The 72,089-nt window shown below is 33.6% G+C and overlaps 3 long non-coding RNA genes across 3 annotated transcripts; 2 read left to right on the forward strand and 1 right to left on the reverse strand.

The window, feature by feature from the left end:
- The first annotated feature begins 18,282 nt into the window (after positions 1-18,282).
- On the forward strand, positions 18,283-19,247 carry LOC127845026 (uncharacterized). Its single transcript, XR_008033026.1, has 2 exons — positions 18,283-18,771; positions 19,139-19,247. It is a non-coding gene; the product is annotated as an uncharacterized LOC127845026 (long non-coding RNA).
- A 1,359-nt stretch (positions 19,248-20,606) lies between these two features.
- LOC127845025 (uncharacterized) lies at positions 20,607-25,557 on the reverse strand. Its single transcript, XR_008033025.1, has 3 exons — positions 25,326-25,557; positions 22,453-22,633; positions 20,607-22,095 (listed from the first exon to the last, which is right to left on the reverse strand). It is a non-coding gene; the product is annotated as an uncharacterized LOC127845025 (long non-coding RNA).
- A 4,543-nt stretch (positions 25,558-30,100) lies between these two features.
- On the forward strand, positions 30,101-31,104 carry LOC127845027 (uncharacterized). The gene is made up of 2 exons (XR_008033027.1): positions 30,101-30,628; positions 30,996-31,104. It is a non-coding gene; the product is annotated as an uncharacterized LOC127845027 (long non-coding RNA).
- Positions 31,105-72,089: the final 40,985 nt, after the last annotated feature.

A 72,089-nucleotide genomic window follows, 5' to 3' on the forward strand; every position in this document is an offset into this window, starting at 1 on the left:
CTGATTATAATGATGATGATTTAAATGCTGATGTGTCTCATGATGATTATGATGATGATGATAATGATGATGATAATGATTATGCTGATGATTGTGACTCTGATGATGAATGATGATGATTAATATTAATATGATTATTATTATAATGATGATGATTTAAATACTGATGTTTCTTATGATGATTATGATGATGATGATAATTAAGTTGATGATTCTTATTATTATGCTGATGATTGTGACTCTGATGATGAATGATGATGATTAATATTAGTATGATGATAATTATGAAGATGTAATTGAGGTATTAATAAAATTAACAACTTGTGTGCAGTAAATTATGTATTATGTAATTACAGCATAGTAAATTAATGTATTGTGTTGTTAAGACGTATGCATTTCTTATTGTTATAACTTTTAAATTATCCAAATATATGTAGTAGGAATCAGTTATTTTATAGTTTGTTTTATTTTTAAAGCCGTTCCATACTCTTGTACCTATTCTTCTTATTTCGACGGACGATATACCTGAAGCAAAAGACAAGAGAATCTTATTTCAAATGGATTAATCCTCAATACAGACAATATATTATTGTAATACAATATTCAATAGTTTTAAATTGTTTCGACCAACATATTTTCTACTATTTATTCAAATTAAAAATGGGGCCGAAAAAGCCTGGTGCTTGGGCCGAATGAGCCTGAAATTGGGGCCGAATGAGCCTGAAAAAACCGGGGCCGAAAGAGCTTGGGTCCGAAAGAGCCGACACCCAGCAGATGAGGGTGGGGGATGGAAGAAGATTGATTGACTCGTTGAGCTGGATGTTTTGCTAAACAAATAACAGTAAGGTCAGTTTTGTAATCTGTGTCCCATTCCTTTGACAATATATAACATTGTTGGCGAACTACAAAATGGCCTCAGTGTTTATTTGTACGTTGTTTGTGAAAACCCTGACTGTAGATGTTGACTAGAAAAGTCAACCGTGTTGCTTATGGAAAGCAGCACCATCTCAAGATCAGGGGAATGCCAAGCTTTGACGTAAATACCAAGCTTGGAACAGGTATGCATGTCTTCATTTTTCAACCTGCCATTTCTATCAATGTTTAATCATTGTACAATTGCCATTTTTGGACTAATTACACATTCTCAGACCCCTAAAATTCCAAGTGTCATTCCCAGTGAAATATTTGTTTATCGTGTTATACATAAGGAAACATTCCGGTGTCCATCGTATTCAGTTTTCAAATTTAGTTTTGCATTCGTGTTGTTAAATCCAATTGATTGCTCATTCATGTTATTTAATAATGTAATGATTATACAAATGTATTCTATGAAACTACATTGTCATTATTAAGTAACTACGGCCTTATTATGTTTTCATGTTCTTATCATTTTCAATTCTCTGTTCAGCAATTATAGTCAGTTTGTGCAGGCCGGTGAAGGTAAGTAACTTCCTAACCACTCTAAACATAACGCTTATTGCAAATAGAAATCTTAAGAAGATGGAGGCTCGTGCTGGGGAGGCCATCAAGAAAATCTCATTGATGCTTATGAGAAAGAAATGGAGTAAGTGTTAAAACTGACTTCCAATACAATATTATTGACTATTCTGGTCCCAAATTTTAGTATTTTTTCTCATCAATTGTCTTCTTATTTTCTATTCGAGATGAACATGAAACATATTAATAATAATTGTTTTATTAAAGGCACTGTGTTCATAGTTTGGTAAAATTACATTTTTAAAAAGATTTTTGGAAAGAAACCCTGGGCAGGCACATTATTAAAAATATGTATTTGTCATTGCTATTATAAATATTAAAAGCTATTCCAAATATTACGATTGTTTAAAATAAATTCATTACTTTTAGTAATAAATCTTATGAAGGAGCAAAGGTATATTAACATTCTGAGCTATTCATATAAATGGTTAATTCTTTTCACAAGCGATAATTTGAGTTCAATGACTTGTCAATATGTAATGTGCTTGTTGTGCTGAAAATTGATTTTTATCATAACCAACGATCATATAAGGCGTCGGAATGAAACTTAAAGAGGAATTATAAAATTCATGAAATAAGCATTGTGTGAATTTAATTTTGTATTTCAGTTCGAGGTACAGTCGTGCCTATTATTACTCAGATTTAGCTGCTGTGCATTTCGAGACGGGTTTTAAGTTCTCGACATATGTGAAGACAACAGTGCCAATTTCTTCCAAAGCTCAAAAAGTGACTGGCATCTCTTTTTAACATGGCCTAATGCGTGTAAATGGCGGAAGTGTTGATAGTGTATCCATTTAAACTTCTCTACTTGATTGTATGATGTGGCTTGGAAAGTTTCCTGGAGCAATTTTTGTTACTCATAATTGGCGCAGGTTTGATTTTTCGGTTTTGGTTAGTGCATTGCTGAACACACTTTTTTTAAACGTTTTGCAATTGTGTACTCAGTTTTTTTTTACTTTTGCTGGTTTTCAAAAATTGTATCCTAGACAGTCAGACTCACACAAACATGAAGATGTAGTGAACATGTTCTCCAGGAAACCTGCAACGCCAACAATGCCCCTGATGATAATGAAGCTCTGATATTTTTGCTTAAAACATGTAAAATTACTGACAATATGGCCGACATCTTTACTGTGTCTGCGATCCATAATTCAGTTTTATTTCAGTCATAAAAAGCCTTAAAGGCAAAGAAAATATGATTGTTAGATATGCTGTTTCATAGAGGAACTCTTAAGCGAGTAACAGCTGAAAACATTGCAGGATATGGACTGGCCTTGTGTCATTTTAAAGCCATATTTTCTCGTTCCGGAGAGAATGACTTTAGGGATACCTTCATTGCTAAAAACAATGAGGGACTACCAAAAGTCACAAACGCAAATTTTTTTTTTTATCTGATGTGGTCCCTAAAATCGGTCAGTTTTTCAGTGACGAAAAGTGACGGAACGAGATAATATGGCTTTCAAATGACACACGGCCAGTCAAAATCACGCAATGGCTTTATACTGATACTTAAGTATGAACCTCTAGTTGTCATTAATCTGGCTGTTTTTATTAAAATATAAGTTGTATATTATTGTGCTACATGTTTAAAGAAACAGTATAACTAAAACATCTTAATGCTACTTAATATTGGGAAAACTTCGACATTTTGTGGTGAACTGCGGCTGTATTCATATGTTTCCTTTTGACTTTAGATGACCTTAAGCTTGTATTATTAATGTATTTTTATATCAATATTAATTCAACGTTAGCTAAATTTCTTCATATGTCATGGTTTATAACTAGCTTTTAATAAGCACTAGAAAATCCCCAAAAAGAAGTGATATACACATTTATACTTAAATTCATTGCGTGAAAATGAATAGGGGTAGGCATACTCAAAGTGTAATTTCTTGAGATGGAGACGGTAAAACTTCCTGGCATTCATTCAGTGTGTAGAAAATATGCTGTTTAAAATAAATATGTACAATATATGCATTTCATTACACTAAAAGTGTCATAAAAAGTAATTAAAGTTTCTTGTCACTGTACCATGTGTTGTCGTTTTTGCCATTTTATCCAGATAAGTGCACATATTATTGGAGATCAAAGGCACAATTCGCTTTTACTTCTTTGTTCCACTATCATAGCAACCACCTAGTTACTAATAAAGGCGCTCTAGAGCGCCAAGCGCGACACGTATTATTAATTGTAATAATGAGTCTTGATAAAGGAAGCAGCCGCTTATCAATGAGGAGCACCATCACAGCACCCCAGTCTCATTACTATCAAGTCCTCCTACAGGGTGATATTTTAAGAACCACATATAGAAGGCTGCAGGCCTTACCTGTATCTTGCCAGTGTTATGGACCCTTTGGTATGGACCTTTAACCCCGCTCACTATCCAGCGTTTAAACTTCCGGGTTTACATTTAAACCGACTATTAATAGAGTATTAATATGTTAGTTAGAAGGTGATTTTTCAAGCGGTTCCGTAGTGTAGTGATTACACGCTCGCTTCACATGTGAGAGGCTCAAGGTCCGAGCCCCAGTAGAATCAAATTATTTTATTTGTGTTCTATGTCAACATTTCGTTTGATGTAGACATTTTAGTTTAAATAAATATGCTGTTTTATAGTAACCATTTTTTGTTTTATTATGCCCATGAAATATATGTGTGAGACGGTGGGGGTGGTTCGTAAACACATTTAAACTTTTACAGTGTTTTCATATCAATGAGTACTCAACCCCTATCATAAATGAGCAACGTAAGAATAAGTTCAGAATCCTCTCCCCTCGAAGTTGAGAAAAATATGAAATTACACTTACAAGATGAAGCAGATTTTTTGAAACCTTCACAGTTCTGTTCCATTAATGAAGACTGCACACGGATGCTAGTAAAAAAGGAAACCAATGTAAAAATAGGAACTATGAAATATTTGGGGGTTACAACACAAAATCATAGATAATGGTTATTCGGGGGTTATAACACAACATTATTATGATAAGGATTATTATAGTCATTCTAGTTGTTTTGTCGGTTTCTCCGCATGAAATTTTATACGTATATGGAGCGGACTACTTCTAAATTCCTAAAGCGAATAAAGTGAAACTTGAAACATGTCATCCCAGTGAGGTGTCGATTTGCAAGACACAATGTCCACGTGCGCAGTTTTCAGTTATTTCTGAATTGTTTTTTCTTACAATTGGCTATGTATGTGGCTGCTATTCCTGAGACGAAGTTCGGTGGATGCATATACAGTAATGTCAGATATACCGAAACATAAGTGTTAAGCTAAATATTTATTCAATCAAGCCAAAGATATAATTACAAAGTAGCACACATAAAAGTTCATGCATGAAATAATTATTAATCAGTATAAATATCGCACTATGGTCTCGACAATCATCAATTGTTAAGATGGTATAAAACATCAAAAAGTATCAATTTACCCGCTACCTGTTTGTTGTCAAACCCGGGATGAGAATCTTAAAACTAATTTATGTGCGTTAAGATTGGTAAATACGATTACAAAACACCGATTAAAGTTGGATTATTTTGTAAATATCGAGAGAGTGTTAATCTTTTGAACATCACAAATGATTTAGTGGCTAATGTGAGGCTATACATCATTCATTTGAAAAGCATTTAAGCTTTTGTACAAAGTATAATTTGAAAAGAATTACGGATATACGCTTGAACCAAAGCCTTCTGCTAGCAACTACTGTCAAAATGTCTCATGAAATCAGTATAACTGTATTTATTTATTTGAATTCATATATAGAAACGTGTAATACGTCATCAATTGCATCTCCTACCTAACCATGGCAGTTTGGTTTTGTATAGTTTTGAAATAAGCAGACATTTGGTAATAATTAAAAATTATGTATGAGCTAATCGTATACAAGCAGTTTTCACACAATTATGGACTCATTATTTAACGCCAGTTAAACACCCTTCAACAAATTTATGCATGGCCTCCTTGAATTCCTGCTCGTCCACCTGACCGTCAGCTGCAAAAGAGGAAGCACGTGAAAACCAATCAAAAACGCATGGCGTATTCCGCAGATCATCGTATGCTTTAAAGTCGCAACCAGTCGAGCAATATGTTAATGGTTTCAAATTGTTATTTTAGAAATTAAACTAAAACGCCTTTATATGGAATGAGTGATGTATTGGACGTCATCATTGATGACGTTCAATCGAACGAATGATAAAGGGGGCTAAGTTTCGTTAAGTTGGTGCAAATCACTGCGATTTGAGCGCCTTGAAAACTGGCCGAACACGTTTGCTGAAATTTGACATGTATATGTACCAGAATGCGATCTACCTGTTGGCGTAGGCGTTATACCTGGGAAAAATCAAGTTTTCGAGTATTTTGCGTTTAAATATTTTTATGGGAAAGGGCACGCGCGCGTGACGTCATGAAAAGCGCTTAGGCTAGCTTCCATCTTGCTACGAAACAAAGAAACTGACGTTACGCGTTATTAATTCAGTTAGGCGTTTAATCGATAAACAAAGGCGTAATAATTGTGTTTGAATATCAATCGGTAGTACACATGCATGTCTTTTGTGCACATTGTGGTTTTTTAATGAACATGACATAAATCTATGTGTTATTCAACGTATTGAGTGCGACGAGTTAAAGAAAGGTTTACACGGCTAGGCTTTCTGATATAAATGTAAGTACACACTGGTATTAGAATGGTATTCTATTTATCCGATAATATCTTGAATATAAATGATATTCAGACAATTACATTATTAGGGTTTAATAATTTATTATTTAATCAATAAATAAACGCAAGCAGCAAATCAATTAATTTCGTTTGTAGTGGAAACCGAAAGTAAACAAACCAACCGTCAAAATGGCTGACGACATAGCAACGTAGGAATTAACGCTCAGAAATTATTTACAAAATAAGATCATCAGAAATGATGTAAAGTGAACGCTAATTCGCTGTTTTGTAGATAAGTATACGATCTATTGGAAAACACTAACATTTGACATAAAAAAACGCCAGTGGATATGGAAATCTTCATCGTTCGAAATAGCAGACGGCGTCGACCAATGGCTGCCAATACAGGTTCGAAAAAAACGCGAGAAAGTACTAACAAAATAACATAATTAAAAATGATGTAAAGTGAACGCTAATTCGCTGTTTTGTAGATAAGTATACGATCTATTGAAAAACCGTAACATTTGACATAAAAACACCCGTGGATATGGAAATAGCAGACATCACACGGCGTCTCATCTGATTCTACGCTGTTTGCCAAGGCCGATAATATAATGAATGGAAATGCACAAACTCAGTTACTGGCAAGCATATATGCATTAGTAGGTTGTTTCGTGATTATTTAGAAACGACTACATAATTCTTTTGGTTCAGCCAGTGCAACTAAACAGAAATAAGTATAAAAAGTTTCTACACCTGACAACAATGTGCCAACTTAATACAAGGTAAGTTGTTTACATTATTTAAAATATTGCAAGCTTACAGTATACAACAATAAACAGCCGGTACAATGTAATGTCATCATTTTAATTTTAATAAGCCCGTGGTTAATTACCCTTTTAAATCTTATGGATCAATGCATCTCTAACACCTTCAATTGACTTGTTCGTGAAAAATATACACCCTCAGTGCATGTTATCCCATACACCATCACTCACTTACTAAGGCTCGATTGGTCATTCTCGGCTCGGGTACTACTTACCGGTACATGTACCCCGGGTACTCTTAATTTTACTTACATGTACCCTGGGTACGGTAAATAAACTTAAACAAACCCGCAAATATTAGATTGTATCCGAGTTGTATATCCTGATTTATACGCGTTTTTAAGAAGCACGTTTAAATTTGCTATTTAAATGCCTAAAATGACGTTTTAAAGCATGCGGCCGCCATTTTTCTAAACTGTCGTGTAAGCATCCGGGTATGTTGCTATTTAAAGTAATGATGCAATTGACGCCCAACCAAGATGAGGTTATTCAAACTGAACATGTGTAGATCACGTTCCGGGATGTTCGCGCATCGGGCACTTCGTAATGTTTTAAAATAATGACCAATCTAGAAGCGTATTTAATTTGATTCATGAAAAATGGACAAGTAATTTTTTCAAAAAAAATTAAAGAGTCTGTAAGGGATATTGTACGCATTGGGTTAAAACAAATTGATACTTATTACAGGTAGGTTTCCATGTGTTTTAATCAATTATTTTTGCGCATTAGAATAAGTTTTTTTAATGTATTATTAATAATTGTAGTACTTTCGTTTATTCTGTAATCTCGTTCTGCTACGTGACCTATTTTGCTACTTATAATCTGTTTACGAATATACAATACTTTTCACGGTTGACACATGCTTATCAAAACATCGGGAGTAAATTAAAGAAGCAGACATTGTCACTTGTAGATTGGGCAATTAACACACCCAGTGGCCTTTTGTTCTGAAGTCACATGCCGACAATTCAGAAATTCACCGGCGATTGTCCTAGTAATAATACGATAATAATCTGTTATTTTAATAGGCTGATGTATTTTTGAAGTTTTTCAGATATTTTTTAAACATGATAATAATTCGCTTTAAAATAAAACAAAACACCGGTCAAACTGATTAATGGAATCATTGAATGAGAACATGTGTAATAATAAAGTTACAATAAACAGCATAATTATCTGGTGCATTTTGTATAAAATGCATTTCAAAAGGAAACATTATACCCTTTATTACTGTAATCACATGCATCTGTTTTTACTAATGGAAGTAGATTTTCTGATTGTTAATAACTATTTTGGTGTTCCTGGCCAAAAAAGTCATAAAATTTAAATTGACCTCCTCGGGCTATTGAACATGTCTTCGGGCTATTCAAAATTCCATCGTATTAGCCCGAAGGGCTATTTGGCTAAAATATTTAGCGTGAAGACTGTCGACCAGTAATGACCAGTATTGACCGGTTTTAACCAGGTATTGACCGCCGGCCCGGTCAATACTCAATTGACCGGTCAATATGCCAACCCTGCATTGAAGCCTAATATGCATTTATCTATTATTATTTGGGCACAAATAATTTTACTGTGTGAAGACCCTACATAAAAATGCTGATTTTTTTCTTACTTGGTACCTGGCGACACACATTTTCAAGTCTATTTCATTAAATATGGCATAGATATTTATAAAATTGGCATCGTATGAACCAGTTGTCATAGTATAAGCAACATTGAAGCCTAATATGCATTCATCTATTATTAATTGGGCACAAATAATTTTACTGTGTGAAGACCCTACATAAAAATGATGATTTTTTTCTTACTTGGTACCTGGCGACACACATTTTCAAGTCTTTTTCATTAAATTTGGCATAGATATTTTAAAAAATGGCATCGTATGAACCAGTAGTCATAGTATAAGCAACATTGAAGCCTAATATGCATTCATCTACATGTATTATTATTTGGGCACAAACAATTTTACCGTGTGAAGATCCTACATAAAAATGCTGATTTTTTTCTTATTTGGTACCTGGCGACACACATTTTCAAGTCTATTTCATTAAATTTGGCATAGATATTTATAAAACTGGCATCGTATGAACCAGTAGTCATAGTATAAGCAGCATTGAAGCCTAATATGCATTCATCTATTATTATTTGGGCACAAATAATTTTACCGTGTGAAGACCCTACATAAAAATGCTGATTTTTTCTTACTTGGTACCTGGCGACACACATTTTCAAGTCTATTTCATTAAATTTGGCATAGATATTTTTAAAAATGGCATTGTATGAACCAGTAGTCATAGTATAAGCAACATTGAAGCCTAATATGCATTCATCTGTTATTATTTTTGGCACAAATAATTTCACCATGTGAAGACCCTACATAAAAATGCTGATTTTTTTCTTACTTGGTACCTGGCGACACACATTTTAATTCTATTTCATTAAATTTGGCATAGATATTTTTAAAAATGGCATTGTATGAACATATCGTCATAGTATAAGCAACATTGAAGCCTAATATGCATTCATCTATTATTATTTGGGAACAAATAATTTTACCGTGTGAAGACCCTACATAAAAATGCGGATTTTTTTCTTTCTTGGTAACTGGCGAATCACATTTTCAAGTCTATTTCATTAAATTTGGCATAGATATTTATAAAAATGGTATCGTATGAACCATTAGTCATAGTATAAGCAACATTGAAGCCTAATATGCATTCATCTATTCTTATTTGGGCACAAATAATTTTACTGTGTGAAGACCCTACATAAAAATGCTGATTTTTTTCTTACTTGGTACCTGGCTACACACATTTTCAAGTCTATTTCATTAAATTTGGCATAGATATTAATAAAATTGGCATCGTATGAACCAGTAGTCATAGTATAAGCAACATTGAAGCCTAATATGCATTCATCTATTATTACTTGGGCACAAATAATTTTACTGTGTGAAGACCCTATATAAAAATGCTGATTTTTTTCTTATTTGGTACCTGGCGACACACATTTTCAAGTCTATTTCATTAAATTTGGCATAGATATTTATAAAAATGGCATTGTATGAACCAGTAGTCATTGTATAAGCAACATTGAAGCCTAATATGCATTCATCTATTATTATTTGTGCACAAATAATTTAACCGTGTAAAGACCCTAGATAAAAATGCTGATTTTTTTCTTACTTGGTACCTGGCGACACACATTTTCATGTCTATTTCATTAAATTTGGCATAGATATTTATAAAAATGGCATCGTATGAACCAGTAGTCATAGTATAAGCAACATTGAAGCCTTATATGCATTCATCTATTATTATTTTGGGCACAAATAATTTTACCGTGTGATGACGCTACATAAAAATGCTGATTTTTTTCGTACTTGGTATCTTGCGACACACATTTTCAAGTCTTTTTCATTAAATTTGGCATATACATGTATAATAATAAAAATGACATTGTATGAACATGTCGTCATAGTATAAGCAGAGAAGCATAATACGCATTCATCTATTATAATTTGGGCTCATACAATTTTACCGTGTTAGCACCATATATCAAGTTGCAGATTTTTTAAATATTCGCCACATACCCAAAGGCATTTTCATTAATATCTCAGAAAAATAGACCTATATATTAATACACATGGCATCTAAAGAACATTTCGAGGGTTTGGCGCAAAACTATTGTAACTCACATTTTTAGAATTTTACAGGAGATCAAAAAAACATCCTTGTTTCCCTAATTTTCACTTCCTGATAAAAACCAGGCTAAAACTTGTAGTAAATAACTGTATTTAAACATAACAGTTAACAATTTGTTTAAATATTGATTCATTTAAATGTATTTGATTAATATCAAGATACAATACTGTTGCGTTAAAATTTATTCCTTTTTAGCCAATATAATTTGGTGCAAAACTATTGTATCTAAAGATACATTACTTTTGCACTAAGTTTTTATCTAAAATTGATGGTTTTGACATATCCAAGAAATATTGTAACTATAAAGGAAGATTTTTAATGGACATGTCCTTTTGTTTATAACCTTAATTTTATAATGTAATTATAAAGAAGGGAAGAAATCTTTTAATGACATTAAATTAAGTATACTTCGATGGACGGTTGGTTTCATTTCAACTGTTACAGTAGAAAATGCACACCATGACTGGCCAGGTACTTACAACTGACAAGACTGGTATCTTACAAAATAACATTCCATCAAAATAAACAAATTTAAATGAGTGTACTATGATAATAATATCAATAATCATTGATACAATGCCACATAACAGTTGCAAGTGAAAATAAACACTTAAGTCTTGATATGATAGGTATCTTTAATATTTACAAAAGTAGATTTACCTTAAGTACCTTTAATATAAAATTGAAATATGTTATTTCCTTAATCTTATTTTTTTTTATTTAGCAAAGATTTGTTTAATTCCCATTGTATGCCATTATACTAAAATGCCATAGTTATAATCAAATAATGTATAAAGACAGTCATTTAATTGCAGAACTTGTGAAATAATTGGCAATTGATATGTGAATTAAAAGTCTGCATTATGCAATTAAAACATGTATTGTTATAATTACACACTATTCCTATATTTCTAATGTTTAGGTCCATAACTTCATTATAAACAAACAAAACAAAAAATCCAAAACATTAAAATGATACTTAATGCTAACATATAAACATTACTTCATCAGTAACTTTCATACAAAATTTTCATAAAGGAGGAGAAAGAAGAATGTATGTTGGACACCAATGGAATGGCATGAGCTTTGCAAAGCATTAAATGTGCCTTTTTCACGTTTTGGTAAATTGAAAAAATAAAAAAAAGTTGTTTCAGATTTGCAAATTTTCGTTATAGTTATGATATTTGGTGAGGAAACAGTAAAATTCGGAACAATTACGATGCTCTAAATTATCCATTATGCATCTTTTGACAATTTAAAAACCTGAAATTATAAAGCGTTGCAACAGGAAACAAATGAATAATTTGGAGAGTTCTGTTGTTGTTTTTATATTTTGTTAATCTACGAGGATTGCTTACGGTATATAAAATATCAAATACATCAATCATTGTATAAGCACAGATGGCCGAGTGGTCTTAGCGGTAGACGTTTACTCCAGGACTCCAGGGGTCAGTGATTCCAGCTCAGCTGAGGGTTACTGTTTTTTTTCTTCTTTTTTTATTTCATTCTTGTTTTACTGGAGCTTTGTTGATCCAATGTTTACAATTATCAATATAAAGCATTTAATGACAATCTTCAATACATGCCAAAATCTGTGAAAAGGCCCCTTATGAGGTCTCTGTCTTTTTCCCATTTCAATTTGATTCAACAGAATCCTCCTTTGAATTTCTTGGTCGTTGCATCAGATTTAACTCATGAAACCATATCGGTACTGATAAAACACCAATACCCGTGTACATTTAACTTAATTGTACTAAATGTTATTTATCATAGTCAGCAATACCATACGTTGACTGATGTACCCGACCGTGTAAACTCAAACATCCTTAATGTTATTCATCATAGTCAGAAATATCATACCTTGACTAATGTACCCTTGTAAATTCAATCATCAAAATGTTATTTATCATAGTCAAATATGCCATACCTTGAATAATGTATCCGTTTAAATTCAAACATCCTGAGTGTTATTTTTCATAGTCAGATATACCACACCTTGACTTAATATGTACCTGTGTAAATTCAAACATCCTTAATGTTATTTACCATAGTCTGAAATATCATACCTTGACTGATGTACCCGTGTAAATTCAAACATCCTAAATGCTATTTATCATAGTCAGGAATACCATACCTTGACTAATGTACCCATGTGATTAAAATATCCTAAATATTAGTTACCATACTCAGAAATACCGTAACTTGACTAATGTACCAGTGTAAATTCAAACATCCGAAATGTTTTTATTTATAGTCAGATATTCCATACCTTGACTCAGATGTACCCGTGTAAACTCAAACATCCCAAATGTTATTTATCATAGTCAGATATACCATACCTTGACAAATAAACCCGTGTTAATTGAAACATTCTAAATGTTATCTACCACTGTAAGGAATGCCATGATACCTTTACTAATGTACCCGTGTAAATTCTTACATTCTAAATGTTATTTATCATAGTCAGATATACCATACCTTGACTAATGTACCCGTTTAAATTCAAACATCCTTAATGTTATTTATCAAAGTCAGGAATACCATACCTTGACTAATTTACAAGTGTAAATTCAAACATCCTAAATGTTATGTACCATAATCAGAAATACCATACCTTGACTTATGTACCGGTGTAAATGTTAACATCCTAAATGTTATTTATCATAGTCAGATATACCATGCCTTGCTTTATAAACCTGTGTAAATGTAAACATCCTAAATGCTATTTACCACAGCCAGAAATACCATACCTTAAATAATGTACCATACCTTGACTGATGTTCCTGTGTAAAATTATCCTAAATGCTATTTATCATTGTCAGGAGTACCACACCTTGACTAATGTACCTGTGTAAGTTCAAACATCCTTAATGTTATTTACTATTATAGTCTGGAATACCACACCTTGACTGATGTACCCGTGTAAATTCAAACATCCTAAATGCTATTTATCATAGTCAGGAGTACCATACCTTAACAAATGTACCGGTGTTAAAATTCAAGCATCCTTAATGTAATTTATCATAGTCAGGAAAACCATACTTTGACAAATGTACCGGTGTAAATTCAAACATCCTAAATGTTATTTATCATAGTCAGCAATACCATACGTTGACTAATGTACCCGTGTAAATTCAAAAATCCTAAATGTAATTTATCATAGCCAGCAATACTATACATTTACTCATGTACCCATGTAAATTTAAACATCTTAAATGTTACTTATCATAGTCAGAAATACCATACATTGACCAATGTACCCTTGTAAATTCAAACATCCTGTATGTTATTTATAATAGTCAGATATACCATACCTTGGCTAATATGTCCTGTGTAAATTCAAATATCCTTAATGTTATATCATAGTCAGATATACTATACCTTGACGAATGTACCCGTTTACATTCAAACATCCTAAATGTTATTTATCATAGTCAGGAATACCATACCTTGACTAATATACCCGTGTAAATTCAAACATCCTTAATGTTATTTATAGGGATGCAAGAAGTAAACCGGCTAACCGGTTAACCTTCTGAAACGACCAGTTAATCGTTTACATTTTCGGAAAAGGTTAACCTAGAAAAAAATATTTGATTATGTTGCTTTTTTCATGGAATAATTCGTACTTGTTTACTTTTTTCGTGTGGCATACTGCCAACTTGCGCTGGCGACTTGTAAGAACAACAGGCCGCACCATTGCCGGTAATAAATAACATGTCAACAAAGTAATAAAGCAATTAATCAATACCTTTGTGATAACAAATAGGGGGTACGTTTTGATAACTGATACTATTAGTCTTTTGACTCGCTAAAATTTAACTAGCGAACTGCGGTGAGTGGGATCTACCGGTATTAGCGAAGACGTAATTGCCACGTTTATTGAACTCGCAATAAAAAACAGTTGAGACTTTGGACGGCTTATTTTGATGTTTTGTTAACCAATATCCAACACTGATTGCTCGCGAAAATACCGTGTTTATAAGTAACAATTTTATGAAGAATTGCATTCGTAGTTACAATCTTTACGAGTTAAAAATTAATATCATTGTGATAATGTGCGTCCAACAATACGACCATTACTGTCCGATGCAAGTTTTATTTAAGAAAGCAAATTATGAACTAATTAAATTATTAAACATCAAATAGAAATATTTTTAAAATAAACCCATTAAATTATGTATTCGTGTAATTGCGTAAAATTTGTGCGCTATGGTACGTTTACTAACATACGTAACTATCAGTATTCAAGATCATTATACTTAGTTACATCGCTATTTAATAAATGTACTGATTATATTAAATATTCAACATACATTTCGTTCAAAATTAATTTAATTTGCTTTTGTGTCCTTTATTTTATGCACATTTTTTATTGTAAAATGAAAATCAAACGATACAGCTTCGTCTACAAACGCTAAAATGCAAACAACAAAATACATTGTATGCAATTATCGAATAAGAAGAGGTGCGGATTCGTTGAACACACATAGCCCACTTTACGTCGCATTGAAAGGAAAAAAACATTTCTATATTAAGGCAATTTGAGTTTTAAATATTATAACAGAACGAACAAAGGAATACGCCATTTTTGTGAACGAAACGACGTAAACGTAATATAAGCGGCCCAACCAAAAATAAGTTAATAAAACATAAAAATGAACATTGTGTAGTTCTTTAATTTTTTACTCCTATGCATTTACACAGGAAAAATAAAAAAATATATAGCATACATTTACAAAATTATGAAAATAATTTGTATAGTACATTTTATTATCAAACTGGCATGTTATCAACACAAGCGATTTCAAATTTGAAATAACTTTTGTTTCTACGGAGTGGTTCGAGCTGTATGACATTTTTTACGTACTAAAAATTATTTAAACTACATAAGGCGTTTCGGTAACCGGTTAATGACCGGTTACTGAAAAAGATTAACCAGTTAATTATATTTGTAACCTCTCGTATCCCTAGTTATTTATACCATAATCAGAAATTCCATACCTTGACTAATGTACCGGTGTAAATTCAAACATCTTAAATGTTATTTATCATACTCAGATGTACCCGTGTAAATTCAAACATCCTTAATGCTATTTACTACAGTCAGAAATACTCTACCTTCAATAATGTTCCTGTGTAATTTCAAACATCCTAAATATTATTTACCATAGTCCGGAATACCATACCTTGACTAATGTACACGTGCAAATTCAAACATCCTAAATGTTATTTATCATTGTCAGAAATACTATACCTTGACTAATGTACCTGTGTCAATTCAAACATCCTAAATGTTATTAATCATATGGTCAGAAATACCATACCTTGACTAAAGTACCCGTGTAAATTCAAACATCCTAAATGCTATTTATCATAGTCAGGAGTACCATACCGTGACTTATGTAAATTCAAACATCCTTAATGTTATTTATCATAGTAAGAAATACCATACCTTGACTTATGTACCTGTGTAAATTTAAACATTCTTAATGTTATTTACCACAGTCAGATTTACCATACCTTGAATAATGTACTCGTGTAAATTCAAACATTCTTAATGTTTTCTACCACAGTCAGGAATACCATTCCTCGACTAATGTACCCGTGTAAATTCAAACATCCTAATAATGTAATTTATTATAGTCAGAAATACCATACCTAGCCTTATGTACCTGTATACATTAAAACATCAAAATGTTATTTATCATAGTCAGAAATGCCATACTTAAACTTATGTACCTGTGTAAATTCAAACATCGGTAATGTTATTTACACTGAAAATATATTGGAAATGCAGTAAAACTTGGTTCATTACTATTGTAACTCAAGTTACAATAGTTTTGCACAAAATATATTTATATGAAAATACATGCAAATTAATTTGCAAAACTATTGTATCTTGAGTAACAATAGTGTTGCAATAAAAAGGAAAATATATAACTACTGAGTATATATGTGCAACACTATTGTATCTATAGATACCATAGTATTGCAATATGACTTTTTGTTTGGATTCAAATATGTTATTGCAACACTAATGTATCTTGAAATACAATAGTGTTGCAATACATTCTTTACATATTTTAGATACAACATTTTTGCAGGATCACTATAAAATTGTACATGTTAATTATATAACTGTGATATTTTTTTTATGGATGCAGGGTATGAAAATATGTACAATTTTAGTGGAAAGTGGTTTTGAGAAAAAATCATAGTTACAATAGTTTTGCGCCAAACCCTCGATTTTATCATAGTTAAACATGGTTTCCAGCCAACCTGGAAATCAGGGAAAACCTGGAAAAAGACTTTCACTTTCACTAACGCCCAGTACAAATATATGGACAGAATGATTTTTTCACTTACCGGTATGTGGGTGTATGTTGGCTCCACTTCACAAGATACAGTCATTGTAGTTTAATTGAAAAACGCATCTTACAATGTGAGATGAGTTCTGGGTTCAAGCCCCAGCAGTGCCCTATCATGTGTGATATACAGAGCCATTATGATTAAATATACACAGTTATCTTTTTAAACAATACAATTAAATATAAGGAATAATGTTAAAGGGGCATTGCTGCTTAGCCATTTTTGGGATTGTATTGTGATTTTTTGCCAAATTTGACACTGAATAACATGGTTTATATACATCCCAAGCATAAATGCTTCTAAATTTGTAAAAAAAAACAAGTGAAGTGTGCAGAATATTAAAAATTTGCAACTTTCTGATGTCTAAAGGTCATTAAATGGCACTCAAAGTTTACATTTTTTGTACAAAATGACCCATTTTGTGCTGTCCATTATTGGTTAATGTTTTACGCTGCCAGGTCCAAAAACGCTCATTCTGTAGCTTGTTTGGACTATAATCTATAATGTGGCCAAGTTTCAGCAGATTCGACCCAGTGGTTCTGATTTTATATGCCGTGCCTAGCTTTTATTAGTCCACTACCGGTTTCACCGGAGGGGATTTATGGTTTGTGCTCTGTGTGTCCGTCAGTCAGTCAGTCAGTCAGTCTGTCACACTTTTCTGAATCCTGCGATAACTTTAAAAGTTCTTAATATTTTTTCATGAAACTTGAAACATGGATAGATGGCAGTAAGGACATTATGCACGTGATTTCATTTTGTTCCTACGTCAAAAATTCTGGTTTCAATGGCAATAAATAATAAAATAAATTCTGACAATGGTTGAGCCGTTAGGGGACAAATTTGCTTGACAATAGTCTTGTTGAGTATTACTCACTGACTTATGCATATGCGCTCGGCTGTTTTCGGAGAATACCTGAGGTATTGTCATAGGCAGCTCATCGTGTCGTATCGTGTCTTTTCGCCGTCCAGCGTCCGCCATGCTAAAACCTTAACATTGACCCATTGTACCCACAATTTTCGTACCCACATTTTTTTTCGTAACCAAAATGTTCGTACCCACATTTGTTTAGTACCCAAAATTTGTGTTCCCACATTTTCTTACCCAAAATTTTCGAACCCACATTTTTTAGTTCCCACTCATTCCATCCCGCGAAACCCTTAAGGTGTCGCAACTCTAGTATGGAATGAGTGATGTATTGGACGTCATCATTGATGACGTTCATTCGAACGAATGATAAAGGGGGCTAAGTTTCATTAAGTTGGTGCATATAGTCGCGATTTGTGGCGCTTGAAAACTAGTCGGTTACTTTTGCTGAAATTTGACATGTATATGGACAAGAATGCGATCTACCTGTTGGCGTAGGCGTTATACCTAGGAAAAAACTAGTTTTCGAGTATTTTGCGTTTAAATATTTTTATGGGAAAGGGCACGCGCGCGTGACGTCATGAAAAGCGCTTAGGCTAGCTTCCATCTTGCTACGAAACAAAGAAACTGACGTTACGCGTTATTAATTTAATATAAAGTTAGGCGTTTAATCGATAAACAAAGACGTAATAATTGTGTTTGAATATCAATCGGAAGTACACATGCATGTCTTTTGTGCACAGTGTGGTTTTTTAATAAACATGACATAAATCTATGTGTTATTCAACGTATTGTGTGCGACGAGTTGAAGAGAGGTTTACACGGCTAGGCTTTCCGAGATAAATGTAAGTACACACTGGTATTAGAATGGTATTCTATTTATCCGATAATATCTTGAATATAAATGATATTGAGACAATTATATTATTAGGGTTTAATAATTTATTATTTAATCAATAAATAAACGCGAGCAGCAAATCAATTAATTTCGTTTATAGTGGAAACCGAAAGTAAACAAAGCAACCGTCAAAATGGCTGACGACATAGCAACGTAGGAATTAACACTCAGAAAATATTTACAAAATAAGATCATCAGAAATGATATAAAGTGAACGCTAATTCGCTGTTTTGACGATAAGTATACGATCTATTGAAAAACCATAACATTTGACATAAAAACACCCGCGGATAATCCGATATGGAAATCTTCAGCGTAACGAAATAGCAGACACCACACAGCGTCTCATCTGATTCTACGCTGTTTGCCAAGGCCGATACTATAATGAATGGAAATGCACAAACTCAGTAACTGGCAAGCATATATGCATTAGTAGGTTGTTTCGTGATTATTTAGAAACGACTACATAATTCTTTTGGTTCAGCCAGTGCAACTTAAGAGAAATAAGTATAAAAAGTTTCTACACCTGACAACAATGTGCCAACTTAATACAAGGTAAGTTGTTTACATTATTTAAAATATTGCAACAATAAACAGCTGGTACAATGTAATGTCATCATTTTAATTTTAATAAGCCCGTGGTTAATTACCCTTTTTAATCTTATGGATCAATGCATCTCTAACACCTTCAATTGACTTGTTCATGAAAAATATACACCCTCAGTGCATGTTATCCCATACACCATCACTCACTTACTAAGGCTCGATTGGTCATTCTCGGCTCGGGTACTACTTACCAGTACATGTACCCCGGGTACTCTTAACTTTACTTACATGTACCCCGGGTACGGTAAATAAACTTAAACATACCCGCAAATATTAGATTGTATCCGAGTTGTATATCCGCCCAAAACCCGATATTGTTAAACATGCTACCGATTAACGTAAAACAATATTGTTTACCTTAAAGAAACTTCTCTTTTAAAAAATCTGCATCAACATGCTTTTTAGTATGAGTGTTGAGAGGACGCCGTAGGAATAATCAAGTAATCAAGAATACGTCTCTGTTTCTGCTTTTATTTCCTTCATGTATAATGACGATAAGGATTGACGACTAAAATTGACAACAATGATAACAAGCATAGAAAACTAACACTACCCTTCTCGAAAAAGTGCACTAAATGCGCATTTAATGCGCATTAAATGCGCTTTTAATGCGCATTAAAGCGCATGTTATTGGCACCGTATTTTTTGCTGAAAAAAATATGGTGCCAATAACATGCGCTTTAAAGCGCATTTAACTAAACAAGTGCATTTTTCTGTTCAAATAATACACTTTTTGAGTGTATAAATGCACTTTTGTGTGTATTTTAAAGTGTACTTTAGTGTTTTTAAGTGAATTAATACGCTTAAGTGTATTTAAGTGTATTAATTCGCTTACCGTTTTTTTTTGTTCCCCAAAAAGTACACTTGAAGCGTATTTTAAGCGTTTTAATTTACTTAGGAAAACATGAAAAAATACACTTAAATACGCTCTTGTGTATTTTTTGAAAAAAATACGCTCTAGTGTATTTTTTGAAAAATTTGGGGGAAAAAATACGCTCAAGTGTATTTTTTTTTAAATACGCTCTAGTGTATTTTTTGAAGAAAAAAAAACGCTCAAGTGTATTTTTAGTGTATAAAGTGCACTTAAGTGTATCTTTAAAAATGTCTATTAAAAAAACATTCATTTGGATATGAAAAGTGGCCGGTTTTAATATGATCTGAGAGAACAACAGCAAATAAACTTTGAAATAAACACATTTATTCACATAAATCATTTTAAAATAAACAAGTAGTTAAGGCCATTCTATGGGTGCTTAAAAGCTTTTCCGCTTTCCTCTGCAACTGCTTCCCCCTGTCCCTATACTTTTTGGTTTACATTGTTCCATACAAAGAATGCATTGAAAAAAAACATGTCAATATACAATTTTTTCAAACAATATCACAATAAATAACAATGGCAAATAAAATATGTTGAAAGACAAAGACATACATGTAGGCTTACCAAATTGTCAAATAGCAAAATAGTTTTTTTTAAATCTTTCTCAATCCTCACATGGTTTTTAATATTGTTAAAGATTTTTTCTTGCCAAACTTGTAATGTGGCGCACAAATTATTTAAGTTTTTCGAGTTTATATGAAAAAACCTAAAATGACATCAAAGATAATTCGTTCTTATTATTAAATATATAAGCACTATGGACATGAAAGCACATTTGAGATCTACATAACTTTCCAAACTTGGAAATATATACAACCATTTACAACTATTTACTCACAAGTTATCTCAGTTTTAACTATAAAGGGGACATATCAACAGCTAGAACAGTATTTTATAGTCTGAAATAGATTTATTTATTAAAAATAACGTTATAAATAATTTCTAAACACAAACACTTTCAGAGGGTAAGAGAGACATTCGGAGGCCGTGGGAAAATTTTAGGAGTGACACAAATTCAAATAAACTTGTAATGTGGCGCAAAAATTATGTAAGTTTCTTGAGTTTATATATCTCAAAAAAATACATTAAAGATAATTCATTCTAATTATTAAATTTATAAGCATATGGACAATGAAACGCACACTCGCTAGGTTTTGGCAAACAATAACCTGCTCAGTAAGTTTTTGTGGGTTTTTGGCAAGGTGGTTTCCTGTGGGTTTAAACACTTTTTTGTATTAAAGTATGTTAAAGTCTTTTACAATTTTGTGCTGATATGTTTCAGTAAAAAAGTAATAGCCCCATGCAGTTTTAAGGGAAAAAAACACAATGTGCAGGAAAATCATCTTTATAACACAAACAAATATGAACATAAGAATTGTACACTTCATTATAAAATGAGGCATTTGTGGAAGATTGTATGGAAAAAACGATTAACCGCAGTGTTCCGCAGTGGGTCAATATATTTAGATCGCAGCTGCTGCAGAGAACTAGGTCACAGCTGTTGGGGGTACCTGAACCGCAGTGGCCGGAGGAACCTGGACTTCAGCATTTGGAGAGACCTTGACCGAATATGGTGGTGGGACCAGTAGTCCAGTACAGCAGCCATTTGAGAACACGACCGCAACCGCCAGGGGGACCTGGATGGCAGCCAGTGCCTAGACCTGATCTTGGCAGCTGGAGGGACCTGGAAAGCAGCATGCGAGACCGGAAAAGCAGGGGCTGGAGTGACATCTACCACTGATGTTGCTTGTGTCCTTCTCTTCTTAAGGATCTTGAATGCGTATTGATCTGCAAAAGATAAACATGATATCACACACTATCAAAAGGGCGAGGCATTCTTCATACTTGTTAAATTGTAAGGTTTTTGTTTCACTTAACTATGAAATATTGCTGTAATGGTAATCTTGTTGCGATTATAATTAGAAATTTAAATCAATGCAAGTTTGTTTGCTTGTTGTTTTTGTTTGTTTATTTTTGCAATTTTTTAATCCTGTGATCACATGTGACTAAACTCTTATCATCAAAGAAATAGCGTTTTGTAGACAATACAGTTTGAAAATGAACTAAGATGCGTGGTCTCATTTGGCTGTCTGGACTCGCTGGAAGTGTGATGCATTTTAAATGCAATAACCTGTATAGTTTTACCTCTCAACAAATCCAGCTTTTCTTAGTCAAGCACAGCCCACTCTCCTGCTTCACTCTAGTTGGCCAACTCTTGAAGGGTAAAAACCTGGTGTTAAAGTCCATACATCAGTCAGTATCCCCCTGTTTCTTCCTTTTTTAGCAGGTGATAATGCACATTCTTTCCTTGGGGCAAGAGTTTTACCTTTAAAATCAAAATATAAAAGTTCTCATTGAAATATGAGGGAAAGAAGTCCATTCAGTAATGACCAGACTTAGCTATAAATAAAGTTTAAGATGACAATAACCATAAAACACAGCCATAATAATTCACTGTACACAACATTAACACTTTTTAATTTGTATATTTATCTATTTTTGTTTCAATTGGTGTTAGTTTTCCTTAAAATTACAATGCATTTACTTATCCTTATACCAGAGACAATACATAAACATGATAATGATCATAATTAATTCAATGAACTTAATTAAAAAAGGGATGCAGAAATAATACAATACAAACGACTCAAACAATGTACAAAACATTAATTACCAAGACCCCTTGGGGCATAGTGATCATTTAGTTATAACATTTGACTTTGTATGTTATACTCAATATTCCAATACTAACACAATCAAGTTTAACTATAAAAAAGCTGAATTTGAGAAAATAAGAGAAGGAATGACCTTGGACTGGGATAAATTATTGGAAAACAAGGACACTAATGAAATGATAGACATATTTATGACCAAACTGAACAATGAAATGAACGAACACATACCAAAGAGAAAGAGCAGTGTGAGGAAAAACAGTGTGCCACTTAGTGAAGAAATAAGAAAATTAATTAGGCAAAAACATCGAGCATGGGAAAAGTACATGAAACATAACAACGAAGAAAACTACAAAATATATACAAGGACTAGAAACAAAGTGAAATCAATAGTAGCAAAGGAGCGTAAAAAATACGAAAAGGAAATAGCGGAGACATCCAAATCAAACTGTAAAAACTTCTGGTCATATATAAACTCAAAAAGGAAAACGCGTAGTGGTATATCGGAATTACACGAAATGAAAGATGGGAAGTTATTTATAGCTAATAGTGACCAAGATAAAGCAGACGTTCTAGCAACATTCTTTACTAGTGTATTCACACAAGAAACTGATGAAAACTTTGATAAAATGGAGAACATTAACTTTGAGAGTCTGTCAAGTGACGATGAATTTAAACCAGAGGAAGTGAAAACCCTATTAAACGAACTCGACACATCTAAGTCTCCAGGTCCAGACCAAGTTCACCCAATTGTTTTGTCAAAACTGTCAGACATAATCCAAATACCTATGTGCCATATATTCAACAGCTCTTTTAAGTCGGGTATTGTGCCTAATGAATGGAAAATTGGACAAATTACAGCATTATTCAAAAAGGGAGATAAAAAATTAGCCTCGAACTATAGACCAGTCAGTCTCACTAGCGTAATCTGCAAACTGATGGAAAAATTAATTCGTAAGCGGATAGTTGATCATATGAACTCTAATGATTTATTCAGTGATAAGCAGTTTGGATTTATTGGAGCCCGATCAACCAACCTACAGTTACTCAGGGTTATGGACCACTGGACTAGTATACTAGATCAAGGAGGCGAAATTGATACAATTTACACAGATTTCATGAAAGCATTCGATAAGGTCCCACACAAAAGATTAATATACAAGTTGGAAAAATATGGCATCAGCAAACAAACATGTAAATGGGTACAGAACTTCTTAACCGATCGTAAACAAAGGGTACAAGTCTATGGGAGCTACTCACAATGGCACGTTGTCACCAGCGGCATTCCTCAGGGTTCCGTACTAGGACCGATCCTATTTGTGGTGTTCATAAATGACTTACCAAAATGTGTGAACTCTAGTGTTCTTATGTTTGCGGACGATACAAAAATATACCGTGAGATTTCGACTAAAAATGATCAGTTAATTCTCCAAGATGATTTGAATAAACTTTTTGAATGGAGCAACAAATGGCTGTTAAAGTTTCACCCAGATAAGTGCAAAATACTACAAATTTCAACAAAACCCCCAGAAATAAGATCATATACTATGCCCAAGTATGAAGGAGGCCTCGTTTCTCTAGAAAGAGTTGAAAATGAAAAAGATGTTGGTGTAACAATAAACTCAAAATTAAAATTTGATGAACACATACAAAACCAAGTAAATAAAGCCAACAAAATGATGGGATTAATAAGACGTTCATTTAAATTTCTAGATTTTAGAAGCTTCAGATTATTATTCAAATCCATTGTAAGACCACATCTGGAATATGCCAGCAGTGTATGGAGTCCATCAAAAATTAAAGACATTGATAGCATAGAAAACGTCCAACGTAGAGCAACCAAAATGTTACCCAAACTTAAGGATAAATCATACGAGGAAAGACTTAAATTGATTAAACTACCCACTTTGAAATTTCGCAGACTACGAGGGGATATGATCGAAACATACAAGATCTTGAACAATATCTATGACAAAAGAACAACAGTTGGAATTTTTACTTTGAACACAAATACAAATAGAGGTCATCCATTAAAACTTTTAAAACAAAGGTGTGCACGCGACATTCGCAAGAACTTTTTCTCCAATCGCATTGTAAACATATGGAATAATTTACCAAGTGCTGTCGTCACATCCAAGAACACGGATACTTTTAAAAGACGCCTAGATAAATATTGGATAAACCACCCAATGGTGTACGATCATAACTGTGACTATAATGAAATAACCGGAGGCAAAACACCGAGACTATTAAATAGCGATGACGAAGAAGAGGCCACTACAGAGGTCCAAAAGACCTGCGGTGGTAAACCACCTAAGGTAACCTAAGGTAAATAAAAATACAAACCTGTTACAACTGTTCTTCAGTATCCAGCCACTTTGGACCTCCTTTGATTTACTACATTGTAGTAAATACACTTTGTTTTCATCACACAATACTTCATGCTGACAGTATTTCAAGACATTTGACACTACAAGTACAATTTAAAATCTTAATTTGCTAAATCATGTCTAAAAATGTAGCTCATTATCAGTTGCTGACACCTGCTTGTTTAAACAAATTTACTTCCTGTGCCCTAAGCCAATCAAAAGTGGCTTGTTTTCAAAACAAAAACTATCAACCAATCAAAAGTATGCAGATGATATGCACCCCTTTGTTAGGCATTGCTGCATCACTGATAAGAGATTAGTGTTTATGATGCATATTTGATTTAATTGGGGGAGAGCTGATCTTTTATCTGTTGTGTCAGCTTGAGATATATCTACTGATAAAGGCACATTTCAACACCAAAATATTTATGGAATAATACACATCACTGATAACAATTCTTCTCTTTGTGACCTTAAATTGAATATCATTACTGAGAAATGACAATCTGTTTATTGTTTATGAAATCACAAATTACAATACATGCACATAACCCTTAGCATATTATATTTATTTGTGAATATTTCAATTTGACATACTGAAAGGTGTTAGAAAATTATAATTCTATTATAAATATTATTTTAATTGCCTTTAAAAAATGTGTTTAGTAGACAATGTGGTAGATATTAATTTTATTTGGGTTAAATATCAGTATAAGAAATTTGAGAAAATATAATTTAAATATTAAAAATATTGAAAGTGTCAAAAATATTATGTGGGCTTTCAAAAATATTATGTGGGCTTGCCAGAAGCCCACATAATATTTTTGACACATTCAGTATTTTTAATAAGTGACCCACAGCCTGATTTAGTTGAACTTGTGCTTTTTAAAGCTGTTAATCATTGTTGTTAAAAAATTTATTATGAATAGTATTTTTTTCTTGATGTTTTCAAATAATCAATAAACATTTGATAATGTCATACATAACACTTGTATTTGTGTTGTTTTTGTAAATACTACAAAATTTTTACTACTAATATATAATGTATGAAAAGTATAAAATATGTTCAGACCCAGAAAAGATACACTTATTAATACACTTAAATACGCTTAAATTGAAAAGACACACTGTCTTGGAAAAGATATAGTTAAAAATACACTTCCATTGAAAAGACGCACTCAATCATATAAAAGTACAGAAAAAATACACTTGGCAATTCAAAAGATTATGAAAAAACGCGCTCTAATTTCGAAAAATACACTTTAATGCACTTAAGTGTACTTTTAAAACGAAAGACGCAGAAAAAATACACTTTTTTGGAGAAAGCGCAGAATAAATGCACTTCTTAAAGTGTATTTTGTTAAAAAGCGTATTTTATTTCGAGAAGGGTAACGACAAGCATTGGCAACTAGATGTAACATTGACGATTCTCTACAATAAATGAAATTAACAATAAAAAATGAATAATAAGATTATAGTACAACAGATATGCTTTTCAAAGTATAATATAATAGCATACACTCATTAGAATAAGAGGTTTCATAAATAACAATTTGAAACATGTTCAATCAATATCGAAATATCTTATTCAATATTTATTACACAGCATGAATTAATTGTTAAAACATAATATAAATACCATTTAACCATTCCCCATTTATAACGGACCTTGCAAACCAAATAATGTTTCTTTAAAAAAATCTATGACGGTAAAAAGTGAGCGTGCGATGTCGCGGAAAATATTATACTTGACGACGTCATACAATGACGCGACTTTAAACAATTTAAGATTTAAAATTAAATCACATCATTGATTTTAACAATGAGTTTTGATAATATAAATGCCATTGAACAGAAAATTGACATAAATGTAAACATAATTAATTTTTACAAAATACCCGACAACAACAGATTTAGTGTTAAAATTCCCGGGTACGTTTTAGTATATTTACCGTACCCAGGGTACGAGCCTTACTAACTGTATTATTATTATATCTCACCGACTACAAGGTACCTTTACCTTGTTGTGTTTATCAAACTGGAATTTATGTAAAATCCGGCTTTGTTTACTTTTATTTTTCATTCATTTGATTACGCAATTGTTGACGTACCTCGTGGAAAATTATTTGAATCTTTGGATTTTAATGGCGACAAGCTATAAGTGTCAATTTATTTTAAAAACGAATCTAAGATTTTAAGTATTGTGTGTTTTTCATGCATAATTCAGTGTTTTCCAGAAAATTGAGTACCAGTTATATGGCCGGCAACTATGCAGTAAAACAAAAGCATTTATGACATTTACTTGATATATTTGGGAAAAAAAGCCGTCATGTAAATGTAAGAGTAAATGTAACGGGCAGAATCGCTGGCTGCCGGTATTTAAAGAGAACACTGATAATAGTAAACTAAATCTCTACGACACGATTACAGCGTTGTAAAATTGTGTTTTGGGTGATAATGGTTAGTAATTCATACAAATGTTATTAAAAAATATTGTGCTTTAAAATTAATTTTGAGAATGGGATGGAAGAACAGAAAATGAAGAGCATACAGGGATGGAAATAAGTGGTTTCCCATGAGCCCGGGGCAAGTAGATTTTGGCCTGGGCAACTCAATTTCAAAAGTTGGTAAACTTGTTTTTTTTTTAAATCTTAAAACAATTCAGTGCAATAAAAATTGAAAAACAATTGATCACCATGGATCAATACTAGTTAAATAACATTCATTATATAGGAATAGGACATGATTCAATTCAGGCTCATAATAATACATCATGCATTGAACATGTGTATTGTCAGCAAATGTATATAATTATCTATTATTTTATTTAAAAAATGTATAATAATATTCACATGTTCATATTTCTGGGCTCGTTATTCTTTATCTGGGCAACCAAAATACTAAAGATGGTTGCCCACAATAGTAAAAAGTTAGTTTCAATCCCTGGCATATCATTGTAACTTTATTGTTTAACTGCATTGCATTAAAATTGTGATTGAGGTAAGCTTGTTGTTTATAGTATATTTACTTTTTAGCTCGACTATTATATATGAAATATATATAGTGTAGCTATCCTACTCACCCCGGCGTAGGTGCGCGCATTGGAATGTTTGCGTACCACCTCGAATATATTTCCTATGTCCATTGACATATTGCTTTCATACATGTATTTTGCTTCTTAACCAACATGACCCCAATGTATAAACAAAAGCAGATAACTGTATCAAGCATTTTGTAACAATTATGGCCTTTTTTTCACTAAGAATAAGCATATAATTGATAAATCTATTTTAAAGTTTGCGTACCACCTTTAAATTGCCACAACTTTTTTATTATGCTCTCCCCAAATTTTTTAAGGGGGTAGCATATAGTCGCCGCTTCGTCTGTCCGTCCGTGCATAATTTTTGTCGGGCTATTTCTCAGCAACTAATGACTGGAATTCAATTTAACTTAATGGGAAGCTTCACTACCAAGAGGAGACATGCATATTATCAGCCGGTTCTGATGATTTTTCACAGAGTTACAATGTATGGCCCTATGAAATTTTCCATTAACTGTACATATAACGCGATCTACCTGTTGGCGTATTCGTTATTACTGGGAAAAATCTAATTTTTGAATAAAATCACGAAAAAGTGGTGTTTTTTAGTGCGCAATCGCTATAAACACGTGGCTTGGCCGGAAGTACATGTAGCCTTAATAGCAACCCCAAGACAATTCACCCCCAGGAGACAATTCACGGGCTAGACAATTCAAATTAGATTTTTCATACCCCAATTTTTCGATTTTCGTAATCATTTTTGTCGTACCCAAATGTTTTTCGTACCCAAATTTGTTCGTACCTAAAAAAAAATTCGTACCCATTAGTTTCGTACCCAAATGTTTTTCGTATCCAAATTTTTCGTACCCAATTTTTTTCGTACCCCTTTTTTTTCGTGCCCAATTTTTTTCGTACCCATTTTTTTCGTACCTAAATTTTTGTTCGTACCAATTTTTGTTCGTACCAATTTTTTTTTTCGTACCCATTATTTCGTACCCAAATGTTTTTTGTTCCCAATTGTTTTCGTACCCAATTTTTTTTTCGTACCCATTTTTTTCGTACCCGTATGTTTTTCGTACCAAAATTTGTTCGTACCCATTTTTTTTTCCGTACCAATCTTTTTCGTACCCAAATGTGTTCGTACCCAATTTTTTTTTCATACCCATTTTTTTCGTACCCAAATAAAAAAAATCGTACCCATTTTTTTAGTACCCAAATTTGTTTCGTACCCAAATTTTTATTTGTACAAATTTTTTTCGTACCCAAAAAATTTTCGTACCCTAATTTGTTTGTTTCCTTTATTTTTTCGTACTCTAATTTGTTTTCGTAACCAAATTAGTTTTTTTTCCTGCCCATATTATGTTCGTACCCATTATTTCTTCGTACAAAAATTTGTTCATACCCAAATTTTTTCGTACCCATATGTCGTACTCAAATTTTTTACGTACACAAATTTGTTCGTACCTAATTTTTTATTCGTACCCATTTGTTTCGTACCCAAATAGTTTTTCGTACCTTTATTTTGTTCGTACCCTTTTTTTTTTCGTACTCAAATTTGTTTTCGTACCCAAATTATTTTTTTTTCGTACCCACTGCCCACATATTTTTTCGTACCAATTTTTTATTTTGAAATAATCGATTTTCAATTTGATTTGAACTCTCCACTCATTCCATCCCGCGAAACCCTTAAGGTGTCGCAACTCTAGTATATGGAATGAGTGCTGTATTGGACGTCATCATTGATGACGTTCATTCGAACGAATGATAAAGGGGGCTAAGTTTCGTTAAGCTGGCGCATATAGTCGCGATTTGTGGCGCTTGAATACTGGCCGAGCACGTTTGCTGAAATTTGACATGTATATGGACAAGAATGCGATCTACCTGTTGGCGTAGGCGTTATACCTGGGAAAAATCAAGTTTTCGAGTATTTTGCGTTTAAATATTTTTATGGGAAAGAGCACGCGCGCATGACGTCATGAAAGGCGCTTAGGCTAGCTTCCATCTTGCTACGAAACAAAGAAACTGACGTTACGCGTTATTAATTTAATATAAAGTTAGGCGTTTAATCGATAAACAAAGACGTAATAATTGTGTTTGAATATCAATCGGAAGTACACATGCATGTCTTTTGTGCACAGTGTGGTTTTTTAATAAACATGACATAAATCTATGTGTTATTCAACGTATTGTGTGCGACGAGTTGAAGAGAGGTTTACACGGCTAGGCTTTCCGAGATAAATGTAAGTACACACTGGTATTAGAATGGTATTCTATTTATCCGATAATATCTTGAATATAAATGATATTGAGACAATTATATTATTAGGGTTTAATAATTTATTATTTAATCAATAAATAAACGCGAGCAGCAAATCAATTAATTTCGTTTATAGTGGAAACCGAAAGTAAACAAAGCAACCGTCAAAATGGCTGACGACATAGCAACGTAGGAATTAACACTCAGAAAATATTTACAAAATAAGATCATCAGAAATGATATAAAGTGAACGCTAATTCGCTGTTTTGACGATAAGTATATGATCTATTGAAAAACCATAACATTTGACATAAAAACACCCGCGGATAATCCGATATGGAAATCTTCAGCGTAACGAAATAGCAGACACCACACAGCGTCTCATCTGATTCTACGCTGTTTGCCAAGGCCGATACTATAATGAATGGAAATGCACAAACTCAGTAACTGGCAAGCATATATGCATTAGTAGGTTGTTTCGTGATTATTTAGAAACGACTACATAATTCTTTTGGTTCAGCCAGTGCAACTTAAGAGAAATAAGTATAAAAAGTTTCTACACCTGACAACAATAAGCCAACTTAATACAAGGTAAGTTGTTTACATTATTTAAAATATTGCAACAATAAACAGCTGGTACAATGTAATGTCATCATTTTAATTTTAATAAGCCCGTGGTTAATTACCCTTTTTAATCTTATGGATCAATGCATCTCTAACACCTTCAATTGACTTGTTCATGAAAAATATACACCCTCAGTGCATGTTATCCCATACACCATCACTCACTTACTAAGGCTCGATTGGTCATTCTCGGCTCGGGTACTACTTACCAGTACATGTACCCCGGGTACTCTTAACTTTACTTACATGTACCCCGGGTACGGTAAATAAACTTAAACATACCCGCAAATATTAGATTGTATCCGAGTTGTATATCCGCCCAAAATCCGATATTGTTAAACATGCTACCGATTAACGTAAAACAATATTGTTTACCTTAAAGAAACTTCTCTTTTAAAAAATCTGCATCAACATGCTTTTTAGTATGAGTGTTGAGAGGACGCCGTAGGAATAATCAAGTAATCAAGAATACGTCTCTGTTTCTGCTTTTATTTCCTTCATGTATAATGACGATAAGGATTGACGACTAAAATTGACAACAATGATAACAAGCATAGAAAACTAACACTAACGACAAGCATTGGCAACTAGATGTAACATTGACGATTCTCTACAATAAATGAAATTAACAATAAAAAATGAATAATAAGATTATAGTACAACAGATATGCTTTTCAAAGTATAATATAATAGCAAACACTCATTAGAATAAGAGGTTTCATAAATAACAATTTGAAACATGTTCAATCAATATCGAAATATCTTATTCAATATTTATTACACAGCATGAATTAATTGTTAAAACATAATATAAATACCATTTAACCATTCCCCATTTAACGGACCTTGCAAACCAAATAATGTTTCTTTAAAAAAATCTATGACAGTAAAAAGTGAGCGTGCGATGTCGCGGAAAATATTATACTTGACGACGTCATACAATGACGCGACTTTAAACAATTTAAGATTTAAAATTAAATCACATCATTGATTTTAACAATGAGTTTTGATAATATAAATGCCATTGAACAGAAAATTGACATAAATGTAAACATAATTAATTTTTACAAAATACCCGACAACAACAGATTTAGTGTTAAAATTCCCGGGTACGTTTTAGTATATTTACCGTACCCAGGGTACGAGCCTTACTAACTGTATTATTATTATATCTCACCGACTACAAGGTACCTTTACCTTGTTGTGTTTATCAAACTGGAATTTATGTAAAATCCGGCTTTGTTTACTTTTATTTTTCATTCATTTGATTACGCAATTGTTGACGTACCTCGTGGAAAATTATTTGAATCTTTGGATTTTAATGGCGACAAGCTATATATAAGTGTCAATTTATTTTAAAAACGAATCTAAGATTTTAAGTATTGTGTGTTTTTCATGCATAATTCAGTGTTTTCCAGAAAATTGAGTACCAGTTATATGGCCGGCAACTATGCAGTAAAACAAAAGCATTTATGACATTTACTTGATATATTTGGGAAAAAAAGCCGTCATGTAAATGTAAGAGTAAATGTAACGGGCAGAATCGCTGGCTGCCGGTATTTAAAGAGAACACTGATAATAGTAAACTAAATCTCTACGACACGATTACAGCGTTGTAAAATTGTGTTTTGGGTGATAATGGTTAGTAATTCATACAAATGTTATTAAAAAATATTGTGCTTTAAAATTAATTTTGAGAATGGGATGGAAGAACAGAAAATGAAGAGCATACAGGGATGGAAATAAGTGGTTTCCCATGAGCCCGGGGCAAGTAGATTTTGGCCTGGGCAACTCAATTTCAAAAGTTGGTAAACTTGTTTTTTTTTAAATCTTAAAACAATTCAGTGCAATAAAAATTGAAAAACAATTGATCACCATGGATCAATACTAGTTAAATAACATTCATTATATAGGAATAGGACATGATTCAATTCAGGCTCATAATAATACATCATGCATTGAACATGTGTATTGTCAGCAAATGTATATAATTATCTATTATTTTATTTAAAAAATGTATAATAATATTCACATGTTCATATTTCTGGGCTCGTTATTCTTTATCTGGGCAACCAAAATACTAAAGATGGTTGCCCACAATAGTAAAAAGTTAGTTTCAATCCCTGGCATATCATTGTAACTTTATTGTTTAACTGCATTGCATTAAAATTGTGATTGAGGTAAGCTTGTTGTTTATAGTATATTTACTTTTTAGCTCGACTATTATATATGAAATATATATAGTGTAGCTATCCTACTCACCCCGGCGTAGGTGCGCGCATTGGAATGTTTGCGTACCACCTCGAATATATTTCCTATGTCCATTGACATATTGCTTTCATACATGTATTTTGCTTCTTAACCAACATGACCCCAATGTATAAACAAAAGCAGATAACTGTATCAAGCATTTTGTAACAATTATGGCCTTTTTTTCACTAAGAATAAGCATATAATTGATAAATCTATTTTAAAGTTTGCGTACCACCTTTAAATTGCCACAACTTTTTTATTATGCTCTCCCCAAATTTTTTAAGGGGGTAGCATATAGTCGCCGCTTCGTCTGTCCGTCCGTGCATAATTTTTGTCGGGCTATTTCTCAGCAACTAATGACTGGAATTCAATTTAACTTAATGGGAAGCTTCACTACCAAGAGGAGACATGCATATTATCAGCCGGTTCTGATGATTTTTCACAGAGTTACAATGTATGGCCCTATGAAATTTTCCATTAACTGTACATATAACGCGATCTACCTGTTGGCGTATTCGTTATTACTGGGAAAAATCTAATTTTTGAATAAAATCACGAAAAAGTGGTGTTTTTTAGTGCGCAATCGCTATAAACACGTGGCTTGGCCGGAAGTACATGTAGCCTTAATAGCAACCCCAAGACAATTCACCCCCAGGAGACAATTCACGGGCTAGACAATTCAAATTAGATTTTTCATACCCCAATTTTTCGATTTTCGTAATCATTTTTGTCGTACCCAAATGTTTTTCGTACCCAAATTTGTTCGTACCTAAAAAAAAATTCGTACCCATTAGTTTCGTACCCAAATGTTTTTCGTATCCAAATTTTTCGTACCCAATTTTTTTCGTACCCCTTTTTTTTCGTGCCCAATTTTTTTCGTACCCATTTTTTTCGTACCTAAATTTTTGTTCGTACCAATTTTTTTTCGTAACAATTTTTTTTTTCGTACCCATTATTTCGTACCCAAATGTTTTTTGTTCCCAATTGTTTTCGTACCCAATTTTTTTTTCGTACCCATTTTTTTCGTACCCGTATGTTTTTCGTACCAAAATTTGTTCGTACCCATTTTTTTTTCCGTACCAATCTTTTTCGTACCCAAATTTGTTCGTACCCAATTTTTTTTTCATACCCATTTTTTTCGTACCCAAATAAAAAAAATCGTACCCATTTTTTTAGTACCCAAATTTGTTTCGTACCCAAATTTTTATTTGTACAAATTTTTTTCGTACCCAAAAAATTTTCGTACCCTAATTTGTTTGTTTCCTTTATTTTTTCGTACTCTAATTTGTTTTCGTAACCAAATTAGTTTTTTTTCCTGCCCATATTATGTTCGTACCCATTATTTCTTCGTACACAAATTTGTTCATACCCAAATTTTTTCGTACCCATATGTCGTACTCAAATTTTTTACGTACACAAATTTGTTCGTACCTAATTTTTTATTCGTACCCATTTTTTTCGTACCCAAATAGTTTTTCGTACCTTTATTTTGTTCGTACCCTTTTTTTTTTCGTACTCAAATTTGTTTTCGTACCCAAATTATTTTTTTTTCGTACCCACTGCCCACATATTTTTTCGTACCAATTTTTTATTTTGAAATAATCGATTTTCAATTTGATTTGAACTCTCCACTCATTCCATCCCGCGAAACCCTTAAGGTGTCGCAACTCTAGTATGGAATGAGTGATGTATTGGACGTCATCATTGATGACGTTCAATCGAACGAATGATAAAGGGGGCTAAGTTTCGTTAAGCTGAGGCATATAGTCGCGATTTGGGAGTCTTGAAAACTGGCCGAACACGTTTGCTGAAATTTGACATGTATATGTACCAGAATGCGATCTACCTGTTGGCGTAGGCGTTATACCTGGGAAAAATCTAGTTTTCGAGTATTTTGCGTTTAAATATTTTTATGGGAAAGAGCACGCGCGCATGACGTCATGAAAAGCGCTTATGCTAGCTTCCATCTTGCTACGAAACAAAGAAACTGACGTTACGCGTTATTAATTTAATATAAAGTTAGGCGTTTAATCGATAAACAAAGACGTAATAATTGTGTTTGAATATCAATCGGAAGTACACAAGTGTGTTTTTTTAATAAACATCACATAAATCAATGTGTTATTCAACGTATTGTGAATTTGTGTGCTACGAGTTGAAGAAAGGTTTACGCGGCTAGGTTTTCCGAGATAAATGTAAGTACACACTGGTATTAGAATGGTATTCTATTTATCCGATAATATCTATTACATTATTAGGGTTTAATATTTTATTATTAAATCAATAAATAAACGTGAGCAGCAAATCAATTAATTTCGTTTGCAGTAGAAACCGAAAGACGGAAAGTAAACAAACCAACCATCAAAATGGCTACGACATAGCAACGTAGGAATGAACGCTCACAAAATATTTACAAAATAAGATCATCATAAATGATGTAAAGTGAACGCTAGTTAGCTATTTTGTAGATAAGTATACGATCCAACGAAAAAACAATAAAATTTGACATAAAAAAACACCAGTGGATATGGAAATCATCGGCGTTTGAAATAGCAGACGGCGTCGACCAATGGCTGCCAATACAGGTTCGAAAAGAACGCTCGAAAGTATTAACAAAATAACATAGATGATGTAAAGTGAACGCTTATTCGCTGTTTTGTAGATAAGTATACGATCTATTGAAAAACCATAACATTTGACACAAAAACACCCGTGGATATGGAAATTTTCAGCGTAACGAAATAGCAGACACCACATGGCGTCTCATCTGGGTCTACGCTGTTTGCCAAGGCCGATAATATAATGAATGGAAATGCACAAACTCAGTAACTGGCAAGCATATATGCATTAGTAGGTTGTTTCGTGATTATTCAGAAACGACTACATAATTCTTTTGGTTCTGCCAGTGCAACTTAACAGAAATAAGTATAAAAAGTTTCTACACCTGACAACAATGTGCCAACTTAATACAAGGTAAGTTGTTTACATTATTTAAAATATTGCAAGCTTACAGTACTCAACAATAAACAGCTGGTACAATGTAATGTCATCGTTTTAATTTTAATAAGCCCGTGGTTAATTACCCTTTTTAATGTTATGGATCAATGCATCTCTAACACCTTCAATTGACTTGTTCATGAAAAATATACACCCTCAGTGCATGCTATCCCATACACCATCAATCACTTACTAAGGCTCGATTGGTCATTCTCGGCTCGGGTACTACTTACCGGTACATGTACCCCGGGTACTCTTAACTTTACTTACATGTTCCCCGGGTACGGTAAATAAACTTAAACATACCCGCAAATATTAGATTGTATCCGAGTTGTATATCCGCCAAAAATCCAATGTCGTTAAACATGCTACCGATAACGTAAAACAATATTGTTTACCTTAAACAACCTTCTCTTTTAAAGGGATCTTTTCACACTTTGGTAAATTGACCAAATTGAAAAAAAGTTGTTTCAGATTCGCAAATTTCCGTTTTAGTTATGATATTTGTGAGGAAACAGTAATACTGAACATTTACCATGGTCTAATATAGCCATTATATGCATCTTTTGACGATTTTAAAACCTAAAAATTATAAAGCGTTGCAACGCGAAACGATTGAATAATTTGGAGAGTTCTGTTTTTGTCGTTAAATTTTGTGAAACTACGAAGATTGCTTATATAAGGTATAAAATACTTCACGTATATGTACTCGGCGGAATAGCTCAGTAGGCTAGAGCGTTTTTACTTCAGGACTCTGGCAAGATTCCAGGGGTCACTGGTTCGAAACCTGGTCCGGGCAATGTTCTTTTCCTTTTTTTTATTTTATTCTTGATTTTTTACTGGAGCTTTTACGATCCAATGTTTACATTTATCGATATAAAGCATTTAATGAATAAGTTAAAAAAATGCCAAAATCTGTGAAAAGGCCCCTTTAAAAAATCTGCATCAACATGCTTTTTAGTTTGAGTGTTGAGAGGACGCCGTAGGAATAAGCAAGTAATCAAGAATACGTCTCTGTTTCTGCTTTTATTTCCTTCATGTATAATGACGATAAGGATTGACGACTAACATTGACGACAATGATCACAAGCATTTACGACTAACACTGACAACAAGCATTGGCGACTAGATGTAACATTGACGATCCTCTACAATAAATGAAATTAACAATAAAAAATGAATAATAAGATTATAGTACAACAGATATGCTTTTCAAAGTATAATATAATAGCATACACTCATTAGAATAAGAGGTTTCATAAATAACAATTTGAAACATTTTCAATCAATATCGAAATATCTTATACAATATTTATTACACAGCATGAATTAATTGTTAAAACATAATATAAATACCGAATATGGTGTTCCCCATTTAACGGACCTTGCAAACCAAATAATGTTTCTTTTAAAAAATCTATGACGGTAAAAAGTGAACCTGCGATGTCGTGGAAAATATTATACTTGACGACGTCATACAATGACGCGACTTTAAACAATTTAAGATTTAAAATTAAATCACATTATTGATTTTAACAATGAGTTTTGATAATATAAATGCCATTGAACAGAAAATTGACATAAATGTAAACATAATTAATTTTTACAAAATAGCCGACAACAACCGATTTAGTGTTAAAATTCCCGGGTATGATTTAGTATATTTACCGTACCCAGGGTTTGGGCCTTACTAACTGTATTATTATTATATCTCACCGACTACCTTTACCTTGTTGTGTTTATGAACCTGAAACTTATGTTAAATCCGGCTTTCTTTACTTTTATTTTTCATTCATTTGATTACACAATTGTTGACGTATCTCGTGGAAAATTATTTGAATCTTTGGATTTTACTGACGACAAGCTGGAAGTGTCAATTTATTTTAAAAACGAATCTAAGGTTTATTTACATGTAAGTATTGTGTGTTTGTCATGCATAATTCAGTGTTTTCCAGAAAAATTTGAGTAGCCAGTTATATGGCCGGCAACTATGCAGTAAAACAAAAGCATTTGTGACATTTACTTGATATATTTGGGAAAAGTAGCCGGCATCAAGAGTAAATGTAACCGGCAAAATCGCTGGTTGCCGGTATTTAAGTTAAGAGAACACTGATAATAGTAAACTAAATCTTTACGACAGGATTACAGCTTTGTAAAATTGTTATTTGGGTGATAATGGTTAGCAATTCATACAAATGTTATTAAAAATATTGTGCTTTAAAATTAATTTTGAGAATGGGATGGAAGAACAGAAAATGAAGAGCATACAGGGATGGAAATAAGTGGTTTCCCGTGAGCCCAGGGCAAGTAGATTTTGGCCTGGGCAACTCATTTTCAAAAGTTGGTAAACTTCTTTTTTTTAAAGCATAAAACAATACAGTGCAATAAAAATTGAAAAACAATTGATCACCATGGATCAATACTAGTTAAATAACATTCATTATTTAGGAATAGGACATGATTCAATTCAGGCTCATAATAATACATCATGCATTGAACATGTGTATTGTCAGCAAATGTATATAATTATCTATTATAATAATATTCACATGTTGAAACATGTTGTATTTCTGGGCTGGTTATTCTTTATCTGGGCAACCAAAATACTAAAGATGGTTGCCCACAATATAAAAAAAAATTAGTTTCAATCCCTGGCATATCATTGTAACTTTATTGTTTAACTGCATTGCATTAAAGTTGTGATTGAGGTTAGCTTGTTGTTTATAGTATATTTACTTTTTAGCTCGACTATTATATATGAAACATATATAGTGGAGCTATCCTACTCACCCCGGCGTTGGCGCGCGCATTGGAATTTTTGCGTACCACCTCAAATATATTTCCTATGTCCATAGACATATTGCTTTTATATTTTGGATACTTCTTTACCAACATAACCCCAATCTATAAACATGAGCAGACAACTGTATCAAGCATTTTAACAGAATTAGGCCCTTTTTCACTTAGAATATGCATATTATAGATAAATCTATGTTAAAGTTTGCATACCACCTCAAATATTTTCTATGTCCCTTGACATATTGCTTTCATACATGTATTTTGCTTCTTAACCAACATGACCCCAATGTATAAACACAAGCAGATAACTGTATCAAGCATTTTGTAACAATTATGGCCTTTTTTTCACTAAGAATAAGCATATAATTGATAAATCTATTTTAAAGTTTGCGTACCACCTTTAAATTGCCACAACTTCTTTATTATGCTCCCCCCCAAATTTTTTAAGGGGGGAGCATATAGTCGCCGCTTCGTCTGTCCGTCCGTGCATATTTTTTGTTTGCTGTTTCTCAGCAACTAATGACTGGAATTCAATTAAACATAATGGGAAGCTTCACTACCAAGAGGAGACATGCATATTATCAGCCGGTTCTGGTCGGATGATTTTTCACAGAGTTACAATGTATGGCCCTTTGAAATTTTCCATTAACTGTACATAAAGTGCAATTCTTGTCCGGGCTATTTCTCAGCAACCAATGACTGGCATTCAATAAAATTTATGGGAAACTTCACTACCAAGAGGACATGTGCATATTATCAGCCGGTTCTCGGCGGATGATTTTTCACAGGGTTATGGCCCTTTGAAATTTTACATTGAACATATAGTGCAATTCTTGTCAGAGCTAATTCTCAGCAACTTATTATGGGAATTCACTGAAACAGCATGGGAAGCTTCACTACCAACAGGAGATGTGCATATTATCAGCCGGTTATGTTCGGTTGATTTTTCACAGAGTAATGGCCCTTTTACATTTTCTATAAACTGTACATATTTATGTAGTGCAATTCTTGTCCGGGCTATTTCTCCCCAACTACTGACTGGAATACAATAAAGCTTTATGGGAATCTTAACTACCTCTAGGAGATGCGCATGTTATAAGTGGGTTCGGGTTACATGATTTATTTAGAGAGTTATGGCCCTTTGAAATTTTTAAGTTACTTTACCATCCATTGTATTATTTTGTCCAGAGTTATGCCCCTCAAGACGTTTCCTTTTATCTGAATATATAGTGCAATATTGTGACCAAAAAACCTTTGGGGAGCATCACCCGTCTCCGATTGTTTCTTGTTTATCATCAATTTTGATTCATGCTTTGACAAAACAACACTAACCTGACATACTACAATGGACACCACCCAAACATGAAATAAAATCTTTTTAGTTTGTTTTATGTCTTTACAAATGTTAAATGTTTTCGTACCAAAATAGTTTTCGTACCTTCATTTTTTTCGTTCCCTATATTTTTTCGTACTCTAATTTGTTTTTGTAACCAAATTTTTTTTCGTACCTAAATTTTTTTCGTAACCAATTTTTTTCGTACCCATTTTTTTCTTACCGAAATGTTTTTCGTACCCAAATTTGTTCGTACCCAACTTTTTTTTTTCGAACCCATTTTTTTCGTATCAAAATGTTTTTCGTACCCAAATTTGTTCGTACCCAAATTTTTTTTCGTACCTAAATTGTTTCGTACCCAAATTTTTGTCGAAACAATCGGCTTTCAATTTGAATTGATCTCCCCACTCATTCCATCCCGCGAAACCCTTAAGGTGTCGCAACTCTAGTATGGAATGAGTGATGTATTGGACGTCATCATTGATGACGTTCATTCGAACGAATGATAAAGGGGGCTAAGTTTCGTTAAGCTGGCGCATATAGTCGCGATTTGTGGCGCTTGAAAACTAGCCGGTTACTTTTGCTTAAATTTGACATGTATATGGACAAGAATGCGATCTACCTGTTGGCGTAGGCGTTATACCTGTGAAAAATCAAGTTTTCGAGTATTTTGCGTTTAAATATTTTTTATGGGAAACCACACGCGCTAAGATAAACATTGTGACGTCACGTCATAAAAGCGCTTAGGCTAGCTTCCATCTTGTTAAGAAACAAAGTAACTGACGTTACGCGTTATTAATGCAATATACAGTTAGGCGTTAAATCGATAAACAACGACGTAATAATTGTGTTTGAATATCAATACGAAGTACACATGCATGTCTTGTGTGGAGATCGAGTGTGGTTGTTTAGATATATATATATAAATGACATAAATCTATGTGTTATTGTGATCGACGAGTTGAAGAAAGGTTTACACGGCGAGGCTTTCCGAGACGTGTCGGATAAATGTAAGTACACACTGGTATTAACATGGTATTCTATTTATCCGATTATATCTTTAATAAACATGATAATCATGAGACAAATAAATTATTAATTTATGGTTTAATTATTGAATCAATCAATAAACGTGAGCAGCAAATCAATTTAGTATAAACAACACGCTTACCTTAATGACGACAATAATCCAATATAATATAACAATTACAATTATGTATGATAAACACACAATCCGAAATACGTTTTTGCATTCATTTGATGCTTTAAACAAATAAATAACTGTTAAAAACATCCAGAGAATTTAACTTAAAATTGTTTGTTTTGACAAATAAATTACGTCACACAACATACGTCATAAATTGCGCAATCAGTTGCATGCAAAATAAAAGTACGGAAAGCCGGTTTTGAGAAATGTTTATATAGTGGAGCAAAATAGTATGATATAAACAATAACAAACGATAGAGTGGTGACGGACTTCTCAAAATAGCATTAATTGAAATAGTTTCATGTATATTAAAATCTCTGTGATATCTTTGGTTACCATCATCAAATACACAGAAAAAATAAAATACAATGTAAGTATCACGTGTACTTGAATTTGTCCGACGAGTTGAAGAAAGGTTTACACGGCGAGGCTTGCCGTGAGCAACACATCATTAGCAGCATAAAGTGCGTTCAAAATAAACAAAATAATCAAACATAATTATAATTTCACATAGCACATTAAAATATCTATTGCAACTGACACCGTTTTGTAGCGAAATTTGATGACTCAATTTCAGCTGTAACAAGAGTTATAAAAAAACTTAATTTAGTATAAACGTCACGCTTACCTAAATGACATCGTTAATCCAATGTTTGTAACAATAAGTTGACTACTTTAATCCAAAGTTTATAACAAACAATTTGAAACGATATGCACTTTCACCTTTATTAATCCATGTCTTTATCGAAACTTAGTTCAAACCACACAATTGTATTGTATTCCTATCTATGTTTACATTTATGCATGATGAACACACAATCCGAAATACGTTTTGCATTCGTTCGATGCTTTAAACAAATAGTTTACAGATGAAAAACACAACGACATGTCCTTAAATTCCAGAGAGTGTAAATAAAACCATTGTGTTTCGTCACCGAAATGACGTCACACAATGTACTGCGTAGTACATTTCGTAATATAAAATCAAAGCGCTGATTGCATTGCAAAATGAATTCAACACTATCTTGAACGCAAAGCTATAATGATGTTTCAATAAAATACACAGAATTTTGTAGACAAAGAAAAAGGCTTAATGCTAGTCGATAGTGTTTAAGATGGGGATGTCCGACACACTGCAGTTGTTTGCTCTTTTCACGTTTTTAATATTATAGTCATGGGAATTGAAGTTCTACTTTTTAAGGTAGCTAATCGAACGGCCTCGAAAAAATAAACATGTCTGCGAGTATTATGGTTACTATCAAATGATATGTATATTAATTTTTTGCGAGAACTTTGATGACAATCATTAAATGCACAAAAAGAAATAGGTTTTCAATTTTATTTCATCTCCCCACTCATTCCATCCCGCGAAACCCTTAAGGTGTCGCAACTCTAGTATATTGAAGTAATTGTCCCATATGGAATGAGTGATGTATTGGACGTCATCATTGATGACGTTCATTCGAACGAATGATAAAGGGGGCTAAGTTTCGTTAAGCTGAGGCAAATCACTGCGATTTGGGAGTCTTGAAAACTGGCCGAACACGTTTGCTGAAATTTGACATGTATATGGACCAGAATGCGATCTACCTGTTGGCGTAGGCGTTATACCTGGCAAAAATCAAGTTTTCGAGTATTTTGTGTTTAAATACTTTTATGGGAAAGGGCACGCGCACAGATAAACATTGTGACGTCACTTCACAAACAGCGTTAGACATCCGCCATCTTGTAACGCGACAAAGAAACTCAGTGTTATTAATTCAATAAACACAGAAAATATGATTGTGTTTAATTATCATTAATACAAATGTCTATATTTTGTGCAGCGGATGTTTATTCAGACAGATACGACAGAATTACGTAAGTATCATTGTGTACTTTACAGTAGATTTTACTACGGAAGAAATTTATTATATCTCACTCAGTCACTGACAAAATGAGCTTGACACATAAACAACAACCGGATCGGATTTACATCCACATAATATTGTGCGAATCCGATGCAATTCAAATTACTAATGTTTGATAACGTTTGATGAATTCGTTATATCAATATGCATTAACTTTCAAGGGGAATAATTATAATTGAAATGTGCGATTCAATGACAGTGTTATATTGGGATAATTAGTCGTTTAGCCGTAACAGATAAGTATTTAGTTTGTTGTGTTTCATTTTCAACATAGTTTTACCGTTTTTTCCTTAAAGTAAAACAGTTCAGTCGTCATTATATCTTGAATTTTAAATATTGAAATACATGTCGGATATTTCATATTTTCGGACGTTGCTACGTAAGCTAGTTGTCAACATAATTATTAAGATACATATTTACCTTTTACCATACAGTTGTGCAGCTGTTGTCTTCTTAATGACGCGCTGTTTAATGTCTATAATGTTTTTCTGCCCGTGATGATAATAAGTCTTTAAATCAACAAACCCCAGCAATGTCAACGGTCTGTCAACATTAGAAAAATATTAGCTAAAGAAACTTCAGCGTACAATTTATATGGTATTGACATACCTGTACTCTGAAGCCAACTCTGTATCGAAAGTCAACCAGAGTCGTAACATATTTATGTCACGCTATAAATCAAAGAATACTTATTTTCTTGGATACATTTCTACATATATTGGTGAATGAATATAAATTACTGCATCGAGGAATATTTTAAGGTTTAAACGTTTCAAATGCGTCTAACAATAGATGAAAATAACTCTCACCAGTCTGAAATTCACAATTTTGAAGCCATTGTCGCTTTGTCCAAGACTAGTTTTCATTTGGATACTGTCGGACCATCCTTGACATCTTTTGCTGATATTGTAAACATTACCTTTGTTTTCTGAAATCTGTTATTTGTGATTAACAACATACGTCTGGTGGATTATAAAACTGATTTCAGTGTGAATCGGGTAGTTTTAAATATTTACTTTGAGTTTGTATTTACACTACAATTTGTTAACAAAACAAGCCAGAATATTCTTAAATACCGGGAAATGTCATTCTGAATTTGAAAACACTTGAGCACATGGTATACAAATATACAAATACAAATTTTATTTTAAGTCAGTTTGTACATAACAAGTATAACATTAACATCTACATTTTCACAACAATAACACGTATACTGAAAGCGCTTGGACAAAGCGGAAAGAATCCGGGTATTTCGGACCAGGGTATTTCCGGGACAGATTTACTCGTTATGCAAAGGAAAAATATGATATGCTTAATCGACAATTTCAATTGGGTTTCGGAACGCATGGTTTTATTTTTCTATGCGTAATCGGCAATTTTACATTGGGTATTTACACAAATGCGCACCTAATCTGTAGCTCTGTTACAGTAATCTGTGAAACAACGTCATTAATAAAACAAAAAAATATGTTTGACCACAACGGTGGCTAATAATGTTTAGGAAAAATACAAACAATATAGATTTATCTATAACATAACATGTTAGAATTTTATCATGCATTTATAATCACTCATAATGAGATTTCAATATACAGTTACATGCATAGACAGTTTTTTTAAGCCAGTGCCTTTTGAATTCAGAAAATAAGCAAGATAAACCATAAAATTGGGAAAAATAGATAGTAAACCATAAAATGGAGAAAAATGAGGCATTATTAATATGATTATAAATAACAGAATCACAATAATATTGTTTTTAAGTGCATGATTTAGTGCATTTTTAAATTTATATTATAAAATGCTGCTTGAATTTCTTTTTACCTTTCATATGTAAAAAAAGAAATATCATCTGCTAGTGCAAAATATGACTGGTCATTTCGTAGCAAAAGAGAAGAAAATAGGTGCATTAAATAAATGAATTAATATTTTTGTTTCTGGAACAGTTGTATTTTAAATCGATCCTCCACCCTATTATGGCCGAATAAGGGCTAAATTGCTTTCCAACTTGAAATGAAAAGGCATATTGGTTGATCGTGTAGCGTTTATGTGCAAAATTTGAGGGCAAATTGATAAAGCTTGTTGATGCCAAAACAGGTAATAATAATAATTTATTCTCAGGTACATGTACACAAGCAAATAAGTATATTTAACCCTTTCAGTGCGGGAACCGAATTTTAAAGGCCTTTGAAAACAGTTTGGATCCAAACTGTTTGCTATTCTGATAGTATTCTTTGAAAAAAAATCGAAGAAAATGCTAATTTTAGAAATTCAGCAGACGACATTTTAGCAGACGACAAATTTCCCAGCATGCAAAGGGTTAAGATGCTTAAGGTGTGGAAGACTCATAATCAGGTTTGGTGTCCCTCAAACCCTAAGCGTCTTCTTATTTCTTATGCAGTTTGTATAGATAGTGCCACATACTGACACGTAAAGCTTGTGCTTTGTTGGCAGCGTTAGTTGGCTGTTAACAGGTTCATTGTGGTTATCTCCACCATCAGTCTGTCTGTCTGTCCTAGCCTTTATCTCTTACACCATAAGCACTAGAACCTTGAAACTTAAACACATGGTAGCTATGAGCATTATGTGCGACCCTGCACTATTTGGAATTTTGATCTGACCCCTGGGTCAAAAGTTATAGGGGTTGGGGTGGGGACGGGTCAGAGATTTTCACTCATTTTCAGCTCGACTATTATATATGAAATATATATAATGGAGCTATCCTGATCACGTCGGCGTTACCGTTAGCGTGCACATGTTAACGTTTGTGTACTACCCCAAATATTTTCTTTTTACTTTAACAAATTATTTATATATTTTTTTATGCCCCCCCCCTTCGAAGAAGAGGGGGTATATTGCTTTGCACATGTCGGTCTGTCGGTTGGTCGGTCCGTCCACCAGGTGGTTTCAGGATGATAACTCAAGAACGCTTAGGCCTAGGATCATGAAACTTCATAGGTACATTGATCATGACTCGCAGATGACCCCTATTGATTCATAGGTCACTAGGTCGAAGGTCAAGGTCACTGTGACCCGAAATAGTAAAATGGTTTCCGGATGATAATTCAAGAACGCTTATGCCTAGGATCATGAAACTTGAAAGGTAGATTGATCATGACTCGCAGATGACCCCTATAGATTTTCAGGTCACTAGGTCAAAGATTAAGGTCACGGTAACCCGAAATAGTAAAATGGTTTCCGGATGATAATTCAATAACGCTTATGCCTAGGATCATGAAACTTAATAGGTACATTGATCATGACTCGCAGATGACCCCTATTGATTTTGAGGTCACTAGTTCATACATGTACTTCTTTATCAACATGACCCTAATCTATAAACAAGAGCAGACAACTGTATCAAGCATTTTGACGGAATTATTGCCCCTTTTATACTTAGAATATGCATATTATTGATAAATCTATGTTAAAGTTTGCATACCACCTCAAATATTTTCTTTGTCCTTTGACATATTGCTTTCATATTTTGCATACTTCATAACCAACATGATCCCAATCTATAAACAAGAGCAGACAACTGTATCAAGCATTTTGACAGAATTATTGCCCTTTTATACTTAAAATATGCATGTATAATTGATAAATCTATGTTTAAATTTGCATACCACCTCAAATATGTTCTATGTCCTTTGACATATTGCTTTCATATTTTGCATACTTCTTTACCAACATGATCCCAATCTATAAACAAGAACAGACAACTGTATCAAGCATTTGACAGAATTATTGCCCCTTTTATACTTAGATAATTGAACATTTTGCTTAAATTGCCATAACTTCTTTATTTATGATCACATTTGATTCATACTTTGACAAAGCAACACTTACCTGACATACCACAATGCACTGCACCCAAACTATCCCCCATGCCCCACCCCAGAATCCCCCCCCCAAATTTTTTTTTTTATAATTATTTTTGAAAGTTCATCTTTTAAATTACCACCAACCCACATAAACCCCCCGCTCTCCATGATGGCTTACAGTAACCTGTCAAGCACTCAAAATCTCTTATGACAATACGGTCAATCTCAACCATGCATGGCCGCATTACCAACCCTTGGGGCGCCCCCTGGGTCAAACATGCGGCGTGGGAATACGCGTCGGCCTCTGCCGCACCATTTTTAACCAATTGACTTCAAATTAATACTTAAGATTTCTTATGACAACACAGTCTATCTTGACCATCCATGTTCACATATACACCCCAGGGCCCCGCCCACTTTGGTGGTAAAGATCCCAAGCTATTTCAGCATAATTAAAATCCAAGCCATTTTTGTGGTCAAGACCCGAGCTTTCTCGCCATAATTAAAATCCAGGCCAGTTTGGTGGCAGAGACCCCGAGCTATTTCAGCATAATTAAAATCCAAGTCAGTTTAGTGGTCAAGATCCTGGACTATTTCGGTATAATTAAAATCCAAGCCAGTTTGGTGGTCAAGACCCCGAGCTTTTTTAGCATAATAAAAATCCAAGTCAGTTTAGTGTTCAAGATCCTGAACTTTTCGGTATAATTAAAATCCAGGCCAGTTTGGTGGTCAAGACCCCAAGCTTTTTCAGCATAATTAAAATCCTAGCCAGTTTCGTGGGGGAGACCCTGAGCTATTTCAGCATATTTAAAATCAAAGTCAGGTATAATTCGGTATAATTAAAATCAAGGCCAGTTTGGTGGTCAAGAACCCGAGCTTTTTCAGCATAATTTAAACCATAGCCAGTTTCATCGCCGAGACCTCGAGCTATTTCCGCATATTTAAAATCCAAGCCAGTTTGGTGGTAAAGATCCTGAACTATTTTGGCATAATTAAAATCCAAGCCAGTTTGGTGGTCAAGATCCTGAGCTATTTCAGCATAATTAAAATGCAAGCCAGTGTGGTGGTCAAGAACCCAAACTATGAGCATAATTCAAATCCAAGCCAGTTTGGTGGTAAAGATCCCGAGCTATTTCAGCATAATTAAAATCCAAGCCAGTTTGGTGATCAAGACCCCTAGCTTTTTCAGCATAATAATCCAAGCCAGGTTGGTGGTCAAGATCCTGAGCTATTTCAGCATAATTTAATTCTAAGCCAGTTTGGTGGTCATGACCCCGAGTTGTTTCAGCATAATTAAAATCCAAGCCGTTTTGGTGGTCAAGACCCCAAGCTATTGTAGCATATATTGTTTTCGGCATAATTTTTTCGTACCCATTTTTTTCTGTTTTTTGACAGAATACTGCCCCCTTTTATAGTTAGAAAATTGACAATTTGGGTAAATTTTGTGTTCAGGTCTACTCTTATCCTATTTGTGTTAAGGTCTACTCTTATCCTTAAGTATCAAAGCTATATCGTCTACTTAATGTTATAAGTCATGTAAATGCTATTTTTATACATTTTATTTCTTTCCCATTTTTGTGTTTTTTATTAAGGTGACATACATCAACTGTTTAATAATATTAAGTCTACCTTTTTGGTAAAAATAATGTTTTTACCAAATTTTCAAAATTGACATTACTGACACATGTCATTTGCTGAATGTAAAAAGTAGCATAACTGACATTTAGTTAAATTTTCAGGAGAAGGAAAAACTGCTTTATTGAAATAAAATAGGGATACTTACAGAGTTAAACAAACACATGGGATATTTTCAGATTTGAAAACTGGTATTTTAGGCAGTTCTGTGTACCAAGGATAAATACAATACTTAAACATTCATGTACAACGCACAATACTAAAAACCTGAATTGTAACTGTAATGTATTTCAGATTCAGAGATGTCTGTTTGTTTCTAAGGTTATGTGAAAAATTAAGTTTATATGTTTATAGGTTTAAAAATGCAAATTGTCCTCTTACTTGCCCTTGTATTTCAAGATATAATACTTTCCTTCCCAGAGGAAAGAGATCTGGGTTTGAATCCCAGTGGGGGCTTCAGAGGATGATTCATTTTAAGAAAAATGAATATATTTGCTTTACTTTGTCTCTAACTTAACCAATTAACTCTGACAATGCCTTTAAAAGTATGCAGTTTTTGATAATTCAATTATGCAAAAAAACATGTATAATTTTAGGGTAGACTAAGACAGCAAACTAAGAATGGGCATCCATTTTAGTTTTTTAAGTCAATACAACAATAAATGCATATAGGAACACATATTTAAATTAAAAATGCAACAATCAGAGGACATAATCAATTAAATAGTAAATGACTACTTAAAATATTTTTTAGCACTGTTTGTTTTCCAGAGATTTGTGAATATGCCGTTTTATGTTCTTCTCCTTGAACTAATGCAATATGTGCTTTGGAACTGGAATCATATAGTGTTGGAAAGCTGGTGTTTCACGTCCAGAGGGTCCTTGCGTCCGGAAGCTGAAAATTGAAAAAAAAACCCTCCCCACTCATTCCATCCCGCGAAACCCTTAAGGTGTCGCAAGTCTAGTATATATATGGAATGAGTGATGTATTGGACGTCATCATTGATGACGTTCAATCGAACGAATGATAAAGGGGGCTAAGTTTCGTTAAGCTGAGGCATATAGTCGCGATTTGGGAGTCTTGAAAACTGGCCGAACACGTTTGCTGAAATTTGACATGTTTATGGACAAGAATGCGATCTACCTGTTGGCGTAGGCGTTATACCTGGGAAAAATATAGTTTTTGATTAAATCACGAAAAAGTTTCGCAAGTTTTACATAACCGGAATTACAAAATGCGGTATGTGGATATACCGAAGTCCTACCGAAATCCCCGAAATCAAACTTTGATAAAACAATGTTTCATTAGTGATTTCAGTGTATTTCGCAACGATCTATATTAAAATACGCAGTTTTTCAATACACAATCAATATTAATGGGGATTTCGTGGGATCTCGTGGATTTCTGGGGATTTTGGTAATTACGGGAAATTCGGTATTTCTTCACACCCGTCAAAATGGTCGACTTCGTCAGAATGAACGCTTAGAAAGTATTTACAAAAAAACATCATCTCAAACGATGTAAAGTGAACGCTACTTATCTGTTTTGTAGATAAGTATACGATCCATTGGAAAACACTAACATTTGACATAAAAAAACGCCAGTGGATATGGAAATCTTCATCGTTTGAAATAGCAGACGGCGTCGACCAAAGGCGAAAAGATCGCGAGAAAGTATTCACAAAATAACATAATTAAAAATGATGTCAAGTGAACGCTAATTCGCTGTTTTGTAGATAAGTATACGATCTATTGAAAAACCATAACATTTGACATAAAACACCCGTGGATATGCAAATCTTCTGCGTACCAAATAGCAGACATCATGCGGCGTCTAATCTGAGTCTACGCTGTTTGCCAAGGCCGATAGTATAATGAATGGAAATGCACAAACTCAGCAACTGGCAAGCATATATGCATTAGTAGATTGTTTCGTGATTATTTAGAAACGACTACATAATTCTTTTGGTTCAGCCAGTGCAACTTAACAGAAATAAGTATAATAGTCTCTACACCTGACAACAATGTGCCAACTTTATACAAGGTAAGTTGTTTACATTATTTAAAATATTTCAAGCTTACAGTATACAACAATAAACAGCTGGTACAATGTAATGTCATCGTTTTAATTTTAATAAGCCCGTGGTTAATTACCCTTTTTAATCTTATGGTTCAATGCATCTCTAACACCTTCAATTGACATTCTCGGCTCGGGTACTACTTACCGGTACATGTACCCCGGGTACTCTTAACTTTACTTACATGTAGCCCGGGTACGGTAAAGAAACTTAAACATACCCGCAAATATTAGATTGTATCCGAGTTGTATATCTGCCAAAAATCCGATGTCGTTAAACATGCTAGCGATTAAAGTAAAACAATATTGTTTACCTTAAAGAAACTTCTCTTTAAAAAAAATCTGCATCAACATGCTTTTTAGTATGAGTGTTGAGAGGACGCCGTAGGAATAATCAAGTAATCAAGAATACGTCTCTGTTTCTGCTTTTATTTCCTTCATGTATAATGACGATAAGGATTGACGACTAACATTGACGGCAATGATAACAAGCATTGAAAACTAACACTAACGACAAGGATTGGCGACTAGATGTAACATTGACGATTCTCTACAATAAATGAAATTAACAATAAAGAATGAATAATACGATTATAGTACAACAGATCTGCTATTCGAAGTATAATATGATAGCATACACTCATTAGAATAAAAGGTTTCATAAATAACAATTTGAAACATTTTCAATAAATATCGAAATATCTTATACAATATTTATTACACAGCATGAATTATTTGTTAAAACATAATATAAATACCAAATATGGTGTTCCCCATTTAACGGACCTCGCAAACCAAAAAATGTTTCTTTAAAAAAATCTATGATGGTAAAAAGTGAACGTGCGACATCGCGGAAAATATACTTGACAACGTCATACAATGACGCGACTTTAAACAATTTAAGATTTTAAATTGAATCACATTAATGATTGTAAAAATGAGTTTTGATAATACATTGTATAAATGCCATTTAACAGAAAATTGACATAAATGTAAACATAATTAATTTTTACAAAATAGCCAACAACAACCGATTTAGTGTTAAAATTCCCGGGTATGTTTTAGTATATTTACCGTACCCAGGGTACGAGCCTTACTAACTGTATTATTATTATATCTCACCGACTACCTTTACCTTGTTGTGTTTCAACCTGAAATTTATGTAAAATCCGGCTTTCTTTACTTTTATTTTTCATTCATTTGATTACGCAATTGTTGACGTATCTCGTGGAAAATTATTTGAATCTTTGGATTTTAGTGACGACAAGCTGGAAGTGTCAATTTGTTTTTTACAATGAATCTATTAAGATGTATTTAATTTTTGTGTGTTTGTCATGCATAGTTCAGTGTTTTCCAGAAAAATTTGAGTAGCCAGTTATATGGCCGGCAACTATGCAGTAAAACCAAAGCATTTGTGACATTTACTTGATATATTTGGGAAAAGGAGCCGGCATCAAGAGTTAATGTAACCGGCAAGATCGCTAGCAGCCGGTATTTAAAGAGAACACTGATAATAGTAAACTAAATCTCTACGACGGGGTTACAGCTTTGTAAAATTGTTTTTTGGGTGATAATGGTTAGTAATTCATACTAATGTTATTAAAAAATATCGGCTTTAAATTTAATTTTGAGAATGCGATGGAAGAACAGAAAATGAAGAGCATACAGGGATGGAAATAAGTGGTTTACCGTGAACCCGGGGCAAGTAGATTTTGGCCTGGGCAACTCAATTTAAAAAGTTGGTAAACTTCTTTTTTTTAAAGCTTAAAACAATTCACTGCAATAAAAATTGAAAAACAATTGATCACCATGGATCAATACTAGTTAAATAACATTCATTATTTAGGAATAGGACATGATTCAATTCAGGCTCATAATAAAACATCATGCATTGAACATGTGTTGTCAGCAAATGTATTTAATTATCTATTATTTTATTAAAAGAATGTATAATATTCACATGTTCATATTTCTGGGCTCGTTATTCTTTATCTGGGCAACCAAAATACTAAAGATGGTTGCCCACAATAGTAAACAGTTAGTTTCAATCCCTGGCATATCATTGTATCTCTATTGTTATAAGCATTGCATTAAAGTTGTGATTGAGGTTAGCCTGTTGTTTATGGTATATTTACATTTTAGCTTGACTGTTATATATGAAATATATATAGTCGAGCTATCCTACTCAACCCGGCGTCGGCTTGCGCATTGGAATGTTTGCGTACCACCTCAAATATATTTCCTATGTCCATTGACATATTGCTTTTATATTTTGCATACTTCATTACCGACATAAACCCAATCTATAAACAAGAGCAGACAACTCATTTACTGTATCAAGCATTTTAACAGAATTAGGCCTTTTTTCACTTAGAATAATATGCATATTATTGATAAATCTATGTTAAAGTTTGCATATGACCTCAAATATTTTTTATGTCCCTTGACATATTGCGTTCATACACCATGTATTTTGCTTATTAACCAACATGACCCCAATGTATAAACAAGAGCAGATAACTGTATCAAGCATTTTGTAACAATTATGGCCTTTTTAACCAGGTTTTCCGAAGGAAAAAACTGGTTATTAGATTGGCGAATGCGGGCGGGCTGGCTGGCGGGCTGGCGGAATAAGCTTGTCCGGGCCATAACTATGTCGTTCATTGTCAGATTTTAAAATCATTTGGCACATTTGTTCACCATCATTGGACGGTGTGTCGCGCGAAATAATTACGTCGATATCTCCAAGGTCAAGGTCACACTTTGAGTTCAAAGGTCAAAAATGGCCATAAATGAGCTTGTCCGAGCCATAACTATGTCGTTCATCGTCAGATTTTAAAATCATTTGGCACATTTGTTCACCATCATTGGAGGGTGTGTCGCGCGAAATAATTACGTCGATATCTCCAAGGTCAAGGTCACACTTTGAGTTCAAAGTTCAAAAATGGCCATAAATGAGCTTGTCCTGGCCATAACTATGTCATTCATTGTGAGATTTTAAAATCATTTGGCACATTTGTTCACCATCATGGGACGGTGTGTCCCACGAAAGAATCACGTCAATATCTCCAATGTCAAGGCCGCCACGACTAAAAATAGATTTAAAAAAAAAAACTTTCAAAGGGGGTTAATTTTTTTTGGTCATTTCAAAAGTTCAGTTTGAGTTTTCTCCCTTTATCAGATTTTTTTTTCACAATGAAAACCTGGTTTTGTGACAATTTTGTCCCTTGTTTTCACTTAGAATAAGCATATAATTGATAAATCTATTATTAAGTTTGCGTACCACCTTTAAATTGCCATAACTTGTTTATTATGCTCCCCCCCAAATTTTTTAGGGGGAGCATATAGTCGCCGCTTCGTCTGTCCGTCGGTGCACAAATTTGTTTCGTACCCAATTTTTTTTGTACCCAAATTTATATATGTACCCTTTTTTTTCGTACCCAAATAGTTTTTTGTACCCTAATTTTTTCGTTCCCTATAGGTTTTCATAACCAAATTTTTTTTCGTACCCAATTTTTTTTTTAACACAAATTTGTTCGAACCCAAATTTCTTTGAACCCATTTGTTCGTACTCAAATTTTTTTCGTACCCAAATTCGTTTTGTTCCCAATTTTTTTTGTACCCAAATTTTTATTTGAACCTTTTTTTTTTCGTACCCAAATAGTTTTTCGTACCCTAATTTTTTTTCATAACCAATTTTTTTTCGTACCCACATTTTTTTGTACCCAATTTTTTCGTACACAAATTTGTTCGTACCCAAATTTCTTCGTACCCATTTGTTCGTACTCATTTTTTTTTCGTACACAAATTTATTCGTACCTTATTTTTTATTTGTACCCATTTTTTTCGTACCAAAATAGTTTTTTCGTTCCCTTATTTTGTTTGTACCCTTTTTATCGTACTCAAATTTGTTTTCGTACCCAAATTTGTTTTTTTTTCCTACCCGCATATTTTTTCGTACCATTTTTTTAAAGAAATAATCGATTTTCAATTTGATTTCATCTCTCCACTCATTCCATCCCGCGAAACCCTTAAGGTGTCGCAAGTCTAGTATGGAATGAGTGATGTATTGGACGTCATCATTGATGACGTTCATTCGAACGAATGATAAAGGGGGCTAAGTTTCGTTAAGCTGAGGCAAATCACTGCGATTTGGGAGTCTTGAAAACTGGCCGAACACGTTTGCTGAAATTTGACATGTATATGGACCAGAATGCGATCTACCTGTTGGCGTAGGCGTTATACCTGGCAAAAATCAAGTTTTCGAGTATTTTGTGTTTAAATACTTTTATGGGAAAGGGCACGCGCACAGATAAACATTGTGACGTCACTTCACAAACAGCGTTAGACATCCGCCATCTTGTAACGCGACAAAGAAACTCAGTGTTATTAATTCAATAAACACAGAAAATATGATTGTGTTTAATTATCATTAATACAAATGTCTATATTTTGTGCAGCGGATGTTTATTCAGACAGATACGACAGAATTACGTAAGTATCATTGTGTACTTTACAGTAGATTTTACTACGGAAGAAATTTATTATATCTCACTCAGTCACTGACAAAATGAGCTTGACACATAAACAACAACCGGATCGGATTTACATCCACATAATATTGTGCGAATCCGATGCAATTCAAATTACTAATGTTTGATAACGTTTGATGAATTCGTTATATCAATATGCATTAACTTTCAAGGGGAATAATTATAATTGAAATGTGCGATTCAATGACAGTGTTATATTGGGATAATTAGTCGTTTAGCCGTAACAGATAAGTATTTAGTTTGTTGTGTTTCATTTTCAACATAGTTTTACCGTTTTTTCCTTAAAGTAAAACAGTTCAGTCGTCATTATATCTTGAATTTTAAATATTGAAATACATGTCGGATATTTCATATTTTCGGACGTTGCTACGTAAGCTAGTTGTCAACATAATTATTAAGATACATATTTACCTTTTACCATACAGTTGTGCAGCTGTTGTCTTCTTAATGACGCGCTGTTTAATGTCTATAATGTTTTTCTGCCCGTGATGATAATAAGTCTTTAAATCAACAAACCCCAGCAATGTCAACGGTCTGTCAACATTAGAAAAATATTAGCTAAAGAAACTTCAGCGTACAATTTATATGGTATTGACATACCTGTACTCTGAAGCCAACTCTGTATCGAAAGTCAACCAGAGTCGTAACATATTTATGTCACGCTATAAATCAAAGAATACTTATTTTCTTGGATACATTTCTACATATATTGGTGAATGAATATAAATTACTGCATCGAGGAATATTTTAAGGTTTAAACGTTTCAAATGCGTCTAACAATAGATGAAAATAACTCTCACCAGTCTGAAATTCACAATTTTGAAGCCATTGTCGCTTTGTCCAAGACTAGTTTTCATTTGGATACTGTCGGACCATCCTTGACATCTTTTGCTGATATTGTAAACATTACCTTTGTTTTCTGAAATCTGTTATTTGTGATTAACAACATACGTCTGGTGGATTATAAAACTGATTTCAGTGTGAATCGGGTAGTTTTAAATATTTACTTTGAGTTTGTATTTACACTACAATTTGTTAACAAAACAAGCCAGAATATTCTTAAATACCGGGAAATGTCATTCTGAATTTGAAAACACTTGAGCACATGGTATACAAATATACAAATACAAATTTTATTTTAAGTCAGTTTGTACATAACAAGTATAACATTAACATCTACATTTTCACAACAATAACACGTATACTGAAAGCGCTTGGACAAAGCGGAAAGAATCCGGGTATTTCGGACCAGGGTATTTCCGGGACAGATTTACTCGTTATGCAAAGGAAAAATATGATATGCTTAATCGACAATTTCAATTGGGTTTCGGAACGCATGGTTTTATTTTTCTATGCGTAATCGGCAATTTTACATTGGGTATTTACACAAATGCGCACCTAATCTGTAGCTCTGTTACAGTAATCTGTGAAACAACGTCATTAATAAAACAAAAAAATATGTTTGACCACAACGGTGGCTAATAATGTTTAGGAAAAATACAAACAATATAGATTTATCTATAACATAACATGTTAGAATTTTATCATGCATTTATAATCACTCATAATGAGATTTCAATATACAGTTACATGCATAGACAGTTTTTTTAAGCCAGTGCCTTTTGAATTCAGAAAATAAGCAAGATAAACCATAAAATTGGGAAAAATAGATAGTAAACCATAAAATGGAGAAAAATGAGGCATTATTAATATGATTATAAATAACAGAATCACAATAATATTGTTTTTAAGTGCATGATTTAGTGCATTTTTAAATTTATATTATAAAATGCTGCTTGAATTTCTTTTTACCTTTCATATGTAAAAAAAGAAATATCATCTGCTAGTGCAAAATATGACTGGTCATTTCGTAGCAAAAGAGAAGAAAATAGGTGCATTAAATAAATGAATTAATATTTTTGTTTCTGGAACAGTTGTATTTTAAATCGATCCTCCACCCTATTATGGCCGAATAAGGGCTAAATTGCTTTCCAACTTGAAATGAAAAGGCATATTGGTTGATCGTGTAGCGTTTATGTGCAAAATTTGAGGGCAAATTGATAAAGCTTGTTGATGCCAAAACAGGTAATAATAATAATTTATTCTCAGGTACATGTACACAAGCAAATAAGTATATTTAACCCTTTCAGTGCGGGAACCGAATTTTAAAGGCCTTTGAAAACAGTTTGGATCCAAACTGTTTGCTATTCTGATAGTATTCTTTGAAAAAAAATCGAAGAAAATGCTAATTTTAGAAATTCAGCAGACGACATTTTAGCAGACGACAAATTTCCCAGCATGCAAAGGGTTAAGATGCTTAAGGTGTGGAAGACTCATAATCAGGTTTGGTGTCCCTCAAACCCTAAGCGTCTTCTTATTTCTTATGCAGTTTGTATAGATAGTGCCACATACTGACACGTAAAGCTTGTGCTTTGTTGGCAGCGTTAGTTGGCTGTTAACAGGTTCATTGTGGTTATCTCCACCATCAGTCTGTCTGTCTGTCCTAGCCTTTATCTCTTACACCATAAGCACTAGAACCTTGAAACTTAAACACATGGTAGCTATGAGCATTATGTGCGACCCTGCACTATTTGGAATTTTGATCTGACCCCTGGGTCAAAAGTTATAGGGGTTGGGGTGGGGACGGGTCAGAGATTTTCACTCATTTTCAGCTCGACTATTATATATGAAATATATATAATGGAGCTATCCTGATCACGTCGGCGTTACCGTTAGCGTGCACATGTTAACGTTTGTGTACTACCCCAAATATTTTCTTTTTACTTTAACAAATTATTTATATATTTTTTTATGCCCCCCCCCCCTTCGAAGAAGAGGGGGTATATTGCTTTGCACATGTCGGTCTGTCGGTTGGTCGGTCCGTCCACCAGGTGGTTTCAGGATGATAACTCAAGAACGCTTAGGCCTAGGATCATGAAACTTCATAGGTACATTGATCATGACTCGCAGATGACCCCTATTGATTCATAGGTCACTAGGTCGAAGGTCAAGGTCACTGTGACCCGAAATAGTAAAATGGTTTCCGGATGATAATTCAAGAACGCTTATGCCTAGGATCATGAAACTTGAAAGGTAGATTGATCATGACTCGCAGATGACCCCTATAGATTTTCAGGTCACTAGGTCAAAGATTAAGGTCACGGTAACCCGAAATAGTAAAATGGTTTCCGGATGATAATTCAATAACGCTTATGCCTAGGATCATGAAACTTAATAGGTACATTGATCATGACTCGCAGATGACCCCTATTGATTTTGAGGTCACTAGTTCATACATGTACTTCTTTATCAACATGACCCTAATCTATAAACAAGAGCAGACAACTGTATCAAGCATTTTGACGGAATTATTGCCCCTTTTATACTTAGAATATGCATATTATTGATAAATCTATGTTAAAGTTTGCATACCACCTCAAATATTTTCTTTGTCCTTTGACATATTGCTTTCATATTTTGCATACTTCATAACCAACATGATCCCAATCTATAAACAAGAGCAGACAACTGTATCAAGCATTTTGACAGAATTATTGCCCTTTTATACTTAAAATATGCATGTATAATTGATAAATCTATGTTTAAATTTGCATACCACCTCAAATATGTTCTATGTCCTTTGACATATTGCTTTCATATTTTGCATACTTCTTTACCAACATGATCCCAATCTATAAACAAGAACAGACAACTGTATCAAGCATTTGACAGAATTATTGCCCCTTTTATACTTAGATAATTGAACATTTTGCTTAAATTGCCATAACTTCTTTATTTATGATCACATTTGATTCATACTTTGACAAAGCAACACTTACCTGACATACCACAATGCACTGCACCCAAACTATCCCCCATGCCCCACCCCAGAATCCCCCCCCCAAATTTTTTTTTTTATAATTATTTTTGAAAGTTCATCTTTTAAATTACCACCAACCCACATAAACCCCCCGCTCTCCATGATGGCTTACAGTAACCTGTCAAGCACTCAAAATCTCTTATGACAATACGGTCAATCTCAACCATGCATGGCCGCATTACCAACCCTTGGGGCGCCCCCTGGGTCAAACATGCGGCGTGGGAATACGCGTCGGCCTCTGCCGCACCATTTTTAACCAATTGACTTCAAATTAATACTTAAGATTTCTTATGACAACACAGTCTATCTTGACCATCCATGTTCACATATACACCCCAGGGCCCCGCCCACTTTGGTGGTAAAGATCCCAAGCTATTTCAGCATAATTAAAATCCAAGCCATTTTTGTGGTCAAGACCCGAGCTTTCTCGCCATAATTAAAATCCAGGCCAGTTTGGTGGCAGAGACCCCGAGCTATTTCAGCATAATTAAAATCCAAGTCAGTTTAGTGGTCAAGATCCTGGACTATTTCGGTATAATTAAAATCCAAGCCAGTTTGGTGGTCAAGACCCCGAGCTTTTTTAGCATAATAAAAATCCAAGTCAGTTTAGTGTTCAAGATCCTGAACTTTTTCGGTATAATTAAAATCCAGGCCAGTTTGGTGGTCAAGACCCCAAGCTTTTTCAGCATAATTAAAATCCTAGCCAGTTTCGTGGGGGAGACCCTGAGCTATTTCAGCATATTTAAAATCAAAGTCAGGTATAATTCGGTATAATTAAAATCAAGGCCAGTTTGGTGGTCAAGAACCCGAGCTTTTTCAGCATAATTTAAACCATAGCCAGTTTCATCGCCGAGACCTCGAGCTATTTCCGCATATTTAAAATCCAAGCCAGTTTGGTGGTAAAGATCCTGAACTATTTTGGCATAATTAAAATCCAAGCCAGTTTGGTGGTCAAGATCCTGAGCTATTTCAGCATAATTAAAATGCAAGCCAGTGTGGTGGTCAAGAACCCAAACTATGAGCATAATTCAAATCCAAGCCAGTTTGGTGGTAAAGATCCCGAGCTATTTCAGCATAATTAAAATCCAAGCCAGTTTGGTGATCAAGACCCCTAGCTTTTTCAGCATAATAATCCAAGCCAGGTTGGTGGTCAAGATCCTGAGCTATTTCAGCATAATTTAATTCTAAGCCAGTTTGGTGGTCATGACCCCGAGTTGTTTCAGCATAATTAAAATCCAAGCCGTTTTGGTGGTCAAGACCCCAAGCTATTGTAGCATATATTGTTTTCGGCATAATTTTTTCGTACCCATTTTTTTCTGTTTTTTGACAGAATACTGCCCCCTTTCATAGTTAGAAAATTGACAATTTGGGTAAATTTTGTGTTCAGGTCTACTCTTATCCTATTTGTGTTAAGGTCTACTCTTATCCTTAAGTATCAAAGCTATATCGTCTACTTAATGTTATAAGTCATGTAAATGCTATTTTTATACATTTTATTTCTTTCCCATTTTTGTGTTTTTTATTAAGGTGACATACATCAACTGTTTAATAATATTAAGTCTACCTTTTTGGTAAAAATAATGTTTTTACCAAATTTTCAAAATTGACATTACTGACACATGTCATTTGCTGAATGTAAAAAGTAGCATAACTGACATTTAGTTAAATTTTCAGGAGAAGGAAAAACTGCTTTATTGAAATAAAATAGGGATACTTACAGAGTTAAACAAACACATGGGATATTTTCAGATTTGAAAACTGGTATTTTAGGCAGTTCTGTGTACCAAGGATAAATACAATACTTAAACATTCATGTACAACGCACAATACTAAAAACCTGAATTGTAACTGTAATGTATTTCAGATTCAGAGATGTCTGTTTTGTTTCTAAGGTTATGTGAAAAATTAAGTTTATATGTTTATAGGTTTAAAAATGCAAATTGTCCTCTTACTTGCCCTTGTATTTCAAGATAGAATACTTTCCTTCCCAGAGGAAAGAGATCTGGGTTTGAATCCCAGTGGGGGCTTCAGAGGATGATTCATTTTAAGAAAAATGAATATATTTGCTTTACTTTGTCTCTAACTTAACCAATTAACTCTGACAATGCCTTTAAAAGTATGCAGTTTTTGATAATTCAATTATGCAAAAAAACATGTATAATTTTAGGGTAGACTAAGACAGCAAACTAAGAATGGGCATCCATTTTAGTTTTTTAAGTCAATACAACAATAAATGCATATAGGAACACATATTTAAATTAAAAATGCAACAATCAGAGGACATAATCAATTAAATAGTAAATGACTACTTAAAATATTTTTTAGCACTGTTTGTTTTCCAGAGATTTGTGAATATGCCGTTTTATGTTCTTCTCCTTGAACTAATGCAATATGTGCTTTGGAACTGGAATCATATAGTGTTGGAAAGCTGGTGTTTCACGTCCAGAGGGTCCTTGCGTCCGGAAGCTGAAAATTGAAAAAAAAAAACCTCCCCACTCATTCCATCCCGCGAAACCCTTAAGGTGTCGCAAGTCTAGTATGGAATGAGTGATGTATTGGACGTCATCATTGATGACGTTCATTCGAACGAATGATAAAGGGGGCTAAGTTTCGTTAAGCTGGCGCATATAGTCGCGATTTGGGGCGCTTGAAAACTGGCCCAACACGTTTGCTGAAATTTGACATGTATATGAACCAGAATGCGATCTACCTGTTGGCGTTGTCGTCATATCTGGGAAAAAACAACTTTTCGAGTATTTTGTGTTTAAATATTTTTTATGGGAAACGGCACGTGCGCATGACGTCATGAAAAGCGCTTAGGCTAGCTTCCATCTTGCTACGAAACAAAGAAACTGACGTTACGCGTTATTAATTCAGTTAGGCGTTTAATCGATAAACAAAGGCGTAATAATTGTGTTTGAATATCAATCGGTAGTACACATGCATGTCTTTTGTGCACATTGTGGTTTTTTAATGAACATGACATAAATCTATGTGTTATTCAACGTATTGAGTGCGACGAGTTAAAGAAAGGTTTACACGGCTAGGCTTTCTGAGATAAATGTAAGTACACACTGGTATTAGAATGGTATTCTATTTATCCGATAATATCTTGAATATAAATGATATTCAGACAATTACATTATTAGGGTTTAATAATTTATTATTTAATCAATAAATAAACGCAAGCAGCAAATCAATTAATTTCGTTTGTAGTGGAAACCGAAAGTAAACAAACCAACCGTCAAAATGGCTGACGACATAGCAACGTAGGAATTAACGCTCAGAAATTATTTACAAAATAAGATCATCAGAAATGATGTAAAGTGAACGCTAATTCGCTGTTTTGTAGATAAGTATACGATCTATTGGAAAACACTAACATTTGACATAAAAAAACGCCAGTGGATATGGAAATCTTCATCGTTCGAAATAGCAGACGGCGTCGACCAATGGCTGCCAATATATTTTTCAGGTTCCTGGATATCCTGCCTGGTTCAATGTCATTTATGCTGATGATCAGGCGGTCTATTCTATTCAGCTTGGTGATGATTATCGAGAGGGAGATGTAGTCATCAAGGCTTGATGTTAATTTTAATAATGTTAAGTATGTGAGCAAACAAGAAATAAGCTGTTAAATGTTTTAGTTGATGTCCTTACTGTTCATTGAATTGTTGGGAAATGTTAATAAGTCATCAATGCTGGCCGAAAAGCTTGGGGCGCAGTTTTGTTTACTTTGTTGATAGTAAATGCAACTAGGTGTTAGTTATTCTCGTAGATTTTGAGAAAAGTGGCATTAATATTATTTATTAAAGTTTGCTGTAATATAATGTGTAACAGTGTTAGAAAATAAAGCTTGATGAATTACTGTGGTGGATCTGTGTTCGTGTGTCTTTTTTACTACAGTTACCCGACACAATTTACACAAAGAATAAAGTGCCTTAAATAGCAATTACTCAATATAGAGTGTTTATACATTGAAATTACAGTAATTTTGAGTAATCATTGTATTCCTTTCATTGAGACCTTTACGATGGTGTAAGACAATTGTATTTTTATTGGAAAAAAATAATTTGATACGTATGCACCATAATCTGGCAGACAAAATTAATGTTCGCAAAATTTCAAAGGGCCATAACTCTCTTCAGGTTTGGTCTAATTTAAAACCAGTGGTACCATTGTGTTTGTCTCAGTGAGATCTTTCCAATGATATATAACACTTGTATATGTATTGCAAATAAAAAAATGCCTTTCTGACGCTAAATACAGGTTCGAAAAAAACGCGAGAAAGTACTAACAAAATAACATAATTAAAAATGATGTAAAGTGAACGCTTATTCGCTGTTTTGTAGATAAGTATACGATCTATTGAAAAACCGTAACATTTGACATAAAAACACCCGTGGATATGGAAATAGCAGACATCACACGGCGTCTCATCTGATTCTACGCTGTTTGCCAAGGCCGATAATATAATGAATGGAAATGCACAAACTCAGTTACTGGCAAGCATATATGCATTAGTAGGTTGTTTCGTGATTATTTAGAAACGACTACATAATTCTTTTGGTTCAGCCAGTGCAACTAAACAGAAATAAGTATAAAAAGTTTCTACACCTGACAACAATGTGCCAACTTAATACAAGGTAAGTTGTTTACATTATTTAAAATATTGCAAGCTTACAGTATACAACAATAAACAGCCGGTACAATGTAATGTCATCATTTTAATTTTAATAAGCCCGTGGTTAATTACCCTTTTAAATCTTATGGATCAATGCATCTCTAACACCTTCAATTGACTTGTTCGTGAAAAATATACACCCTCAGTGCATGTTATCCCATACACCATCACTCACTTACTAAGGCTCGATTGGTCATTCTCGGCTCGGGTACTACTTACCGGTACATGTACCCCGGGTACTCTTAATTTTACTTACATGTACCCTGGGTACGGTAAATAAACTTAAACAAACCCGCAAATATTAGATTGTATCCGAGTTGTATATCCGCCAAAAATCCGATGTCGTTAAACATGCTACCGATTAACGTAAAACAATATTGTTTACCTTAAACAAACTTCTCTTTTAAAAAATCTGCATCAACATGCTTTTTAGTATGAGTGTTGAGAGGACGCCGTAGGAATAAGCAAGTAATCAAGAATACGTCTCTGTTTCTGCTTTTATTTCCTTCATGTATAATGACGATAAGGATTGACGACTAACATCGACGACAATGATCACAAGCATTTACGACTAACACTGACGACAAGCATTGGCGACTAGATGTAACATTGACGATTCTCTACAATAAATGAAATTAACAGTAATAAATGAATAATAAGATTATAGTACAACAGATATGCTTTTCAAAGTATAATATAATAGCATACACTCATTAGAATAAGAGGTTTCATAAATAACATTTTGAAACATTTTCAATAAATATCGAAATATCTTAAACAATATTTATTACACAGCATTAATTAATTGTTAAAACATAATATAAATACCGAATATGGTGTTCCCCATTTAACAGACCTTGGTAACCAAATAATGTTTCTTTTAAAAACTCTATGACGGTAAAAAGTGAACGTGCGATGTCGCGGAAAATATTATACTTGACGACGTCATACAATGACGCGACTTTAAACAATTTAAGATTTAAAATTAAATCCCATTATTGATTTTAACAATGAGTTTTGATAATATAAATGCCATTTAACAGAAAATTTACATAAATGTAAACATAATTAATTTTTACAAATAGCCGACAACAACCGATTTAGTGTTAAAATTCCCGCGTACGTTTTAGTATATTTACCGTACCCAGGGTACGAGCCTTACTAACTGTATTATTATTATATCTCACCGACTACAAGGTACCTTTACCTTGTTGTGTTTATCAACCTGGAATTTATGTAAAATCTGGCTAATTAGTAACAGATGTGATACACTGAGATAAAGATATTGCCTTAGTCCTTATGTATTTGAGGCTGTTTCCATAAATAATTAAGAAGTAACTTTTTACAGCTTTAAAGATTTTTTTAAAAATAAATAACTCAGAAAAAAGTTTATCAATTACAGAATAATTATTGATTTTATATAAAATGGCTCCTTTGTAATGTTTAAATGCTACAATTTTCAATCGACCAGTAATGACCAGTATTGACCGGTTTTAACCAGGTATTGACCGCCGGCCCGGTCAATACTCAATTGACCGGTCAATATGCCAACCCTGCATTGAAGCCTAATATGCATTTATCTATTATTATTTGGGCACAAATAATTTTACTGTGTGAAGACCCTACATAAAAATGCTGATTTTTTTCTTACTTGGTACCTGGCGACACACATTTTCAAGTCTATTTCATTAAATATGGCATAGATATTTATAAAATTGGCATCGTATGAACCAGTTGTCATAGTATAAGCAACATTGAAGCCTAATATGCATTCATCTATTATTAATTGGGCACAAATAATTTTACTGTGTGAAGACCCTACATAAAAATGATGATTTTTTTCTTACTTGGTACCTGGCGACACACATTTTCAAGTCTTTTTCATTAAATTTGGCATAGATATTTTAAAAAATGGCATCGTATGAACCAGTAGTCATAGTATAAGCAACATTGAAGCCTAATATGCATTCATCTACATGTATTATTATTTGGGCACAAACAATTTTACCGTGTGAAGATCCTACATAAAAATGCTGATTTTTTTCTTATTTGGTACCTGGCGACACACATTTTCAAGTCTATTTCATTAAATTTGGCATAGATATTTATAAAACTGGCATCGTATGAACCAGTAGTCATAGTATAAGCAGCATTGAAGCCTAATATGCATTCATCTATTATTATTTGGGCACAAATAATTTTACCGTGTGAAGACCCTACATAAAAATGCTGATTTTTTCTTACTTGGTACCTGGCGACACACATTTTCAAGTCTATTTCATTAAATTTGGCATAGATATTTTTAAAAATGGCATTGTATGAACCAGTAGTCATAGTATAAGCAACATTGAAGCCTAATATGCATTCATCTGTTATTATTTTTGGCACAAATAATTTCACCATGTGAAGACCCTACATAAAAATGCTGATTTTTTTCTTACTTGGTACCTGGCGACACACATTTTAATTCTATTTCATTAAATTTGGCATAGATATTTTTAAAAATGGCATTGTATGAACATATCGTCATAGTATAAGCAACATTGAAGCCTAATATGCATTCATCTATTATTATTTGGGAACAAATAATTTTACCGTGTGAAGACCCTACATAAAAATGCGGATTTTTTTCTTTCTTGGTAACTGGCGAATCACATTTTCAAGTCTATTTCATTAAATTTGGCATAGATATTTATAAAAATGGTATCGTATGAACCATTAGTCATAGTATAAGCAACATTGAAGCCTAATATGCATTCATCTATTCTTATTTGGGCACAAATAATTTTACTGTGTGAAGACCCTACATAAAAATGCTGATTTTTTTCTTACTTGGTACCTGGCTACACACATTTTCAAGTCTATTTCATTAAATTTGGCATAGATATTAATAAAATTGGCATCGTATGAACCAGTAGTCATAGTATAAGCAACATTGAAGCCTAATATGCATTCATCTATTATTACTTGGGCACAAATAATTTTACTGTGTGAAGACCCTATATAAAAATGCTGATTTTTTTCTTATTTGGTACCTGGCGACACACATTTTCAAGTCTATTTCATTAAATTTGGCATAGATATTTATAAAAATGGCATTGTATGAACCAGTAGTCATAGTATAAGCAACATTGAAGCCTAATATGCATTCATCTATTATTATTTGTGCACAAATAATTTAACCGTGTAAAGACCCTAGATAAAAATGCTGATTTTTTTCTTACTTGGTACCTGGCGACACACATTTTCATGTCTATTTCATTAAATTTGGCATAGATATTTATAAAAATGGCATCGTATGAACCAGTAGTCATAGTATAAGCAACATTGAAGCCTTATATGCATTCATCTATTATTATTTTGGGCACAAATAATTTTACCGTGTGATGACGCTACATAAAAATGCTGATTTTTTTCGTACTTGGTATCTTGCGACACACATTTTCAAGTCTTTTTCATTAAATTTGGCATATACATGTATAATAATAAAAATGACATTGTATGAACATGTCGTCATAGTATAAGCAGAGAAGCATAATACGCATTCATCTATTATAATTTGGGCTCATACAATTTTACCGTGTTAGCACCATATATCAAGTTGCAGATTTTTTAAATATTCGCCACATACCCAAAGGCATTTTCATTAATATCTCAGAAAAATAGACCTATATATTAATACACATGGCATCTAAAGAACATTTTATCATAGTTAAACATGGTTTCCAGCCAACCTGGAAATCAGGGAAAACCTGGAAAAAGACTTTCACTTTCACTAACGCCCAGTACAAATATATGGACAGAATGATTTTTTCACTTACCGGTATGTGGGTGTATGTTGGCTCCACTTCACAAGATACAGTCATTGTAGTTTAATTGAAAAACGCATCTTACAATGTGAGATGAGTTCTGGGTTCAAGCCCCAGCAGTGCCCTATCATGTGTGATATACAGAGCCATTATGATTAAATATGCACAGTTATCTTTTTAAACAATACAATTAAATATAAGGAATAATGTTAAAGGGGCATTGCTGCTTAGCCATTTTTGGGATTGTATTGTGATTTTTTGCCAAATTTGACACTGAATAACATGGTTTATATACACCCCAAGCATAAATGCTTCTAAATTTGTAAAAAAAAACAAGTGAAGTGTGCAGAATATTAAAAATGTGCAACTTTCTGATGTCTAAAGGTCATTAAATGCCACTCAAAGTTTACATTTTTTGTACAAAATGACCCATTTTGTGCTGTCCATTATTGGTTAATGTTTTACGCTGCCAGGTCCAAAAACGCTCATTCTGTAGCTTGTTTGGACTATAATCTATAATGTGGCCAAGTTTCAGCAGATTCGACCCAGTGGTTCTGATTTTATATGCCGTGCCTAGCTTTTATTAGTCCACTACCGGTTTCACCGGAGGGGATTTATGGTTTGTGCTCTGTGTGTCCGTCAGTCAGTCAGTCAGTCTGTCACACTTTTCTGAATCCTGCGATAACTTTAAAAGTTCTTAATATTTTTTCATGAAACTTGAAACATGGATAGATGGCAGTAAGGACATTATGCACGTGATTTCATTTTGTTCCTACGTCAAAAATTCTGGTTTCAATGGCAATAAATAATAAAATAAAATAAATTCTGACAATGGTTGAGCCGTTAGGGGACAAATTTGCTTGACAATAGTCTTGTTGAGTATTACTCACTGACTTATGCATATGCGCTCGGCTGTTTTCGGAGAATACCTGAGGTATTGTCATAGGCAGCTCATCGTGTCGTATCGTGTCTTTTCGCCGTCCAGCGTCCGCCATGCTAAAACCTTAACATTGACCCATTGTACCCACAATTTTCGTACCCACATTTTTTTTCGTAACCAAAATGTTCGTACCCACATTTGTTTAGTACCCAAAATTTGTGTTCCCACATTTTCTTACCCAAAATTTTCGAACCCACATTTTTTTAGTTCCCACTCATTCCATCCCGCGAAACCCTTAAGGTGTCGCAACTCTAGTATATATATATATATATATGAGCCCCGCTATGGGAGAATGAGGTTAAATGCATATGCGTAAAGTGTCGTCCCCGATTAGACTGTGCAGTCCGCACAGGCAAATCAAGGACGACACTTTCCACCTAAACTGAATTTTTGTCAAGATTAGTCTTTCCTTAACGAACAATACAATAAAGGCGGAAAGTGTTTTCACTGATTAGCCTGTGCGGACTGTCATACACGTGATACACAAACACATAGGAAACACAAACGCATGAAAACAATCAGGGGCCACCGACCTGAACCTGACAATTCTCGGCATGAGGGAATCTAATTAATAGCAATACAAAGAATACATTTTCATTTTAATTAACATTAAATTACATAAAGGTCAAACCTGAGCAACAGGCTTACACTTTGAGAGGAACGATGAAATTAAACTTTAAAAAGTACCAACCATATCTCGCCTTTGATTAAAACGCTTTAGAGTCAAAACATTATATTAATACATTTTAGATCATCTTAATGCATTTTCAGTACTATGCTGCAACAATGGTCGTCAAAGGCCCAATACCATAGCCCTGTTCTGTTTACTTAATTTAAGACATAAACATAACATTTTCTATATTTTATTAAAATCATTAACATCTTATTATTAACTACAATTCAATCGTAATAAGGTAAAATAATAACGAAATAAATTTATTGATCAGTCATGACGTTATACAATCTCGCACTTTGTTGACGCCGGACGGCGACCTGATGACTTCCTTATTTTAAACGCTAAGATATTTAATGGTACATGTTCACCATACACAAATATTACTCGTATATGGCCAACAATTATGTAACAAAAATTAAAGAGCTGAATTTCGAGTATTAAAAAACAAGATTAAAAATAAAAAAAACATTACTGAAATTAATATTGCCACATTTCAATGTTTAGATATATAATATGCACTGCCGAGCTTTACACTGACCAGTTAAAGGAAATATACATTGCTTCATGCAAAACATGTACAGTATATTATGGCATATCATAATGAAAGCACGGCTTACATAGTCGACATATGTTCCGCTAGGAGGCGCATTATTATACATGAAATATTCTAATGCGACCGATCTGTGCAACAGATGTTCAAGTGTGTATGTGAGTTTGAGTTTGTGTATATTAGCCTCGCCCTGTGAAAAGGGGGTTTATTGCATGTGCGTCAAGTGTCGTCTCAGATTAGCCTGTCCGCACAGACTAATCAGAGACGACAATTCCCGCCTTAACTGGATTATTGCAAAGAAGAGTCTTCCTTTAAACGAAAAATATTATAAAAGCGGGAAGTGTCGTCCCTAGTTAGAAAGTGCGAACTGCACAGGCTAATCTGAGACGACACTTTACGCACATGCATTAAACCCCTTTTCACAGAGCGAGACACATATGAGGTTGAATCATAAATAAGATTAACTCACCGTTTTTGTCAAGCGCCTTAGCCAAGTCTCCTGTTGTTTCTTCGTCACCAAAAATCGCTTCCAGCTCATCCCTTGGTATCATGTCATCTTCGTTTGCATCGTAGATCATGAAAGTGCACGGATTCACATAAAGTTTCACTATGAAACGCATCGGCTCCTCCTGCAACGTCCAATGGTTTAACAGGTTACATGAACACACACACACTTTGTTTGACTGATTACTTTTGTTAATTTTAAATATAATACCATTGCTTTTACAAATGTATATATGTAATCTTTTTTGCAACATGTATTCTTGATCACTCATCAAAGCAATGTTTTTGTAATTGACCGGTATCATCAGATTATGTTACTGTTTTTATAAACTTTTACATTCGGTTACTTACTTTTCAAACGAATGGCTGACACGGAAATATGTTAAACATTATACAAAGGTAAGACAATATGTAATATGTGTAGGATTGGCAGGATTAAATATTTATTTACATGAAGACTCATTCGTATACAAAACATTATCATAACTAAACCAATGTCTTCTAGTACAAAATCATTTCTTACAATATTTGACTCTTTCAGGACTTTCTTTCCAAGTCAGGTATCGCAGACACTGTGCAATTTACACAACGCACCAATGCTTGATTTTAAGGTTTTGACATAATTGACTAAGCTTTGCTCAGTTACTAGAGCGCTGTACTACAGATCCGAGGATCGCGGGTTTGATCCCCGGCGCGACCGCATTAAGCATGTGGTGATTAGCCATGATATCCTTTCTGCGGCTTATCACACCCTACCTTTATTTCAAGTAGGGCAGTTGTAAGTTACTATTATCTATACTTTCAACTGATAAACTAAATATCGTAGGAAAATGCGAGTAGAATATCTTACAGCTGTGATTTGACTGAAATACTGTAAAAAAATCCGAATAAAAACACAAACATGATTGACCAACACAAAAATTAATTTAGACTTACATCAGTGCTTCCCCTTTTCCACCAACCCGCCTTTCTGCCGCCCCAATAGCTGCCCGTAATGACACCACTGCCAACCGCGGGGATTACTAAAACAGCACCTAAAGAAACCAAAAAAGAACGGCGAGAGGGATCTAGTGGTACGCTGTCCTCGTTGGTTCTGGCACTCAAGCCCAAAGCATTTCTCTCACCACACGAGACGCATGAGAGGAAAAACGCTAGAATCAGCACGTACAGCATATTTTTCCTGCAAATCGT

Source organism: Dreissena polymorpha, chromosome 9 (genome assembly GCF_020536995.1).
Source record: "Dreissena polymorpha isolate Duluth1 chromosome 9, UMN_Dpol_1.0, whole genome shotgun sequence".
In the NCBI taxonomy this organism is placed as follows: domain Eukaryota; kingdom Metazoa; phylum Mollusca; class Bivalvia; order Myida; family Dreissenidae; genus Dreissena; species Dreissena polymorpha.